The sequence below is a fragment of the Scatophagus argus genome, chromosome 2, assembly GCF_020382885.2.
Source record: "Scatophagus argus isolate fScaArg1 chromosome 2, fScaArg1.pri, whole genome shotgun sequence".
Taxonomy (NCBI): domain Eukaryota; kingdom Metazoa; phylum Chordata; class Actinopteri; family Scatophagidae; genus Scatophagus; species Scatophagus argus.
Genome location: NC_058494.1, coordinates 24,582,412 through 24,637,202, shown reverse-complemented (window position 1 = coordinate 24,637,202; position 54,791 = coordinate 24,582,412). Strand labels below are relative to the sequence as shown.

Here is a 54,791-nt window from a genome sequence, read left to right as displayed (position 1 = left end):
AGACAAGGTCCTGGTGAGTGTGTGTCTGTGTGTCTGTGTGCGTGTGTGTGTGTGTGGTGTAGTAATTCTTTATTCCAGCAGGTCATTCGAGGGAAAAAAAAAAAAAGCTCTGAAATGCGGCTGGTATGTCCGGATTGTTCCATATTTGATAAATAATTTCAGAAGGTCTGGAGACTATCAGCAGCACAGGCAGAACCCCTGACCCCGGGGCTTCGCCAGCACAATGCGTGTGTGTGTGTGAGCTGTGCGTGAACGTGTGGGTTCGCGCGTGTCTATTTACGCCCATTGAACCCATTGTCTCCGAGCCTGTTATCATTATGCAGCAGTTTCCTCTGGCTGGGGTGAGGGAGAAGGGAGAGACAGAGAAATAGGAATACGATCAATCATCAGATGCTCAACAATGAAGAGTCTACAAAGTTGACGTGCTCATCACTCCTGAGGCCGCTGGTTTTCGACAGAACATTTTCATGCACCCTTTCAAGTCTGGCATTTCCCTCCTCTCCTCACTTCACTTCAACACACACACGCACACACACACACACACACACACAGATTCCAAACCTCCTTATCTACCAAGCTGGTGCCCCAGACACAACGGCAGTGTGCAAACAAACAGCTGACGTCATGGGCACACATGCATACACACACACACACTCACACAAGCTTCCCCATTTCAGGCCTGAAGTCACAGGGTTGGAATGTGATCAAAAATAGAGTGAGAGTGAAATGTGTGTGTGTCGGGGGTGTTTGTTTTTGACAGTGTGACAGAGGGGAGGGAGGGTAAAAGGAACACCAGGGAGGGGGAGGAGGGAAGATGGGGGGCACACGGTGGGAGAGATGAGGAGGAGGGTAAGAGAGAGTGAAATCTTTAAACAGACACGGGGGCACACCTTTAGACGATGACACACACACACACACACAGTGCCCACACTCACAGACGTAAACACACACACACACACTGTCTGAGTCATTGCCAGCGATCTCTTGTCGAGGCCTAATAGGGAGCACATAGTAAACCCAGCAGTCAGACACAAGGCACACACTGTGCTGCAGGTGTGTCCACTGTGTAAGTTTAACATTATGCAACGCTGATTATTTACACAGGATGATTTTTATTTATATATGACTGATCTGATGAGACCTGGATTTGTTTATTTTGTTCCTGGCTGAGGCTCCAAGAAGGTTCATTCGTGCAAGCTCGCATGGAACACTTTGTTTTCTGTTTAATACTGAATATATTAAAGCTCACTTCTCGTAAACACTGATTCAACTCTGCAGACACTCGGGGGAACTGAAGGGACTTTAAGAGCTGAAAAAGTACATTCTCACCCCGTCACACAATGTCACGTTGTAAAGTACACACTATATTCATTTTAGCCACAGTAGCAGCTTGGCTCACGGACAGCAATGTAGTTGTCATGTAATTATTTATGCCTCTTAATAGATAAATAGCTAATAACTGGCTGAGATAGTAGAAGCTGGGGTTAGCTTACAGGTTAGGGTTAGGTTAGGTTACTGCACAGAATTAGCACATACTGTGGAAGTGGGACGCAGCTTTCATCCACAGGTGGACCGAGCCTGTCCTGTGAGTGGACTGTCTGCCCAGTCTGGCCTGCAGGCTTTGCTTCATTTATTCTAGGTCACAGTCACTAAATATTTTATGGTGTAAGTCTGGTGAGGAGCTTAAATATAGATGGTTAAATCTGGGATGGAGTCCAAGCATTTATGGTTACCACCTGACCAGTGCAGACAATCGTGAGCTCTGCTGCTCTTGAGCGAAAAGCCGCATCTCTCCCTGCAGGATTAACACACCCGGATAAGAGAATAGCAGCTGACAAATATCTTAGTGTGAGGTTTTAATTATCAAAGGAAGGCAACAGGCCGAACACGTGTCAGTCCTTACCATGAGTGCAAATCTAGGAAAACAATAAGAAACATGTATGATGTTAAACTGGCATGATAGCAGTACTTTCTCTGTCCAATCAACCATCTCATGACAGGTTGTGACCCTTCCTCAGCACAGCGATGACCACAGAACGTCATTGGGCTTTCCCTGGTAGAGTAATAGGGAAACTTCCACCAAACTGTTGATGAAGTTACTATGTTAACAGCTGCTTTCCTTTTTTGTTTCGTTTTTGTTCCCGTGAAACGCCCAGATGTACACTCTTTCATGAGAAACCTGAGTGGCATTTCCAGCCCCCAATCTGTTTTCCTGTGAGGAAAAAGACACAGAATGACTTTGTAATTTTTGGAACGCACATAAACAGGATGGATTTTCTTTCCATGGCAGCCAACAAGGAACTTCTACAGCACTTGCACCTGAACTGTGGAAGTTTTTCACTTACCTCTAGTGACCGTTTAATTTGCTGACTCACTGTTTTCACTGGAGCCACATTCTACTGAAGAAATAGTCCCTATTGAAAGCGATGACAACGTGTTGTGACACGACCCAAAGGTAGGAAGCAATTTTTTCTTTTCAGTATCATTTTCAAGTACTGTGTGCACCAGTAACAAACTTCCATTCATCTCTGTTGTATCCATGTCAAACGGATACCTCAAAATCTGGACTAATGAAGCATACTGTGTTTTTTTTTTTACATAAAAGGTGAAATGATCCTTTAGTATCATATTTTCACATCATGACAGTAGAAGAAGGACCACAGCGTCTGCGCTGAATGCAATATGGGTCACGCACGGGGCTCAACATGACATCAGCAGCAGCATGACACACATTTTAATCTTCTGAGCCGCACACACACACACACACACACAGTGGCCGAGTGTGGTCAAGCTTAAGCTGCCCAGAGACCAGTGCGACAGCAGCATACTGCGGGTTTAATCCGCTCCCAGGCCAACAGGACTGTGACCTCACCGCCATGATGTCATCAAGGTGAGTCAGAGACGTCTGTGTGAAAGTGAGGGCGGGGAGGACGAGTGTCATGGCTACAGACATGCACCTGTGGCATGTCGCAATGCCACAGAGGCCTAGTCTAGGCTGGCATTATCATCTCGCGGAGACCTTTGCTGTATTTCATACTAACAATGGGGGTTCCGGCAGATGCTAGCAGCTCTGATAAACTCTAGGTATGCTGCCTATCCAACAACACTAGCGTCTAGCTGCTGAACACAGTGAAGCATCTGGCAGCATGAGAGGCAGATTTTTCTCTTGGTAGCTGTCAAAAAATCAGAGAACACACACACAAGAAAAGTGAATGCTGAATTTAAATTCTGCTGGTGGCTGGAAACAAGTTATATGCTGTGTTTGTTGGGTGTTCACACATTCAGCTGTCGAGTAAAATGTTCACTATAACAACTTTCTGATGTGGTAATTTGTTAATGCTGTGTTTACAGCTCGTTTGCGCTGGCACCCAGTGGATTTATGGGTATGCAATGAAAAATACTGTGTCTGTGGTGTGTGTGTGTGTGTGTCCATGTATACAATAAGCAAGAGAACAAACACAGAGCCATAAAAGATCAGACATTACACACTGTTTAGTGATTTTATGTCTCCGCCTGTGAGACAGACTGAAGAGAAAGACAGAAGTGAGACAGTGTCTCTGTGTGTGGTACGGGGCCCAGTGAGGCCTTGTCACATACTGTCACTTATTAACTAAAGCCTCCCAGCAGTCTCGCCAGCGGGGAATTCTTTATCAGTGACATCACAGGTAGTGGACGGACAGACAGGGAGAGAGGAAGAGGAGGAGGACAGGCACAGGGGGTTTCAGGCAGCCAGAGGAAAAGACTCCTTAAAAGGACATTTTTGTTGTTTTGCGTTCCGGTCGACAACATCGTGTGCACTTCCTCAGATTGTCCTGAGGATGAGTAGACCAGTAGGTGAGAGTCGTCACCTCGATGTTATTCCAAATCCACTGACTGTGAGAAGAATTTTAGACCCAAAGTACTTCAGTATTTTGTCTTTGTTGGGTGTCAAGTTTGACTGACCTCACTGGTGATGAATATGATGATGAGTAATAAAATGATTTAACTCCAGTTTAGTCTGATTTGAACTGTTGTGGTCCTTGTTTTTGTTTCTTTAAACTGAGATGTTTTTGTTCCCCAGTTAGCAATAAGTGGGCTCTTGGGAGGCTAATCTAGTTTTTTGGAAGTTTTTATTATTATTGGAAGCAGTGATGTAATGATGAAGTCATAATGGGAAGTTGTAGAACTACGGGTGTTAGGTGGGGGTGTTGGAGGTTTGGGAGGAGGAACCCAGAGGGAACTCAGATATGCAAGTTCCAGTTCTTGGTTAAATGCTGAAAGGTGACTGGGTGCAAGACTCCATGAGTTTCCATTTTTAACCTTTAACCGAAAACCTCAATCATCTTTTAATTTTAACCAAATTGCTGTTGTTGCCTAAACCTCCCCACAAGCAGGCCTCAGGCCAGAACTTCCCCAGGCCTAACTAGACTGACGCACTATCGGTCTTCTCAGAGGATTTACTGATAGTAAGATAAATCTTTCCAGCCCACTTATTCACTCAAGGTGAGTGTTGCTAAGACCAAAAAGGACAAAATGTGGACTATTGATTTGGTTGCTGGATAATAAGATTTAATTCAAATACAGACAGTATATTAAATTTGCATTATCAAGATGGGCAGATAACAGTGTGAGAAAGATTTGAAAACGTTCTCCTTCTTCTTTCAGTTATTACTCTCATCTTATCATTTATGTTGTAACTCTTATCAGTCTCCGCAGGTAAAGACATGCTGTGAGCAAAGCATCATAATAAGATCATCTTAGTCCATACATAGTATGGAGGCTGTACAGTGTGTAACGATGGATACAGCCACATCAACAGACGTACACACAGACAGTGATTTAGACATATCGAGACAGAAGAAGGAGAACAGAAGGCTGTGAAAATGAGTTTAGACAACACGAAGGGAAAATGTGACACGATATGTCTGCTGTTTGCACGTGTGAGTGTGTGCGTTTTGATTGAGCCAGGGAAGCTGACAAAGAGAAGGTTGTTTTTGTTTTACAGTAATGACCCGAGGGAACGGATAAATTACATTCTGCCTGGTAAAACCACAGTCTTCTGCTGTCGGCCGCTGGGCGGCTGCAGGATTCGGTGCCTTGCATCTTTGTTTGGGGCTTTTGAGCGTTGGTTTACTCGTCTTTCAAGTCTCTGTTCCACTTGTTTAAGCTTTCCGGGTATTTGCAGCCTTCCGTCGACATGTCTGAATCTCAGACTGACATACTGTTCCTCTGTGTGTGCGAGTTATTCGTGTGCTCATTAAGCATTTTTAAGGATGAATGCATGAGTGCAAGTGTGTGCATGCATAACTGTGGGAGGGAGTGAGCATTAGTGTGCAGGTATGATGCTATACACATTTCCAAAACCGTGCATCCCCACCTGGGCACTGCAGACACCGCAATCTTCATCCCCTCACCCTTCTCACACTCCTCGCCACACCAAAGGGAGTCTCCCTCTGAGCTCATGTCTGGAGCTCAGCCCACCTCCTGTCTGAAACAGGATAATACAACAGCATTGTTTTCATATCTATGTATTCAGCATCTCCAGAACAAACTGTCAATAATAGATTCATTAACTAAGAGAGTGGACTTGACCATCCTTAGTATAAATTATTGCTTACTGTCCCCACTCAGATCGGGCAGTTTGGTCCTTTCAGCTGTTCCCAGTGCAGTTTAGTGTGACTGTGCTGTTGCTATACCAGAACCAGCCCTCCTTACAGCAATTGATATTATTATTTTTACAGCAAGTGTGATTATGACAATCATTTATACTGCTATATTGTTATTATTAGTAGAAATATAATTTCTTTAAACCAAACTTTGCTATGATTTTAATGTGAATTATCTATAGTGTCACTGAAAAATCTAAACTCTACCTGCTCAGTGCTATCCGTGACCGATTAAAATGCAGTATGACTGTAAATATGAGAGTGGGTGGCTGAAGGATTTCCCAAAGTGACCTAACCATACAGAACTAAACATAAAGGTGGCATAATTACTACCACTATTGGTAACTGCACAACATCTGTAGAATTAGCAATTAAATTAACATGAATGCCTAAATCTGCATATATGGAGGAAGCAGTTTTCATTAGTTTATCAAGACTGATTTATTAACCTTTTGTATCCATGAATGCAGAAGTGTGTGTGTGTGTGTGCGTGTGCATGTGTGTGAGTGTGTAAGCTAAGGGTCAGGATGTCTAACGGAGGACTAAACCCCAAAAGCAGGATCCACCCAGAGACTCACGCAAGTCTATCAATGGAGCCATTGATAGATGAAAGGACGGATGGAGTGAGTGTGTGAGAGAGCGCATGAGCCTGAGTGTGTGTGAGAGTGAGTGTGTGCCCGAGTGTGTGAGGGGGAAGAGATTTACGAGAACAAATCCACCAGATGTAGATTGTGAAGCGAGTTTCAGACACTCATGTTTGCCTGTGTCACGACCTCAGCGAGAGTTTGACTTTTCCGTGCCCCGCAGACGTTAGGTGCACGTTTTCCTGCAGCCAAAAACATCTCTCTTCTCCTTGACCTCTCTTTTACATGCATTTCATCCTCACAAAGATGGGAGCCGGGAAGGTGCTTACTGCTGCTGCTTTACGTTCACTGCCACGATCAGTGAAAAAGCATCGGGTTTACAGTAGCTGTTGACTCTGCTATGCTGCCCCGTCTGTCACCTCTTCGTATCAGCCTCATCTCTGTTCCCTTTCAGTTTGCATTTGTCTGCGCTAAATCTTGCACAGTAAATTCTCTACTCTGTGTGTGGGACCAGCTGTCCATGTTTTGATTTTCACTTGTTGCGCTTCAGCTTTCAGCACTAACTGAACTGTGGCTGACACTCCATTTTCATCCGGTACACACCTCAGCGTACACACACACACACACACACACACACACACACAGAGATGTCAAGGTGAAAATGCCGCCAGCGATCATAAACATCACTGACAGGCCACATAAAAGACAATATGATAAACGCCAGCCCAAACTTCTCTTTATAGGTCTGAGCGTGTTTTATCATCTCCAAATCTAAAAATACAGTTAATGGCAAGATAATTAAAATAATCTATCTGTGTATTGTGTGTGTTCGTAGAGAGGGCTCTCGTCGGTGGCTGTCAGTCTGTTTCCACAAATTAACTTGTCCATGTTCTTCTGGATGTTGTAAACTGTGAAGTAAATTTCAGATGAACAACACTGGTAGTTTCTTCAAACAGCCTGTGCCCACATCGCCCTGACTAGGACCTGCTGTAGCTGTGGTTTAATTGCTGTCCACTCATTGTGGTGAGGGTAAGCAAGTAGGTAAGTAGACATCCTTGCTAAACAAATTTATGATTATGCAGCCCAAAGTTAACCACAGACCTGAGTGTGGACTTGGGCCCAGGTTTCTGATGTCAAAGTCCTGCACTTTGTGTGCCCACCATCCACTCCTTTCACCTCCTTGCAAGCCCAGTGTGGCACACAAATGTAGTGTTTTGCTCAGTCAGATGTTATCTCTGAGCATAATCCAGGCAGCGATTACATTTCCTTTATAAACATGCACTATATGGTCAAAAGTAAATTTCTTATTTATATTATTGAATTCACGCGTGGTATGGGGCTGTTCTTCAGAGTTTGGGCTCAGCCCCTGACTTCCACTGAAGGGAAATCTTAATGCTTCAGCATACCAAGACATTTTGGACAATGCTATGCTTCCAACTTTGTGGCAACAGTTTGTTGAAGGCCCTTTTCTATTCCAGCATGACTGTGCCCCAGTGCACAAAGCAAAGCTCCATAAAGACATGGTTGGATGAGTTTGGTGTGGAAGAACTTGACTGGCCCACACAGAGTCCTGACCTCAACCCCATCCAACACCTTTGGGATGAACTGGAACGGAGATTGTGAGCCAGGCCTTTTGGTCCAACATCAGTGTGTGACCTCACAAATGCTCTACCGCATTGCCAGAGGAGTGGAAACTGTTACAGGGACCAACTCTACTCCCAATACTTTTGTCTGTATAGTGTATTTGCAAATGAGTATAATAGCATATTGGATTGGATTTATTAAAGTAAAAAGGTCTCACCATCAATCCAGTTTGGCTCATTGTGCCCAGGGGTCTGTAACTTGATGATTCAGGCCTGCTGCTCACTTTTCTGTTGATGGAGACAGTAAGAGACAGATAGAAGAGGAATTCACTGGTTGTGTGTGTGTGTGTAAATATAACTTTTTTGTCCATATCTATTGTGGAGGAATGATAATAAGAGTCTTGCCAACAACACACAGCAGGAACTTTGGCCATCACAGCAAACTACATAAACTTAAGCCTTTATTCACAACATCAGAGGTTTAGAGGTAAGATGAAACTTTAATGATCCCCATAAAGGCATTCAGGCTGTCGCAACAGCAAACAGAAACTGGCTGCATCAAAGTACTTTAGAATATCATACTGTATACTACAGGACCACAATAAGAGAGGGTAATTTCAGCATTTACCAGTTTCAACATTACAACAGATTAAGCAACAATCTTTCTTTCTTGTTTGTCATCGAGCACACATTTCAGTTCAATGGTCATCATTATTCCTGTGCTACAAATACAAATTACACTATGATAAACTGTGACCATAGTTGCTGTCTATACCTAACATATTTGAGAGAAGAGAAGGCTTTTCATTTCTCATAAAGCAATAAATAAATGTTTTCTAAAGATGGAAAGAATGTGGCTCTTATTGTGCCATTTGATGTCATTTTACAAGCATCCACTGATTTCTAGACACCCACTACATAATATTCAAGTGTGAACAGGTTTTAAAACATTACAAATGACTGTAAAGTAATTTGGATTCAAAACAAACAGCCCCCTGATGGCAGGATAAATGGGAATTTTCCAAGAAGTGTGGGATTACTTAGTCTGTGCTGGATGACCTTGGGAATAGAGTGAGTAATGGATGGATGGATGGATGGATGGATGGATGTCAGAAGGGGTCAAGGCTTAGGTAAGCAGAGTGAAGGATTTCCAGACGACAGAGTAATCTAGACGTGTCGATATTCATCCTCTAGGGGGAAAAAAATAGGAGATTATCCTGATAGCGATTGCATAATCTCGGTGTGTGTGCGTGTTTGTCATGATGAACAGACGGCGCAATTAGTCACTCAATCGTGCCCTCAGGCTGCGACCAGACACACGCACATCACGTCAGGCATGCAGCCACAGAGCCGCTTGCATACTTGTACACACCAGACCATGAAAGAGCTGCGGCGTTACTTTCTCAACTTTCTCAACTTGGTTTAGTGAGGAACTTGGATTTCCCCCTTTTCTCCTCTTTCCTTGCCTCCTTTTGTTTCCTCCTTCCCTTCTTTGTGCCCTCTTACATGTCTCTTCTTCTTTTCTTTCCCTGGTTGATGCTTCTCTTCTCATTTATTTCCTTCTTTTTCCCAGTTCCTTTTCGCTTCACTTCTCCTCCGTCTCCAGTACCTTCTCAACCCTGCTTGAATCCATCGCTCAATCATTTCCTCCTCAGTTTTTCCTTTTCCGGCCCTCACCCTCCTCATTGTCCATTTTTCTTCTTGCTTCTCTATCTTCTCTCTCTTTTCTTGCCTTCCTTCCTCTTCCCTCCTTTTCTTCCCTTGACCTACCTTCTCCCGGCTCCTTTTCCCGTCTTACTTTCTTCTCTCATTCCTTTCCACCCACCTTCTCTCTCCTCAGTTCTTCCTCATCCTGTAATTTCAAAACCAGTCAAGTTTCTTAACCTCAACCTCTGAAATCCAATTAGAGGAATTATCAAATTATCTTGTGATGTCAGTCTTTTTTTAAAACCATCTTTCCCATTATTCCTGTCATCCTCCTCCTCCTTCTCTCAGTCTTTCACATGTTCATACACCTCTCTGGGGTTTAGTTAGTGATGTCAATCCTTCCTTTTCTTCCATTGTCTCAGTGCTGTAAATTCCCCCCATCTGTTATGTTGGAACAGTCTTTTCCATAAGCTACAATGGGCCATTAAACACCACTGGGTGTGTGTGTGTGTGTGTGTGTGAGTATGTATGTGAGAGGACTCTTTGGGCAAAAGGACTACTCTGCTAAAGAAAATACTATTTTAAGATGTATGCGTGTTTGTCAGTTAGTAATGAGGACTAGCAGGGAAAAATGTCTTTGTAGCTTTGTCAAATGACACTGAAAGATTTGGGGAAAAACTCCTCTAACAATTCTGAATACCTGCTCATGACTAATAACTGTATATTTTTATATTAACATAAAGCCCTGCTGTGTTGGTGTGAGGTGAAGCACATCACATTTGCTATGGAAAGACATGGATGCAATAGCAAAATCATTTTTTTTATATCATGTATTAATTGGTAGTTAAAGTTGAAACCATTTTAGGAAAAAATTATTTGAAGTGTACTTTCACTTTTTAGTTTGACCATTTTCCCATTTGCTAACATGGAGGGGGAGGGGTTTATGACCTGTACTGCAGCCATCCACCAGGGGGGAATTGAGATGTATTTTTTTCACTCTGAAGTCGTCCACCTTTACATACAGTTTGAGTTTGTTTGAGGCACAAAATACTCACATTACACTAAGCTCACTATAAATGATCCAAACTCTTGTTCCAGTAATGATCCAGGTGAGCTTTTGAGTTGCCAACAATGACGTCAAGTGGTTTCATACAACCTGGTCAAAACTCCACAGGCTACTGACTTAAATTGCTGACATCTGGGAATGTGGTAACATTGATAATTAGAAGCCCAGCTGGGGAAAGATAACACATAAACACACAGTTTAGCCAAACCTATTTGGAATACAAATGGTAAAATTGCCCAAAATGTCTGTTAGACATTCATCACAGGGACATTTTATCCTGAGGAGATTCAGAGGATGACCAAGTCTGTAGTATTCATCCTCTGGGGACCATGAATGTCCGTGCAGAACTGAAAGCAAATCCATCCAATAATGGTCAAGATATTTCAGTCTGGACAAAAATGGTTGACAAACTGACCAACTGAGTGTCTGAAAGAACAATAATCCCAACTTTGAAGCAAAAAAAAAAAAAAACTTGGTAGAATAGAAGGTGGATTGAAGGTTGAGGGAAAGGTTGAGGGAAAAGGACCTTCTCAAAACTGCTCTCAAGAGTGAGATGTGACAGGAATCTTAAAGGTAAAGACTTTGATAAATTGTCTGTCCAGATTTTACGACCACATTGAAATTACAGAAAGCAAGTTACTTTACGTTAGAGACAAAGAGCTCTTACTGTACTAACAGGTACAAATACAGTATGCATCACATTATTTGTGTGCACTATATACTCATGTGTACCTATTGCTTAATCCTTACAGTCGAATGACAGCTGCTCCATTGATCTCAACAGGATTGTATGAAGATCAGGATCGCCATTATTATTGGATTAAGAAGATTAGCACACACCTGCATGGCAGGACATTAGAGAGCTCCTAGCATGGTGTTTCATTTTGTGTGTGTGTGTGTGTAGGTGTGTGTGTGTGTTTATGTGTATCACACAATAAATGATCTTGAAAGGGGGAGATGAAAGAAACTTTGGCCATTTGAGCTGCCTCAACTTTCAGCTTCCTGCCATTACTCTCCGCCATTGATCAGGTCCTTCAGAGGGACAAAAGAGCAGAAGAGCGGGCAGAGTTACTTTATTCATCTGCCTGTGGTGTTGTTTATAGACTTATCTGGAGCAAGAGAAGACAAGTCTGTGGCTGTTTGGTTTGTTCAGAGGAAGTCGTCTCATGTAAACAGGAAACAGCGAGGACAGTGGATGTGACAGCACCGGGGAAGTGGAAGTCAATCCAGCGTCCAACATCAAACTCACACTCATCGAAATAGAAAAGCCAACATTAAAGTTGAAGTGGAATTTGAATTCTCTACACTCTTACAGGAATACTGGAGCTGTTGTAGGTTACTTAATTTGTTATTTTTCAAAAGAGGATAAAACCATCAACATCCATCCATCCATTTTCTATACCGCTTATCCGTCAGGGTCGCGGGGGAGCTGGAGCCTATCCCAGCTGACTACGGGCGAGAGGCGGGGTTCACCCTGGACTGGTCGCCAGTCAATCGCAGGGCCAACACACAAAGACAGACAACCACACACTCTCACACTCACACCTAGGGGCAATTTAGAGTAGCCAATTAACCTAATGTGCATGTTTTTGGTATTGTGGGAGGAAGCCGGAGAACCCGGAGAAAACCCACACAGGCACAGGGAAGGACCCAGACCGGGATTCGAACCTGGAACCCTCTTGCTATGAGGCGACAGTGCTAACCACTGCTCCACTGTGCCGCCCACCAGCAACATGTACAACTCATATGTCGTATAGCCTACAAACGCTGCTGACAAACATTTTCTTCTGCTTTTTCAACAAGCCTAAAGAGCGTTTGTCATGTAGTATTAGTGATTTGAGGCATCTATCCCTTTAAAACATTCAACGTTTGGGAGCACATCACACTGTATGTTTGTAATTCACTTGGAAAGCTGAAAGCCACAACATGTTACTTCAACACCTGCTGAGTCACTGGCAGCTCTCACAAACTTAGTGTCATGTTTTGAGGGGGTCTAGACAGGATTTTGCCGTCCCTCTGGCTCCAGTTGAGGTGTTGTCAAACAAGCAGATTGTGAAAAATAGCAACAGCTAGTCCTGCAAGCTCAGCACTCCTGTCATGATTCAGAGCAGCCCAGCTTTGACTCTTTTCCAATGAAAGAAAGTCCCACTAGCTCCAAATGACCTCATACACTTATTTGCATGTTAAAGATGTCATTGTGCATTGATTTAGAGTCGGTGTGTCAGTAGCAAAATGACGGAGAGATCACCCTAAGACATATAAAAGGCACCCAAGGAAATCTTAAGTTAAAAAAAATCACAAAATACTCACTTCAGGAACATTGTAACCTAAATCTGAAGTAAAAAAAGTTTTAAAAAATCTTCATTCTAAACACACAGACAGCTTTGCAGCTATAACAGCTTCCACTCTTCAGGGAAGTCTTTATACAAGCGTTTCTGTGGGAATATTGTGCCCATTCATGCAGTAGAGCATTTGTGAGATCAGACACTGATGTTGTACCAAAAGGCCTGGCTCACGAGAGCCCAAACCTGACCACAGAAACCTCACTTGAACTGCACTCCAAATCCTGCAGCGAGTAGCCACACTCTCTGACTGCGTTAGGTGCTGTTGGCAGAAGAGCAGAGTGCATAGGACTGACTTACAATATAAACATTTTAACATATCTCTCATCTTTTCCCTGATGGAATGAGTAAGTGATTAAATTTGTCACAAAGAGGATGACACTCACTCCTGTATGTGGAACATCAAAAATACTGCATGGCGTCCACCAGTAGTTATAACATTACTGCATTACTGTGAAAAGGCAAATAAATTGTACAAGTAAAAAAAATGAAAGAAATGCACAAATGAAACAGAGACACACCCTGTTGGTGGTTTGACACTTGTAAGTTGTATTTGGTTTCTGGCACGAGTACACACACAAAACAGCTCACACTATGAAGTATTAATATCAAAGAAGCAGTAGGGTGGGGGTGGGGTGGGGACGGGGGGCTGCGGGGTCCAGGAAGTTCCCTTAATCAGATAGTGTTTGTGGAGAAAGAGTGGAAACCCAATGCCCCCGTTACCTTATCACACACTGTAGAAACAGGCTAGGTTGTCACAGTGTGTGTGTGTCTGTGTGTGTGTTGCCTGGTTAGACTTTAAGTGAAGGTACATTCCAGCAATAGTTTTACCTCACAGTCATTTTCTCCTTCAGTCTCTCTTTCTCTCGTTCCTTCTTCCATCCCTCCGTCTCTCCTCTTACATTTTTTAGCAGTCGCTCTCTCTGGCCGTCCAGTTTTGACCCTCTTTTTTTATTTTCTCCTTCCTTTTCTTTCCAGGAATTACATTTTTTTTCTGCCACCACAGTTGATTAAACCATGTCAAAGCTAATCTCAAAAATGCATCGTGAAGTTTTTGTTTAAAAGTACTGGTGCAAAATTTGACCTGCTGGTGATGCTGCAGTAAAATGAAGGTTATTAGTCATCCTCTGAGGACCATAAATGTCATTTATCCAATAGCTGTTGGGTTACTGTCTGAACCAAGGACCAATTGAGCCCCACATACCCTGACTGCACCACAGGTACGATGTTAACATGGCTAAAAACTTAAACAATCTTTTTTTTTGTTAATTTTCTAGCTTGCTCTGGGTTAAGCTCAAGTCATCTCTTAAGTCATCTGGTCCAAGTGCAGGTCCAAGTGCAAGTCCAAGTTCTTTAGGTCTTTAAGTCCAAGTCAGGCCACAGGTGCTCATGTGCAAAGACAAAAAGCAGATCTTTTTCGTGTCTGAAATGATATTTGAACAATCCTCTTTCAAAGCTACAATAAGAGCACTTTTAAATAGCTTAGACTGCTTCTATTCAATGTGAAGATCTAATAATTAAAAGTTTCAAAGTCATCAGAGTCAAGTTGTGTGTTGAGTGATGTCTCACTCAGTTCACCATTCAGATTTTCTGGTATAAAGAGAGGTGCGTGACTGGAAGACAATTAAGCAGCTTTTCGGTCTTCACATATGCTCCCTGTCTGCACCACATTCAAAATGGCAAGACGATGACCCTGACCATGCGGGGTCACGCACACCCTTACACACAGATGTAATATACTGATGTCTGTGTGTGAATGGATGAGTTTGTCCTGAGAGGTTAGTATTCCTCCTCTGCTGACGCATTTCCTCAGCTCCACGTCCTTACAGACTTTTCTTAGCAGCTCTGTAAGAACCACAACTGTGCAAATTTGCACTGAAAAGCCACCAAAACTTCCCCAGATGGCAAGTTTAGGGAAGTGGCTTTCCTTCGAGGATGTGTGATATGTGTATTTGCGTCTGTCATACGTGCTTTGTGAGTGTGTGTGTTCATCACTCACTCCAGCACTTGTGCCTTTTCTGTGACTCTTCTGACGCTTGGTCCCAAAATTAAGAACTTGAGTCCAAGTTCGTTTTCGTCTGTTTGCCCTCACGTCGGGAAAATAACCCCCGGCTGGAAAGAGCTGTGGTCGTGCCTCACTGAAAGTCGTTCATCTCGAAAGGTTAACTGCTGGAGCTGTAGAGGTGGGAAACACAGGTGCAGGAAAGCTTTGAGTTATTTCAGATCTCTGAGCCTGCAGTGTTTTTCTACAGTGACTTCTTCAGGACGGTTCAGCTCCACTTGGCTGCTGCAGAGATTGCATCAATAGCACTTCAGTTACAAAACAGACTCTCTAAACCACAACCCTGTCACCTCAACTTAACCCTGATTCTTGCTACGCAAATGTTTGTTATGATGTTCTTCACAATCTCAGTTTAATCCACACATGAGGCTCAGCTTCCTTTATGTCTTTGCATAACATTTAACACTAGTTTAACATGACTTTAAAGTAAAACTGTGCTTTTGAAACCTGGATTCTAGTTGTACATTTCTTATATTTAATTGAAAAAAAATGAAAAAGGGGAAGCAGGAGCAGTTGTGTGAGTGTGAAACTTAATTATTTATCAAAATCGGATTTTGCTGTTGCCTTGTGCATCCTCCATATCACATTTTGGTGAGTGCAAACCAGAGCAGAAAATTAAGACTTTTGCCCCCTGAGGGGAGCAGAGAGGTGAGAAGCCCGAGCGAAGGAGGTGTTGCTGCGTTTCAAGGCCATCATTTGTTTTTACAACGGAAAATCTTGTCAAGGCTGCAATGCACTAATTTGCAGGCAAAGTATAGGCCAACGCTGTTCCACACGAAGTATCAGCCAATACGTCTTTATGTTTTTCCTTTGTACCCTTCATATACACCATTTGCAACACAGAGGAGAGAGACAGGGAGCCTCATTCACACTTGGCAACACTTCTTCTCCCTATAACACGTTCTCTGAGTGCATGAAGGGGCTGTTTGATGTGTGACACCAAGACCTCATAGGAGTCCAGTGGAAAACGCTTGGTGGCCTGGTTGTGAAAGGATCACAGCACGTCGAACAACGGGAGGATTCAGTCTGGCTGGAAGAGGAGGAGAAGGAGGAAGAGAAGGATGAGAGGAAGAAAAAAGCGGGTGAGGAAGAGGAGGAGGAGGATGACTTCCAACCCCAAAGGGCAACCATTGGCAAGCTTCAAAAGACTTAGAAGAAGGAAGAAGAAATAGAGGATTTTTTTTCCTTTTTGGAAGGTATAGGAAGGGGACCCTACAGCAGCAATTCAAGGGGGAAATTCCCACAAATTTGAACAAGCCACCCATCAGATCAAAGCGTATGTGTGCATGTGTGTGCACATGTGTGTGTGTTACACCTGTGAGCACCACCACCTGCACTTTTAAGAGGCGAGAAGAAGAGTAGCTCAAAGGTGGGGAGGAATGCGGGCATTAAAAACTGCTTGGAAATACGACACTGTCATGTTGCGGCTTAACTGAGCAGAGTCAAACACTGTTTGTTTTCATGGTAATGACACACATGCTTACATGTTGTGTACACGTGTTACAGCAGGCTGTAATCACAAGCACGTCTGAGTCGCTGCAGTTACAGTCATTTGTACAGTTTTCTTACTGCAGTTTAAATGGGGCTGTCACTCTTCCATCATATGTAAACATTTTGCATTGTACTGCAATAAACTGCATTATCATATAGTACAGTATTACAGGATCACACGGACTGCACTGCACCAATCTGTTGTATTACATTATATTGTGTGTTTGTATTGTACAGTTAGATCTCGGCTATGAGAAATGATCCTCCATCTTAGCACCGACAAAACAGATAAGATGATCAAAGGGCCTGAAATACAGGAAGCAATAGCATTGAATAAAATGAAGAATTTAACCACCCAACAGCTGCTAGCATAGACAATGAGGTCAGCAATGCCTGTAATTCATTATTCATGTCAAATTAAGCACTGGTAGTCGGTGCTGATGTCTTTGTTTCTTCCTGAAAAGGGTCACATCACAGGAGGCGTGAAGAATCAGGGAAGGACAAGTCATCACTGAACAAATTAGGAATTGAATGTGGGTACTGAGTCAATATTTTCCAAAAGTGTCCTTTCATCTGGGCATCACCTCTGGCTCTTCTCTTACTGTAACCCCCACCCCCGAAAACATCACATCAGCAACTTCGCTAAAAGAAGCTTTCCGCCATCACACTGACTGCACGCCTCAACTTCTAAACTTCTCACACAGTCACAGGCAGAAATTCTCATTCATGTGCTGGAACGAGATCCAACATGCAGCTGCAGGAAATGCTGTTAAAACCCCAAACGTAAACACGTAACACAGATTCTGTTTTTGTTTTTATGGCCACCTTTATAATCCAGGTTAGATTACAAAGTTAAATTACAAAGTGTGACACCTATCGACTGTGCGCAGGTGAAAGTATTCTTACCATGCAAAACAGGTACTCAGCTGAGCTTTTTCTATATATATTTTTCACTGTCTAGTTTATTAAATTCCTGAAATTATCCCAAAATGTCCTGAGACGTTGCATGATTTCACACACAAAATAAACTTACTAAACTTACTCGCTGTGTTGTATCACAGTGTATTGTGTGTCATATTGTATTTCATTAACCAACCTCTCGTTGTGGTGCTTCGTTTCTACCATACCATACAATTTCATAATGTGTTTTAACATGTTTTCAGACATCTCATCAGACGTCTCATCCATCCGCATTGTATCAAACCTGCCAAAATTCCAGCTCTTATTTTATCCTGTTTTCAAAAGAGTTTAAAACTCAGGAGAAATGCCTGTGCAGCTTTTATTTTCCCTCTGTGTCTCTAACCGTTTAGATGAACAGCGAACATCCACCTTCACCTCATTAAGCAGAGTCAGGAGTATGAACACCAGACTGTCACTCCCACACTGACCCATAACACAGAGCAGTTTGTCAGAGTTTTCTGCAGTTATTCATACATTATGCTCTGTGGTCATTCCTCCTTAATTCCTGGTTTATTCAGATATCAGATTCCACTGACGCTGCATCGTTAGACGATCAATCATATTGTCGTTTTATGTGTATTTTTAATTGTGCTTGTGTTTGCATGTGCGTATGGCTGTGGGAGTTGCTGCGTTCCTAATGTGTGTCAGGTCCTTTTCCTCCTTGATGTCAAATGCTATGAGACCTTAAAGGAGGTCAAAAGATCAGGTCAAAGCATCTCTCTTGCTGTCAGTCATGAGACACTGATATGAGAGTCCTGACCTCTTCCTGTGACAACACTACTGACCCATTGGAAAGTCTTCTTTATGCTTTCAGAAATGCCTGCAGTATCTGCTGGATTTGCTGCCTATCAGTGTGGGGGTATAGCTCAGTGGTAGAGCATTTGACTGCAGATCAAATGGTCCCCAGTTCAAATCTGAGTGCCCCCTACATGGAGCATTGGACTTTGCATTTTCAACCATGGGTCCTCTATTGTTCTCACGAAGAGCAAAGACTCATATTAGTTCCATTGCAGCACAGATTCCAATGGGCAAATTGCTGGTGCTTTCTGTAAAGAGTGAAAGTACATCAGAGCAACGATGTAAGACGTGATCATATTAAAGGTGAAGCCACATTCTCCACGTAGGGGGCGCTCAGATTTGAACTGGAAACTCCTTACCTGCAGTCAATTGCTCTACCGCTGAACTATATCCCCACGCCAGTTAGACCTGACTGTCCATCGGCAAAGCATTGACTGGGCAGCCACCACGTGATTGAAATCTGCATCTGTGCCCACATGTGATTCAAAGACTTCTTTTTCACTATCAAAAACTTTCTTCCTGTAGACTTAAAAGGTAAAAATGGTATATTACTTACCTGTGGAGCACACCTGCTGTGGGCAGTCACATTTTAACAACAACTGGTTCTTCTCACCTACACTAACAGTGGACAGCTTGGTAAAAGACCTATGTGAGGATTTATTTGCTGAACTGCAGTCCGATGCTCTAAAACCGAGCCAGACGCCCCCATCAGCAGTTATTTTACAGCAAACCAAAACTCAGACATTGCACTCTGATACAAGCACATTCGTCATACTGACCAGCAAGCGCGGTGACAAACTGACAAACTGATTCTCATTAAAAAGGTAACGATCATCACAGCATCATCACAGCTGGTTTCTGGTGAAACTAACTTTGTCCTGTTCTCCCTCCTACAAACAGGATCCACCACAAGATTATGGTCTGTTATCCTAACAGTTTTACAGCAAAAGTCACATCTCTGCATGTTAAGCATGTTCATCTCACCATGTATACACAATACAGTCACTCATATGGAAGATCACTCCACTTAATACGGAACCAGACAAACAGTTTTACTTAAAATGAGATACTGTAGAGCTTTGTAATATGCCTAGAAAGCTCAGGTGTACAGGACAGTTCACCGGCTCATGGGGAGTGGATGTTTGTCTTTTATCTGGAGCCCGTGAGATCCAGAGGGCTGGAGATCCAGAGGGCTGGAGGCCCATGGGGCCCAGCTGGCCTAGTCAGCACGATTTAGATGTCCTGCTTGAATGCTGGTATCAAAGCTGTCACTTCTTGACTAACGACAACAAAAACTACAGGGGGCACCCAGATTTGAACTGGGGACCTCTTGATCTGCAGTCAAATGCTCTACCACTGAGCTATACCCCCTGCACAAGTGCCCAAAGACTGGAAGCCACTGATCGCTGTGCTGAGAGCTGTTTGGTCAGCAGCCAGGCAGCGTGAGCGATTTGGTGGTCATAAGGAACAGGGAGAAACAGAAAAGGCCAGCACATCTTATGAATAACCAAGATCGAGCTGATTTCATCTGAATTCATCATGAAATACGTTAGGCCAAACTGGTGGCAACAGTAACGAGAATCTAGAAAGAAAACCCGTTTAAATGTTTTAACAAGCTGCTGCAAGTGACACAAGTGAGGAAGAGGAGGGTGAGAGAGATCATGATAGAGAAGGAGGAAGAGCAGAGGAAGATGTGGATGAAACGAAGATGACGAGAACGATGATAGCAGCGATGATGACAAAGATTGTGATGTCTGGGTATTCATGCTGCATTCAGGCGCTGTGGATAAAAGTGTCCTTCTTGTATGTCAGTGCAGATGCGGATGATGTTGTCCAGTCATGCTGTCATGTGTTTATCACTAATCCAGTCATGCTGCTGTACAGGTCCATATAAAGTCATAACAAGTGCATCCGCTGCTGCCGCGGTAATGAGGAAAAAACGTCTGCTGCATTTCTTCCTGTTTTTTCCCCTGACCAAGAGAGCCACGTCCCACGTGACCTGGACAGGAGGAAACCGGACACACACACACACACACACACACACACACACACACAGAGTCAAAGTGCCACATAATGTCATATTAGTATCATACATCAAGAGACCTTTGCTGCTGTTCCAGGGTGCAGAGCATCTTTTCATCAGGACTTTTTGCTGAGTCTAAGTTATTTACATCCAGTGAGTGGAATTTCAGAACTGGCGATCTATTTAAAAAATAAAAGCATATTTGCAATTGGAAATTTGAAAAATATAGGAAAGCAAATAACCGTCATGAAAGTCGTTATAAAGCTTAGTAAAAGTCTGCTCAGGAAGATTAACTCTGTGAGCAAAAGCACATTAAGCTTCGCATGCTTCACATTATGTTTCACGTTACGTTCACCTGTCGCTGGGAGAGAGTCGGAGTGTGGAAGGAAGTCCACAAACGCGACTACACATCACTGGAACTTCAAAATCGTGTCCATGAACATTTTTGCCTGAGTCATGTCAGACAGCTTCTCATCATCAATGGTGGCTGCTTAACTACGAAGACAAGAACTTTAAGGGTCCCACTCTACATCTTTTGATTTGTTCTTATCCAGCGACCCAAAGCAACAGAAACTACATAGCGTGTACATACGAACATTACCTGCAGTAACATGCAGTCACAATGTAGTTTTTTTCCAGTATTCAAACAACAAATAAAACAGTGAATGAAACTAAATCAATGCGGATGAAAGATCTTTGTATGTACGTATGATTTGGATGATAGTGATAGTGTGACTTTCACAATGCAGATTTCTAATGTCTAAAATAAACTTGAAACCAAAAGTTTTAGATTCACTTTGTGAAAAAGAAGTTTAAGTTTTGAATCTGATTTTATTAATGCATTTAAATCATTGAAAACCAAGGGGCTGCTTGAAAGAAATCCAATCAGTCATCATGGGGGGCATCAGGGGCCCATGTTTGGATAAAAAACGCAGGTCCACCACTAAATCCGCAATGCGCCCATCGTGACCCTGACAGACGGCGGTTGTGCGGTGAAGCTCTGAGGCGTATGTGTTGGCTGTCTGGATGTGTGGGTGTAACTGAGGAGCGGCGTGTGCTCTCAGTCGGCTCTTCCTGTACAAATAAAGTGCTTCACACTCCTGAACCTGGTGACAGCCATGTTCCACAGCTGCTCTACGCTCGCTGCCTCATTGTGCTGTTTGTATATTTAGCTGCTCCGTTCCACTTCCTCCGCTGTTGACGGTGGGAAAACACACAACAATACAGCCGTGATTCCGCCCTCCCCCCTCGGCGTCCCCTCCTCCCCTTTTCCTCCCTCACGCCTTCCCTTGACTCAGTGCTCAGTCCTCATTTGCTTTCCATCTCATCAAAGCGCTCTTTGAGAAAGAAACTGTGAAGTGATTCACGGAGCCACAACAATGCCAATGGGCAGCCATGTTTTTCCAGATTACACACAGTGTTTGATTAAGACTATAGTTCAAATACAATATGAGGGCCAAAAATGGAGCCAGTAAAATCTAAGTCAAGGCCAGGGAGGGAAACACCACCAGATATTGTTCATACTCACTCAATCTGGCAACGTCACACACTTGTACTTAACTGTTCTTGGCTCCATTGTAACTATTCCATTGTTTACGTCAACTCATTTTTTCATGGCCGGTGGATTCCAAAGTTCACTGTTCACTTGGTTTTTAAAAGGGTTCATTTACTTGGTGAGACACCTGCTCAAATCACTGCTCGATGTTGGATCAGGTAATTCCTGGGGTCTCGAGGGGACTGCGAGGGATGAAGTGGAAGTAAAACGTATGTGATCCAAGTTTAGCCAGCTTATGTTTCCATAGGCTGGTGACATTAATTACATTATTTATAGGTGGATATGTGACCACTTCAGATAAACAGTGTCATGTTTTGCTGATATGACAATGATAATTAAGTTTCCTCTTGAATGCAGAATGAAATTTTCCTCGTCCATTTATTTCATGACACACTTACGTTTTGTTCATGAATTTGTTGCCCTTTAACTGTAAAGGCCAGCTGTATCACAGAATCGGTGGGGGGCGTCTACTCTTTGCAGCTCTTGACTGTCGAAGGATTTCATGAGTCTGATGTTCACTGAGAAATGTGGAGTCAAGGATGCCCAAAGTGAGGCCCGTGGCCCAAAGCTGGCCTGCCGAAATTGATTTGAAAATTTAAAATATCAATTGCTTTGCATGCTGTTTTTTCATTCTTTGTTGTTTTTGATCCTGAAATATTTAGGATTTATAATTTTTTTTTTTTGAATGTCAGTGCAGTCTAAATGGGTCCACATCAGCAGCCTTCAAAACCTTCATTTGGACAATCTACTGCTAATAAACTATTACTATCACATGACAAATGTGTCAGTGAAATGTCCTGGGTTTAGGTGACAGTAGTGTTAAAGGTAATCTGTACTTATTCACAGCTTGCCTACACTGGAATGGAAAGCTGCACGATTCTTCCAACAATTTCTACACCAAAATAGAAAACTCATCCATTACACTATAAGAATTTTAACTAAAACGTTTTTTTTTATTTTTTTTATTTTATTTTTTATGTTTCTTAAAGTAATCTTATGACTTAGATAACAACATCTGCAAACAACTGATCTTTGGTGGACACTTTCTGTCCACCAAGAGTCAATAAAAGTCATTAATGTGTCAGAATCTTGCAATACATTTGATTTGTTAGAATTTAAATACAGTATCATTGATATTTGCAAATTAGTGGTTGTTTGTGGCCGAGTCACTTGTTGCAGGTCAACAAGTTTGCCCGTGTTTTTGTTTACCGCCAGCCTACATGTGTAAACAACATGGAATTCTCTTAAATGATAAGAGTTTCCCTGCAGCGGCTGGCAGACTGTAAATAAAGCTTGCAGCTAAAAACAACAAAAAACCTGTGGGATTTATAAGGGATAATGTTTGCTAGAAGATCCACTACGGATCTAACGTGTCCTGATTCAGGCAGGCCGGCCGGTCAGACAGCAGCAGAACGGGTTTCAGAGGTCGTGCGTTGAGCTCGTGACCTGAGTTTGAACTCTGGCTGGGAGCACAGCAGCTGTTTGACTCATCCTGCAACTGGCTGCGGTGACGGAGGAAGTTGGCAAGAGGAGAGGAGGAAAGACATTCGCTCTATTAATTAGATCAGGATATTGGACAGGAAGTTAATTAACACTCTCACACACACATGCCCAGTGAGGTTTCAAAAGGGGAAATAGCGAAGCGAGAGGAGAGTGAAAAGACGGGAGACGAAACCAGCTAAGAGGAATGAAGATGACTCCGGTGACGCAGCCTTCAAAGGAACCAAAACAGACAGACGGTCTGACTTGAGCTAACTCAATATTAGCCAATCCTACTTCTTTTAACTGGACGTGAAGCCTCTTTTAATTCCGTCTGTATTGGATGTCTGGTCAGGGGGAAAAAAATGTGTCTTTGTTGCACGAAATTCAATATAGTCTCATTTTAATGTGCTCAGAGTATATTCACATTAGGGTTTCATTTGTACAGGCAGCTTTCTCTCAACGCTTCTGCCCTCCGTCCAGACTAAAACACAAAAAAGTGAGATTTTCCAAATGCCCTCCTGAGTGTGTAAACCTTAAAACGGCGGATTGGCGTTTCAGTGTGTTCTGGGTAAACAGAACGTTCCCAAAACAATGACGTAAGCCAGTTCAGTGAGGGTCGGTGCGCCGTGCCAGCAAAGTAAGACAACCTTTAGCTGCCTCTGACTTTCCCTGTGATGCCAGCTGAAAATACACGCTGCAGCTGTGGACCTGCACTCACGTTGATTTAGTCAGGCAATCGCAAAGTAATAATTTGGTATCAGCTGAAACGAGGTTGAAGGGCAGGAGAGAGTTTGCTGTTTTTATGATGATCACTGGACACATGACTTTTTTTATCACGAAAATGGCTAACATTTTGACTCAAGTCAGTGAGTGGGTGTGGACAAACACGCCTGCGCTAGATGATCACCCAAACACGCAGAGAGAGAGAAGCTAAAACGCGCTCGGTATTTGCTCACTTTACGAAAGAGAAAGTCCACCCAGGACTCCAAAGCAGACATTATTCTGCTGGTTTCGTGTCAACTCCCCTAAGAGAGGAGAACTCATGTGCCTGAAATGTGATCCTTGTCTATTTGAATTATTTCTAACACCAAAACCTTATTATGTGTGTACATGCATCGTCTGTGTGTACTTCTGTTTGCAGCCTCGCTTCTTTTGGCCCCCTTGAGGGGGGGCTGAAGTATTTTGAAGTGAATCAAATGAAATTGAATGAAAATGAGGCCCAGAGGCACAGACTGCCTGCAGGTCCCCCTTCCTAAAGTGCCCTCTGATATCACACACCAGTTTTGTCCAGTGTCACACAGCTGTGCAAGTTGTGGATTTGTCCTATTTCACGCACACACACACACACACACACAGAGGAACAGTGCATCTTCTTCCTCTCAGACATTCTGGGAATTCTGGGAATTCTATGTTGCACATCGAGGGCTGACAGCAAGCAATACTGTAAACCTGATACCCTCCTTTCAAGTCGTGACACATACACACACACACACACACGGGCCCATACACTGACACACACATACTGTACATGCACACTGTGATCAATGCTGATATGCGGTGACAGAAATGTGTCCCGTCGGTCTGTCAATCACTCCTAACACTGCACATGAAGGCAAAAGGTCAGCATTTACATTGCTGGTATATGACTCTGTGTGTGTGTGTGTGTGTGTGTGTGTGTGTGTGTAGTCCAGGAATAGCAGCACAGGGATGCTTACTTCCACTGTCTTCCCTCTGCAGGGAGGAAGAATCTGGCGTGACCCCCAGCTTCCACGCTGACCCGTCCAGCCGTGACCCCGACATGACAGATTGGACTTTCTGAAAAGAGCTGCGGTCTGCTTTGGAAATGTAAACAGATTTCAAGAGAAAACACATTTAGACACTTGTACCTGAGAGGTCAGACCCCCCTGCCCAGTTTGACTTCCAGTATACACACTCAAACTAGGTGGACTATTTTCACATTCCTTCACTCATTTTAATAGAAATGTTTTCTTCTTATCGTTCGCCTTTGAGATTTCATGAATGAAATTTTGCATTAAAGAAGTCGAGGATTCAACGCTGCGATTTGGCAGATTGTTGCATTTAGTCAAAACAAACAAAAACAATCTTTATGGTGTCACTTGCTCTTGTATAGTGGAACCTTTGCTCTCAGGCTGCACTGCACTGACTTTCACATCGGCTGGAGCCTCGAACCCCACAAGAACTTCTTGAATGTCTAATGATGTCATCAATGCTTTTAGACGTTCAAAGTATTGCCGTGTTATCCTGTCATATCAGTGACCGTGACGCCTGAGATCTGATTTTGAGCTGCGCTGTTTGTTGGTATTGTATGGTGATATTATTCAGTGCAGAGCATCGTCACATGTGTGAAGTGTGTATGTGGGGTTTCTGCAGTGTTTCAAAAGATATTCTTCATATCCAACTATTCTGAACTCTTTTGATATCGTTTCTCTATGGAGCCTAAATGTGCAAAAATGCACATTGAAAATAACAGAAATAAATAAATATATTTATTTTTTCATATTATTTTGGTGAATGTAATGACATGATACTTTAAGTGTTAATGTGTGTATTTATTTATGTCGTTATTTATTTTCGATTTTGTCAGTTTCAGTCCTCCATAGCCATCTTCACAGTAAAGTGATTCTGGGTTTGTCCAAACTTACTGGTCCTCTTTGTTTACTCTGTTTACCAAATCCTTCATTCCAAAAAATAATCCAAGCAGATTACAAAAAACGCTGTTGTTTTTATGAAAACCATTTGCGCCAGGTCTGATTTATAACTTATTTGGAATTACTGATGACGTAATGCGCCTTCTGTATTTTACATTAGTGACAGAGAAGGAGAGAGAGAAAAAAACAAAACATTTTCCCCTAATAATCAATGTGCCTTGGACTTTCTTAAGATTTATTTTAATATCAGAATCTAAAGACTAAAGAAAAAATAAGATTTAACCCTCAAAGAGGAAATGTGGGTGTTACAGCAGCACAAGGACAGAAATACACTACATAGACAAAAGATTCAGACAGGGGCTGTTTTTCAGGGTTTGGACTCGGCCCCTGACTTCCAGTGAAGGGAAATCTTAATGCTTCAGCACACCAAGACATTTTGGACAATGCTATGCTTCCAACTTTGTGACAACAGTTTGTTGAAGGCCCTTTTCTATTCCAGCATGACTGTGCCCCAGTGCACAAAGCAAAGCTCCATAAAGACATGGTTGGATGAGTTTGGTGTGGAAGAACTTGACTGACCCACACAGAGTCCTGACCTCAACCCCAACTACTAAAACTAAAAAACAAAAACTCATCTAAACTTTTTCAGTAATTTGAGTGTTTTCTGCTCATGTAAGCGTTTTGTGCACTTCATCAGTGTGAGTTTTTTGGTGAAATAGGCTTTGGTTTCACATTATGATCACTTGAGGAAACAAACCTATGAAAAATGAAATAAACAAATGTCATTAAGTTCATTATGTGACATTTTCCTTACTGTAATATACACAGGCATTAATAATCAGTGTCACGGCTCCAAACTTTCCCTTTAAGAGCGCTCATAGGCGCTCAGGTCTCCTTGTTCCTATTAAGGAGGTGGTAAACTCTGCCTTCAAGAGGAGAGGAACGGGGGCCCTGGCACAGATTTGAGGACCAGAGTCAAGTCAGCTATATGAGAATTTAGACTTCCAGTGAGGTTCTTTCAAAGTAAGACTTTTAACTGCTTAAATGTAACGTTGCCAATGTCATTACGTACATATAAAGTGACGATAATCTACTTCTTAAACTTTCTTTCTGGTTTAGTGTTCATCCATAATGTTTCCAAAGAAACATTTTAGACAGCGTTATACCATGGTTAGAGTTATATCTTGTCATGGTTTTGGCATGGCTTTCAACAAGCCTCCTAAAATTTTATCAGTCTGGTGTAACTGTAATCATTCCCGATACTCATTTGCTACTTTCATCGCAGAGATCGAGTTGCTCCCTTCCAAATGCCATTTTTATCGTCTTATTTTGAAAGCAAAGTCACCCAGTTTCCGGTCTGATCTGTCTCTTCTCTGTCTGACTCGACACTTTAAGAGGGGAGGCCCTGTTTGAACGTGGAAAAGCTGCTCACCGCTCAAGCAGCAGCCAGAGAGGAGAAGTGCGAGCGGCGAGAACAGCCTGACCGAGCGGAGCGGGCCAAGGCAGGAGCTCCGGGACAGGAACCGGGACACGGAGACACAGAGTGAGATGAACACAGCGGGGAGAGGCGCTTAGATAAAACAGACAGGCTCTGTGCAGTGAAGCGAATCTGCCGCGGAACGTCCAGAGAATTACGCACGAACGCGCCAGTTCAAGGTGTACCAACTTTTACGCACGGACCTTTTTGGAGATGCGGGGTTTCACTTATGAGAAGAATGCTGCATTATTGTTACATATCATTGAGGTTTCGGAACGAGTGCTTGTAAACTGATCATTTCTGATTGGAGTTTTGACTGGAGAGCAGACGCATCGAGCACTTTGGCACTTTGCATATTCTTGTTTGTTTTTTGTTGGGTTTTTTTGTTTGTTTGTTTTTTCACACACACACACACCTTAGAAGACGTCGTCGGGATCTCAGCGCGGGCTTATTGGGAGTCTCTCTCATACTGTAGACTGACATCATAAGAATTGTGCGGTTGTAGCCTTCGTGTACCACAACACTCTCCGTTACGCACCTGTACCACAGCACCCTTGATGTCTCCCCGTGAGAGTTTTCACAACAGAGATATGGACACAGTCAGACGTCTAGCCTGCGCGTGAGTCACCGTGAGCAAACACTCGGACGAGCGGCGCTTATAAACGGTGATACATTTGAGGATATTTAATCAGTGCGTGCCTTGCACAAGCGGCCAGCACACGAAGCTGGGACGTGGCTCGGTGCAGCCGGGGGATTGGACGCCGAGGTGCTAAATGTCCAGCCGGTCGCTTGCGGCTCCTCAGGCTGGGCGGCAACATGAGGTCCTGGGTCCTGCTGCTGCTACTGGCTGCGCTCTCAGCGGCCCGTCTGCGGCTCGGAAGCGCTGAGGTAAGACCGAAGGATGTGCCGGTGAACATTATGACCTCTAGCCGGTGAGGGGAAACGAGACGTGGATTAAAAATGCATAGCCGGGCCAAATGACAGTCGATACTCTTGATGTTAGGATGAAAGCATGAATGATGTGGTGGCTGATCAAAATGTGCTGATCATCATAACACAGCCAACTACTAAAATTATTTGTTCAATTCAATATTTGTGTTGTCATTTTCGACTCTGTGTGATGGTTAATTGAATTGATTCGCTGCCTCGAGTTTTTCTCTGTCAACTCTACGATGAGGTGGGTTGAGCCTCCGTTACATCAAAGGCTAAGTTGGAAGGAAGATTTCAGTGTTCGAAATAGTATTACTTTGGGACATTAAGTCACTACCCAAATACCACTGATGAGATGTTGTTCACCTCTCCCTGTCTCACATTCTCTGCCCTCACTGATCTCCCACTGAAGTAGCACTCATGAGTAGCTCACAGAAAACTGTAGAGTGTGTGTGTATGTGTGTGTGAGAGATAGGCTGTACATCAGTGCATTTAGCTGCCCCTGTGTGACTCTGCAGCTTCTGTCATAAGAGGAATCTGTTTTCTCTCTGTGGTTCCTTTTTCGTGTTTCATGACACTTACCGAAGTGTTGCTTGGAAGAGTTTGACCGTCAGAGGGTGAGGCAGGGGCTTGGCCGAGGGCCCAGCAGCAGGAGTGAAACCACAGTACAAAGCTGTAGCCAGAATCCATCCATGAGCCCAGCTGCTGCATTCACTGTCACTGTCACTCCACCGCTGAAGTCTATGACGTGTCATTTCTTTGTGTTGTCAGAATTTTCAGCCCAGTTTTTCCAGAGACCTGTTTCTTAAGCTGGCAGCCTGCAAACAATAAAGGATAGAAATGAAAAAAGTGAGCATCTTGGTTAAAATTGGTGAGAATGTCCAGTAGCGTTCTCATGTGCACGGCTGGATGTGCAGTTTTCTGGGTCTTGCTGGGTACTTGAGCATCTCCTTTGGCATGCAGAGCATAAGGGGTAAAAGTTCTGACATGGTAAAGTCCTGTTGTTCGTGCCCTCATTTGGTCACGTCCCATCTTCAACATCATGTGGATGTCCTGCCGGAAGACTTCTGCCCAGGATGTCTTCACACCTGTCTCCCAAAACTACCCATATGACTGTTTTCTGTTGTGCCACCTCATTGGTTTGGTGAGGACTGGTTGGAGATTCGTAGGACAGTGTAGACTGTGGGTAAGAAATGGGTTATGATCCATGGTTTGGGATGTCTCACACATACATCCAACCATCCATTCCAACCTCTTTCCAACCAAGACTTGACAACCAAGATGGTAGTTCGACATCACGCTGCTTCAGCTCCTTTGAACATCTGACTGTTCGACCACACGGCTGATGCTGTTGTGTCTGTAATGAGGACAGCAGCATCCTACCTGGCCTACCTGCTCAGTCCTGTCCTACAACTCTCTGTCCGATCTCAGCTCTTCTGCCCTTTGAGGTGACACCAATGTGGACTGGCAGAATCTTTGTTTTGGTCTTTCTAGCATTGTCCTACTTGGTCTTCCTCAAAGGCATCATATCCTGCAACTGTTGGAGCCACAGATTGGAGAAATATCTTGACATTCTTCACTCAGTGTGAATATGATGCAACAAACACTCTGGAGCACCCATTGATCTGCAGCAGGTCGAAGCTGAGTGCTTTGCACAAAGGCGCTCGTTGGGTGGAAACTGGCTGTTGATGGAGTTAAATCTGTGATCCGGTAGTCTGCGGTGTAACCACAGAAACTATTAACATGCTTGACTTAACATGCACAATGTGTTAAACTGCAGCTTATAGCAGAGCTGGCATCTTTTGGATGTTTGACATATTTTTTTATATTTAAACAAACACCATGTGACCTGAACGTGGGGCACATCAGGTCCAGCTCTGATCCTCCTCTGGTCACACTGCAGTCCAGTGATGGAAAAAACTGAGACATCTTTGACGTCTTAGCTCTGCCACATCTGTCTGTGGAAAAGACGTCTTGAGTTTGCACAGTCATACACACACACACACGCACACACACTGTCACGCAAAGATTATTCAGCAAAGTCACTGCAGGTTCACTAAGGTCGATGGAATAAGCACATCCAGAAAATATGATAATTTACGAGGAAAGGATCATTTTCTATTTACTGTGCAGCTGTTGTGTCTATGAGCAATTAAATCAAACCACAGCTTATCTAATATGTTTACACACACACACACGAACACAAGCATGAAAACAGGTGCACACTGAGAGCTACGGCTCAATTTTAAATCCTTTTAAACAGAACTGGAGATACAAACACGCAGAATCACTCACACTGCAGGTCAGACCTCGGTTCTTTCATCATCTGCTTTTCAAATGACAACTGTTACATCAACACACACTCACCATCACACACACACACGCAGATTGGTGGCTTTTGAACAGGTTGCTGTCTGACTATTGTCTCTGCGGGCGAGCTCGGATGATTTGCTGCTGCCCAGCTTGATCCATTTTACATAAGAACAACAAATAATCTGCAAGGGATTTCAGTGTCGTGCGGTGGTGTGTGTATTTTGTGTGTATGTGTGCGCTCACATCTGCAGCTGCATGTGTGGTAGTGGACATATGTGCTTGTGCTTGTGTGTGTGTGTGTGCGTGGTGGGCGGGGGTTGTGCCTCTGTGCGTGCGTGTGTGTCAGACAGAAAAGCGCAGTTGCACATTAGAGTATTTGTTTGTAAGCCGCGTGTGGTGCAGCATTAGGGGAAAATTCTCCCCAGAGACTCCAGTGGACAGAGCGAAATGCAAAGTGACATGGATTTGTGGATCATAGCTGTACATTCTTCAAAAAGAAATAGAAAATAAACATAAAATCACAGGGTAAAATAGTTACATATGTTGTGCAGGAAAAATTGCAAACATACCATAAATTCAGACCGACTGCTTTAATGAAGCAGTGAGGCGACACTCCAGGCGAAGCCAAACACTGAGGGTGGATGTGCCTGTGGCTGCTTCACAGCGGAGGCCCTTCAGCGATGCCTCCTTGCTTTCAGTCACAATCCCAGCAGCTTTTGAAGCAGCTGCAGGCACACAGCGAACAGCATCAGCTAGTCTGGAATGCTAACTACGAAAATATCTGGTTTTACTTTAGCTTTTTGAAACTTGAATTTGATCAGGTGACGATGAAGCCTGAGCTAAAAAGTCACTCACTGTTCTTGTAGGGCTACACCTAATGATCGTCTTTCATTACCAGTTTTCTTGATTAATCAATTAATTGTTTTGTTTTATAAAATGCCAGAAAATAGATGAAAGACGTCTGTAATGATCGCATGAAGTAAGGTAATGTTTGATCAGCTGTACGTTTAACTACGCTCAGAAAAGCAGCAAATCATCACAACTCACGAAGGAATTTTAGCATGAAAACAGGACTTAATAAATATTCTGCTATTAAAGTAATGCTAGCTGAGCAGCTGCTTCAGCTCTTGAGTTGTGAACTCTGTGCTTATTGTGGAAAGTCATATTGCTGTTATAAACCTGCAGAGGAAGTTGTCAGACCCTTTTAGCCTTTGGTGGTCATGTGACGCACCGTGCAGATGCAGAACTGGGTGGGCAGACATATTTAATACCCTGCATGAAAACCCGAAAAATCCTCTTCTTCCTCCGCTCGCTGTGATTCTTCCTCGTCTCTCTGTGATTATCTTCACCACGTCTCCTTTTTTCTTTCCTCCTCTACCCTCCCTTCTGCTCCTCTCCTCTCGTCTGTCGCCTTTCCATCCATCATCTGTACCCTCATCACTGCAGCTGGGTGAGAATCTGTGTGTGTGTGAGTGAAGCGCACACCGAGCTCTGGGATTCTGTCAAGTTTAAGCGACACCATGTTGGCCATCTGCCATATCTCTGATAAAAGAAGGCGTGTGTTGTGACAACGCAGTGTGATTGTGAGTCACTCGTCACACACTTGGATTCAGTGTGTTTATGTGTGTTTACTTTTTGGAGTCCGCGTCTCTTTTTGATAGCATGTTTGTATATGTGTGACTGTGTATGACTGTGTGTGTGTGTGTGTGTGTGTGTGCGTGCAGTCAGCTGGCCCCATAATTACATTCCATTACACTTCACCTTTCTCCTCAAACATTCCATACAATCTCTTTGCCTTCTAGGCTTCCAAGGCCCCATGCAGCGTGTGTTTTTATGTGTGTGTGTGTGTGACCTGCTTGTATATCACGACATGCTACCAGACAGTCCTCTTGGAGCTTAGCAACATACACTCACGCAGCGTAACATATGAAACATCCCTCACTTTCCACACCAGTGCTGAGCAGCAGAGACTAAAAACAACAACTAGAGGCCTATTTATGTGTGTGTGCGTGTGTGTGTGTTAGAGAGCAAATAAGGAAGCTGGTGTCAGATCCATTCTGGGTAATTTAGCTCTCAGCTCTCTTAGCTCAAACCCCTATGATTAGCTCGTTGTCCAATTCTTGGCCTTATTTTAACCAGCGGTTTGTTGTTTGCCTGTGTGACAAACTATTTCCTGTCTGCATGTTCCACTCTCTAATTTCTATGTGTGTGTTTGTGCAAATGTGTGTTAGAGATTAACACTGTCACTGTAATGATAGTTTGGTCCAGAGTGAAACCTCTGTGTGTGTGTGTGTGTGTGTGTGTGTGTGTGTGTGCGTGTGTGTGTGTGCACGCGTGTGTTTGTGTGCATGTGTGCATGAGGCTCTGAGGACAAATTGGGCGGACAGTTAAGTGGTTAAGCATCTGTATGTGAACTGGAAAAGAGGGGGGGAGTGTGTGTGTGTGTGTGTGTGTGTGTGTGTGTGTGCACGTGTTTACTTAACTAGGTCAGCCAATGGCTCATGAAAGTCATCCAGGTGTCCTGAGCCACCACCGCCCACAAAGCAGACAGACAGAAAGAGAGAACAAGAGGGAAAAGGAGAGAGCTGGATGAAAAATGAACTGACAGGAACATAAAATGATAATCAAAGACAAACCCTGAAATCAGGTTAGATGTGAAAGGGCCTCGGGGTGGTGAAAAACATTCAAAATAACAACAAAAATGAAAGGATGTCTTCAGAAATATCAGGATATTCCCATTTTACTTGTTTTAAGACTGCATGTCCCATCTGTTTGAGAGAATACTGCCAGGGTTTAGCTTGAAAAGATGCATGAACACTCCTAAAATACAGTTTTTTTTATTTCAATATCCTTTGAAACAGAGGGGTAAATCTATTTGTTTTTATGCACAGCTTCAGTTTACACGTGAAAGAAACTGAGAAATCCCTGAAAACCCCACTGAAAACTCCCAGAAATAAAGAAAATCCAAAATGTCCCAAAAAATTCCCTCTTTATGCTTACCTGAGATGTTGGTTTATAGATTAAAACAAAATGTCACCAAGTGCAACGGAGGCGGACGTATATGAACCAATCTGAACATTCAAGCTTCTGCTCCACTGAAGAGACAAAAAGTCATGTTAGATCTTTAGTCCTCAAACCTTAAACAAACATAAACAACTGTGTTTGCATCACATGTTGCAACATCGTCGCCTTGTTGCATCCTCTTCTTCCTCAGTGCTTTTATGGCACATGACTGCAGAAATAGCGCCACCAACTGTCCATTTCAATTCAACTGCCAATATTTGCATAAAGGCGGTGGATGGACATGCACAATAATTTTCTTTTGCAGATTTTAGGGTCATTCAGCCAAAACCTGCTCTAAACTGGGATGGCAACTTGACTAATAACATCATGTAACATTAACCTGTCATCCTGTAAATATTGAACTAAGATCTTCTGTTTGTCACGAGGAGCTCTTGAAGGATTAAATGCAGGCGAAGCATCTGTCTAATCCAGCATAGTCCAGTTTAGTCCAGTATGATCACTCTAGTTTAAATCTTTATTGTATTTTGCATATAATAGTGTTTTAACAGGTGGCTGCATGAGTTCAGGTGAGGCTAACCTGCAGTACAACCCAGTCTGGGTAAATAGTAACTGCAGTTTGTCGTAGCAGAGCAGGGCTGAGCGTCTGCAGGAGAAACCTGGTTTGAAAGAAAGCAGTTGATACGGTTGTTGTGGTTAACATAAAGAAATTTTGTTGAATCAGGCTGATCCAAAGAGAGAGAGCCAGATGTTTTATAAGACACTGTAAACTTGTTATAACCATAACTCATAAATAAAGTCATGAATTCTGAAGCATGATTGCAGCGAGAAAAAAATAAATTCACCTTTCTCTGCGGGCATCTCAGAGAACATATTCAAAATATTTTCCTCTCACATTCTTTACACTCCTTAATTTGTTTTGGCGTCTTTCTGGCATGTGACTGTATCAAATGAGCTTCCAACTGCTGTGAGATAGTATCGACTTACAGCCAACCAAAGCAAAATGTGACACAGAACACTGAGTAATCTGCCTTTGATCTCCACAAAGAAACCACACGAGCCTTTTCTCAAAAGCAGCCGCCCTGAATCCATAATGAGAGACAGTCATTAAGAGTTCATTAAACACCACATTCCTCCTCATTTATTGGGCCGTAATTAAATTACTTACATAACTTTGGCGAGCAAAACATTACAGCTAAGTTTTGTGCTATGTGAACATATAAATGCACATATAAATCACCTGCTGTGGTGAAACAGTTCTGAAAGAAGCCTGGCATTTGTCACTTGAAATGTCGATCTTTTCTTGATGTCTGGTGCTGAACAAGTCACACTGACAGAGAGACAGAGAGGCTAATTTCCTGCGCTACAGCGGGAGCAACGGCGGCGTTTGCGGGTAAACAGACAGGGAGAGAGTGACAACAGCAGCAACAAACACCAATCACAACCAGCATTTCCTCTGCAGGAGGAAGTGAAACTGGAGCAAGTGTTGACTGGAGATGCAGGAATGAGATATTATACATCAGCCCTCTTTCTCTGCACGTCTCACGCTTTCTCTTTTGATTTTCCAGAAAGGTAAAGAAGTAGATGAACTTAAAGGGAGAAAGAGTCTTACAAAGATTTGTAAAAATATATGTTTTGATTATACAACTGTTTAGAGGTATTTGCATTTTTCTTCTGTTGTTGTACCATTTCTGTTTAATTGTCCTCACATTGTGGCATCATATTATCAATAATTAACAAGATTAGTTGACTCAAAGAGACCACACTGATTATCAATGGCCCCCCATAAACTCCTACAAATATTTCCCAGTTTATCAGTAGAAAATTACCCTCAAATTTGCCCAAGAGTTTAAATTTCAAGTTTGATTTTACAGTATTTATACAAGGTTTTTGTTTTTATTTATTTATATGTTTAATTCAATTTATATGTAACTTCATTCTTTTCTGTGAAATACAAAAATAAACCCTTTCTTTAATGCAAATGGGCTCTCGGCTCAGTGACTACCTTAGCATATCCAGTATATTAGTGGTGGTCAAAATAATGTTAAAAGTAATGTAAAAATTTTTACTTTATGAATTGGGTATTGAGAACACCTGAATACACCATTAAACAATCAATTCTGCATATTGTTTTTCGTTTTCTTTTTCTAGATTTTCTCTGCCTGTGTCTGTCTGATCTGCCATGATGTTTTTGGGACACAGCTACTGATTATACTCAATCTAATAGCACCTTAAATTTTATTGGCATACCTTACAATAACAGCTGTTTCCAAAGCAAAGGTAAGAATGCATGACGACTGTTTGTCCGTCTCCACAGAGTGAGCCGCTCCCTCCGTCGCTGGTCGACCTGGTGAGGAACTCCCCCATCTCCTCTGTGGACGACCTGAAGCTGCTGCTGCAGCAGGAAACCAATGCCATAGGTACTAATGACCACACACACACACACACACACACACACACATGCACACTAATAACACAGACATGGAGGAGGTAAGTGTGTGGGTGTGTCTCGAGAGGCCTGAAGAGATAGGAATGCAGCAAGAGAGAGTATCAGCATGCCAAGCACCGTGTTAAGGCAATATTTACCCGAGACAGCAGAAGGAACGACAGAGCAGCTTGATGTGTGTGTGTGTGTGTGTGTGTGTGAGAGAGAGAGAGAGAGAGAGAGAGAGAGCTATAACCTTGGTGTGTGGTGAACAAACTGAGACAGAGAAAAAAACTTCCAGCACAAGGTCACTGCATTGTTCTCCTGCTCTGAATTCCTCTCCAGATTTTGAAATATGGATGCTTGTCTGTGTGACAGCAAGAGACCACCACCCCCTCCGCCCCCTCCGCCCATAAACAGCGTCCAAACAAACACACTCATCCATATATTAATAGATGAGCCTTTGATCATTTCAGAAATGCATAAATAACATAGTGACATAACAGCGACCACAGAGAGGAACCAGCAGAGGGAAGGATGCTCAGAAACAGGGCACGAGGAAGTGACTCAGGGTGTGTGTTTTATCACAGAGTTTATAGTTGGAAATGTTGGCTGGTTGACTCCCCACTCTGGTTCAGATATCCACATCCACACGGTCCCCAGAGGAGGAATCCTAACGGGTTCTGCTGTACCCACGCGGTTGGAGGATCGTCATGACATTTTGCTGTTGTTATTTAAACTGTTATTTCTTTTTTCACTTATTAGTTACTCCTAATATTTGCTGTTTTCATTTGCACCGTTTAGAACTTTATTTCAGAACTTTATTTCATCACTACGCATAGAAGAACAAAACCATAATAAACTTGGCGCACAACTTTGTAAAAGACAATTTGCACTGCGAGTTGCAGTTGCATCAAAATCTGCAGAACCAGCAGGCTGATTCTTACTGGCTGGCTGGCTTGAACAGAATGAAATGGGTCACATGTTAATACATAAAAGAGAAAGAAAGGAATCAGTCTTTCAAAACATTTAGGCGCAGATAAACGCACAGATAAAATTAGAAAGTAGCCTCTGAGAACAATATCAAACTGTTCTCTTTCTGCAGCAGGCAGTTAATTAGGGCTAACACGCAACCAAATAACACCTTGTGCATCTGTGTTTTGCACACAAACACACACACACACACACACACACACACACACACACCATGACCAAAAGCAATCTACACCAGGGATATAATTAGGACTAAGGGCTACAGTATGAAATGACGACATATGCGAGAGTGCAAAGACACACACACACAGATCCACACATGAGCTATATTTAACAACTCATATCTGTCCTCAACAGTATTCTTGACAGTGCGAGGACAAATTGCGGCAGAAAATAGCCTAATTGTTTTAGCGGGAGGAGAAAAAATGGCTTCCTGTGTGCAGTGAACAATGAGCTTTGCTAAAAACTGCCCTCGCAGCCTCATGCGCTCTGCACATTTCTTTCATCGCTTGTAAAAGTGCTGGCTCAATGTTGCCCAGCTTTCAGATAAAAGTTGGAAAATATGAAATTGAGTTCATTAACTCTCTGTTTGTGCATTTCATTCTCTCCCCTTATCTTCCAACCTCCCCTCCTCCCTCCTCTTTTTCTGCAGAAGAAGAAGAAGATGAAGAAGTAGTAGAACACGAGCGTGATATCCTCACAAACCACACCCATGGCCGATACACCAGAAGTCTTGGTAGGTTTCCACGTCTATTTCTGTCTCTTTCTGTCTGCCTTTTTGTGTCGTTTTCTATTTGTGTGTCTCTGCCATCTGTCTCTCAACGCTCCTTATGCCATTCCTGCCCAAAAATCCCTTGTGTTACTCTTTTCTTTCTCACTGTCCTCCCCCTACCAGTAGAGGCACAGCCGGCCCAGCAGGCGGCATGTAAAGTTCGGACAGAGGTGATGGAGGTGACGAGGTCTATGCTGGACCGCCGCAACGCCAACTTCATGTTATGGCCGCCCTGCGTGGAGGTGCAGCGATGTTCGGGCTGCTGCAACACCAGGCTGCTGCAGTGCGTCCCCACCGTCACCTCCAGCAGATACCTGCAGGTACACAGAGCATACAGCTGCCACAAAAACACAAGTTCATTGTGTAAAACAGGTTTAGTGTGAAAATTTCTCAACAGGATAAAAAGAGGCTGGAAGAGCTTTCCTCTAGACTTGTACTTGTGTGCTTCACTTTTGTGGGCAACAGTATATGATATAATCATCAAAGTTCTGCGGTCCAAATGACTTGTGTGCTGTGATTTTGTTGCTATAGGGTCATTTGAGGTCCTCTCAAAGCAAACCAAAGTCTGAGAAGCCTCAAAAAGCTCTGCTTGCCATTTTCGTTCTGTTGCCTTAAGAGATGATTTACACTCTTACATTCTAAGTTGATGTAACTTTGAGAACAAGTAATTCATCATTTCTTTCTTCAGAAACTGAGGCAGTAAAAGTCTTGGCATGAAGCCGTCAAATTTTAAGGCAAAGTCTTCAGCCAATCAGACTGATTTGCTACTTGTTGCAACAGGCCTCACTGCATGTACAGCAACAGTATGTTCACTTGAAATGAAACAACCAGACTGATTTGCTGGAGATCCGTTTGCATAGCTCCTGTTGGATTTTCCATCATGTCTGAACTCAAATTCCATTAATGGTTTACAGATTTTGTGCACTAATACTTTCCTCTTTTCCAGGTGATAAAGATCCAGTACATAAACAGAAAACCGCAATATGACAAAGCTATCATCTCAGTGGAAGACCATGTCAGCTGCAGATGCCAACCAGCCTCATCTTCCTCCTCGTCTGTTCCCATCACTCGTTCCTCAGTTCAGAGCAACCCCAACCCAGTTTCACCTCAGCAGCCTCCCCAATCCTCCCACCTTCCCCTGGCTGTCCCCCGGCCTGTCCACCCTGCTCCACCCAAGATTCACGCTTCGAAGGCTGACCTGCATCGCCATGACGACCTGAAACACAACCAGCAGCACTACCACCCAGAGGAGCGTGAGCCAGCGGCAAGGCAGTGGCAGCAGGGCAGTTATACACAGCTGGTGCACTGGACGCAGCCCAGGCTGCACCAGGCACCCACACTTGTTCAGCCAGGGGTGCACCAGCCAATTGTTGGGGTGTTTGGGCTGGCCAGCAGCTCGCCGTCTGAAGCCAGGGCGGAGCATAGTGTCATGGGAAGTACACAGCAGGTCGGGCATGGCAGCGGGTATGACGGGAGCAGGGAGGAAAGTGGCGTGCAGGTGGCAAACGGAGGTGGAGAGGTGCACCATCCAGATCACATGCAAAGGCAGCAACAGTTGTTGCAGCATCAGCAAGGACAACAGCTTCAGCAGCAGCAGCAGTATCAGTATCACCACCAGCCCCATCATCCACAGCAGCACAACCACGGAGCAGTGGAGGACCAAGAGCTGAGGACACAGTATCGACTCAACGCTCCCCAGTCAGACAGCGCCTCTCCGTCTGGCAGTCCAACCCAACCTCCCAAATTAGAACAAAATCCCACCCCTCCCATGACTACCTTTCAGAAAGAGTCTGTGACCAGCCAAAAACATACAGAGGTCACAATTCACAGACAGACTGAGACTCAAACAGCCGGTCAAAAAGAAAGGAATGAGAGGGAGGAAAGTGGGTCGGCCAATAGTGGGGACACGGCTGGGGCAGAGCTGGCCAGTCAGGGGAAGGATAAAGACTCAAAACTGACCAGTGGGGACGGTCATTTAACAGAGGGGGAGAGGAGACAGAAAATTCTGGAGACGGTACAGAAGGAACTGGATCGAGAGACTCATCTTCATCCGCATCATCCTCAGCAAAGACCAAAGCCGACCACATTTAAAACAGGTACTGCTCAGCTGTGTGAGCATGTGTGTTAGTCTTGGACAAAAGCTGGTTTTAAAGGTCATAGGCTGCGTTTTCCCAAATGTGTTTTATATCAGCTCTTTGCTTCAAATGGGAGCATTTTGTCTGTATATTGTGAGAGGGGCTGCTCTGTGATTTAGCTTTTGCATGTCCTTTGCGGCTTTGCTTTAGTCTCAAATTGAACCCTACATTTCCCGTCAAGCAACTTTCATGAGACCCTCCCTGATTTGTAAAGCCTAAATTTGTAGAGCCTGATCGACATGTTCAAAATGTGGAGTGGCCTTTTTAACAGTGCTAGAAAGAAGACGTTTACTTTGGCAGAGCACTACTGTTGCTCCAGGCTGTTGTGCAACACATAAGACAGGAAACTTTGATCCAGAGGAAAGGACATGTATTACAATTGCTGTCTTTGTCAAATTGGAAGCAAGACACAGAGAAAGGTAATCACTAATGACTAACATTTGTCTCTGCGGTGGAGCTTGTCTTGTTTTAATGTGTGAGACAATCAGTGCGGAGTTTCTCAGGCAGGAAGCAGCCCACTGAACACGTATGACTGAACAACGCTGCCACATGTGTCCTACTATTCTTCCCCATGAGCTCAGCAGTCAGAGAGCTGAACTTCCCCCTGCTTTATGTTTGACTTCAACCTGCAGGCAGTCACAGGCTTTGTTGTTACGCAGACTTCAAGGTTACGAGCTGCCCTTCAGAGTGCAGTCAGAGCCAGCACAGGAGCTACACACCCTGTGTTTATTCTCCACTGGTGCTGCGTACTGTGACTGAAACCAGGATGAAACTGCTGTTCATGTGATCCATTTGTTAGATGGTTCCTTTTTCCGTTAGTTCATATGTGTTTTTCCCCCGTTTGTGTTTACTTTGTGTATCCACACATTACAAAATAACCAAAAAGAATTTTGCTGATTTGGTAGCCAAGTTCGTTAGCATTACTTGTTTTCCCAAGTTTAGCCGACTAAAATGACTTTAGGTTTAGGAAAAAACACTTTCATGACAAAAGATTCATGATGGAATAATAGCATTGTTCTTCCTTCTTTGTCATTGTTTTTCAGAATAAATCAGCAGTGCTGTGATTTTTTGGGAGAGGAGAATCTTGTTGCTTCTTTGCTAATCTGTCATACTCAACATTTATTAGATTTCAATGCACATTGAGGGAAAATGGGAACTATGTGTTAAACACAGCTCAAAACTACTTGTTTGGTGTTAACATTTTATATTCGCTGTGTCTATTTTTGTCAGCCCTCTCCACTGCGGCCCCCATCGTGCCCTCAGCCCGCCGGGCTCCCTTCCGACCAGCGTCGCATCGCCGCAGGAGGAAACACCGGAAACGCATCAGCAAAGCGGCCATCAGAGCCATGATCATGTAGAGCTGCAGGTGAGAGAATAAGCCTTGGGATGGAGGGAGGGAGGGATGATAATGGCAGCATGGGATGGGGGGTATGATAAAGGGGAAGAACATCCTTTAATATGATATGAAAGTTAGTAAGTGTCTGCAGCAAAGATTGATAGATGAATTTATTGATCTTTGTAGGCAAAAAATGAAAAAAAGACCATTTTCATGTTATGATTTTCTCCCTTTTTGACAGGAATGGTAAAGCTAACTAAAAGCTTTTGGCCAGACACATTGCACCAAAGGAATATGGGATTGTTCACTGTGGGATGACTGACTCTGTGGACAGATGCTGAGGACTCAGCAGAGGTGATGGACACTCCTGCCGTTTCCAATGACCAGCTTTAGATCAAGTCACCATTCCTGCTGCAGAGCATCCAGCTTCATGGATATAACAGAAGTGCAATCTTATGAATTCCCTGGAAGAGAGGATACTTGTCACACTAAACACTGGATTTCATTTGTATAAACCACAAATCCCATTAACTTGGATCGATGGAAGCCTATCAGATGCCCAAAGCTAGACTGATGGCCTTGCAGTTGGTAGCCATTGATTGGCTGCGTCAATACTTTGGACTTCTAGCTCAACTACTAATTGGTCCACAGATGGAGAACTCGGACTTTGACTTGGACTAACAAGTCGTTATTGGGGGCTAAATGTGGAGCTCAAGATGAAACCAGAGAGTTGTGGAGAACTAGATTTCTATACTGGGACGATAACTGGAAACTGGAGAGTGCAGCTCAGGCCTCAATGCCAAACATTACTGTTATCCTACAATGTCTGAATCTAACTTTATCTAACACTGGAGTAGCCACACACTGATCATACTACATTGACTAGAGAAGTGCTCTACCGTGTACTGTAGCTTGATGTACTGGAAAATATCGATAACCTGCTCATTTTGTACTACTGCCAGATCAAAATGGAATAACAACCAAATGCCTGCCTAGATAACATGCTATGAATATCCACATTAAAGCACGTCTTAAAGACCTGGCTTTTAGAGATCGCTGTGAGCCAGTTATAGCCAACACTGTATGTATAAATGCTTTTAGAAAATGATTTCTGGGAGGGGAGGGGAGAAAAAGTTTATTTCTTAACTTATTTAAAAAAAGGAGGATATGAAGTCCTCCAGTTCTCAAGTGTAATTATTGTTGCAAATATGTTTCAGATTATAATTATTGGTTGTACAACTGTTACTGTTATGAATGTTATTTTTAATAAAAAAGTTTAAAAAAATCAACAAATATACAGCTTGTTTATAGTTGTGTACTTTCAGATTCTGTGTGCGTATTTGCATGTACACAATATAGACAAAAGTATCCAGACACACCTCTTTATGGGGCTGTATTTCAGGCCCCTGACTCTGACCTGTCCTGACCTCAACCCCATCCAACACCTTTGGGATGAAGATTGTGAGCCAGGCCTTCTGGTTCAACATCAGTGTCTGACCTCACAAATGCTCCCCTGCATGAATGGGCACAAATTCCCACAGAAACACTTGAAAATCTTGTGGAAAGTCTTCCCAGAAGAGTGGAAGCTGTTAGAGCTGCAAAGATGTCTGCCTATTTAAAATGAGGTGTCATTAAAGTCCCTGTTAAGTCCCCTGTAAAGGCCAGGTGTCCCAATACTTTTGTCTATATAATGTATATGTAATTTCATACTAAATCTACACGTGAATGCATGCATATGAGTGCATGTGCATAGAAAAGCGTGTGTGCACATGTGTGCAGGTATGCCAAGCTGTGCACTCATACAGTAGGCTAATCTTTGCCCTTTGACTGAACGTCCTGCAGCTCTGTCACGCAAAGCAAGGCAGGGGTCAGCAGAAATGTCTGGTTGCTATAGGGACTCGCCGACGGACACGTCAACAGAGAAGTATCGTATGGTGAAAGAGAGACGAGGGAGGGTGGCGGTGGTGGGGTGTCAGTCCAGGAATGGACAGAAGATGAATGACAGGGAGGGAAGGGGGGGATGAAGGGGCAAAGGCCCAGTTAGAGGAGGACTGAGCTGAAACATCCCAGCTAAGTGAGAAGGAAAGAAAGAGAGGAGGGACAGGAAAAAATAAATGGAAATAAGGATAATAAAAGAGTCAGGCAATGAAAATACTCAAGTGAGTAGAGCTCGAGACAGAAAGATCATTTAAGATAGAGAGGCAGCTTAAATGTCATTCTGTTGTGTAATGGGGCTTCCCCTGCACGGCTAATTCGATCAGCAAAATCTCTTCTTTAAGTGTGATGACTCAGCGTGTACTTAACCAGGGCTCGAGACTCCACACACACACACACACACACACAGTTGTCACCTGAAAAACTCAAACTTGCAATTTTGGTGAGATTCATGTTTTTCAGTTTGAATAAAGATAGTTTAAAGGAACATTAAAAATGTCACTGTTTTCAATACTGGACTTGTACTTGTACTATTTTTACAGCATCACAAGTCATGCCAGAGGGTGTAGTTATGAGTCACAGTGAAATAGACGGAACCACTAAACATCTTAATGAAATCTAACTCAAAGACAACACAAGCTCTGCTAGCCATACTGCTAATAATAAGGAGGAGGAAGAAATAACAGGAAGACCGCAATGAGTTATAAAGATGCAGAGGAGGCATTGTGTGTGTTTGTTCCTCAAATAGACAAGCAAACTGAATGAAGAGAGATTAGTGCTGTTGAGCAACAGATGACGACTTTGGATGAAGAACTGATTATCCAAACAATCTTCCAAAATGAGTGACTACTGTCATTAAGTGCTCTTCCACACATCCACAACGTTCAAACAGGCAACCCATCACAGTAGACCAATAAACAGTTCACTCATGATTTGGTATTAGATAATGGAATAGACGAGAACTTAACTTTGAATGGTACATTTTAGCTTATTTACTCAGTGCAGTGCTTCTCCACTACTTACGTATTTCTTCAGTGTGGTGTTCATACTTGGACGTGAGTAATTCAACAAGGACAACAAGCGTGATCGATGTCCTCCACTCTGCACTGATGTGTCCTGCCTTCAGTTGCTCCCCAACATCTTAGAGCAAAAGTTTTGGTCCAAATCACCACTGACAGCACAAAAATATATTCGCTGTTATGTTAAAACCTGGGATCTAATTTTGCAGCTATGGCCATCATTTCTATTTATGATGACACCAGACAATAATTGTAGGCTGTTAAGAAGCCAACGCTGTTGCCTTATTCTCAGTTTGTCAGGTTATTTGGTGAGTGTAAGAGCATTATCAGTGGCAGGAATTAAAATAAGATCCATGTCACAACAAACAGGGATTTATCTTTTAACTTCTCTGATTCGGCTGCTTTTTCCCTCTCCTGTCCCGAGATGCTCTTTTGTGACTTGTCAAGATTTTCTGTCCAGTTATGCTGACAGAATATTTCAACCCCCTGCTGGACTGTGAGAAAAATTCTTTTTCATCGAGATAAAATCAAGTCAGTTTCTGTTAGTTCCTCTAAAGTCGATATTCTTTTTTTGTCTCCTCCTTTCCTCTCACATATGTTCCTCGTTGTGATTGTTTTGCCTGTCCTCCCCTCCTCTTTCCTCCTTTTATTGTCTCCATTCTTCTTTCCTCAAAAACTCTCCATCTTCCTCTGAATTCTTCTCCTCTCCTCCTGTAAGTCATGACCCTGTGGTTTGGTCCACCAGCCAATAGGCATGTAGGTGTGAGGCCGTGTGGTGTAATGAACCAATGAGGGTGAGCCAAAGTTCAGCCAGGTCGCCGAGGCCGGACACACTCTGTGCGACTGATGAACTGTGATTTGTGTGTGTGTGTTCATGCAGGAGTGGGCATGTACATGTGGCCGCCTGCCATGGCCACGGTGCCCCTCTGACGAGTGTGTGTGACTGTGTCCGTGAGTTGTGAAACAAATGGAGAGTGTGTCTTCTGGCACCGTGTCCCTATGCGAGCGGCTTAATGAGCTGGGGAGCTGGCAGCCAATCACGGTCACCGGCAACCTCCGAGGTCGCACCATGGCGTCGTGTGTAAACGCTGCGGTCGGCCCGCCTACATTTGACGCACACCTGACAAGATGCGCGCACACACTTAGTGGAGAGGTCACAGTGGTTAGCACACAGTTTTAGCAGATAAACACACACACAGAGATGCTTACATGCACAGATGCAGGCTGGATACGTTCACACACATGCAGACACACCTTCCTGACTCACCATTGTGTGTTTATGTTTGTGCGTGTGTGTGAGATGTCTTCCCTTTCACCTGAAGGGAGAGTGACTCAAGCTGACTCCGGCTGAATGTGCACACCTTGTCCTGTCTCGTCCGTCTTGTATTTTTTTCTTGATACAGCTCACATATTCCTGTGAAATCAGCATAATGATCTGAAGTCTCGACAGCAGCTTGAACAGAAGGGTGAAAGAAAAGACTAAAGAAGAAAAGGAGATAAAATAACGAGTTTCAAACAAGACACAAAAAAATTACAAAATCTGGCTGCACTTTTCATTAAAATTCACATTTGCTTAATCACATTTTCAGACCAGAAATGACAAAATCATGGGCTAACAGTTTAGATTAATACTGATAATTATAATAAATAACTACTAATACTGATGATCCAACGTAGCCTATAAGGACAGCATTGTGCACTTTTGAGGTAGTCACTCTGTATCCCTTTTGGAGTATATCAACATCATGTCCTACATGACATGACTCGTAAAGGTCATCATGTTGAAGGGTCACCACAAGGTGAGTCTGCTGTTTTCCCTTGTTAATTTGCTCACACTTTAACTTAATAGTTTTAATTACATTTAAATTTCCATGTATTTTTTAATGCATAAGGTCAGTGTAAAAGGTTTTTTTTAAGCATGTTGTCAGTGTAAATATATTAATTCTGATTAAGTTAAATTCTTGCACTTCATGTTGTTTATTAAATTATCACTCATAAAATTAAGGGGAACTTCTACATACTGTAATCTGTTTAAAGTCTTTATTCTTCAAGCGTTTTACATAAAAGTTATGCATTTCAAATAATTTTTTTCTCCTGTAATAGATCAGACTCGCACACCAAGTCAAGATTACTGAAAGACATACAACAAAGGTGACACTTTACATTAATTTTAAGCGACAACAATGGCCTTTTTTCTGTGCAGTGTTGTGTTTGCATCTTCGGTGTAAAAGTCCAGTGACTCAAATGATCACATGCATCACATACAATGTTTGTTTCAGAGCATGAGCACCTCTATACCACAGGGCTGGGTTGGCCCTGGGTTTCGGTGCTATGTGCAATGTAATGTCATCAAATGTTAATGTCAAGTTAAATGGAGATACAAACCAGAGTCGCATTTTTTTGGGGGGGGGATACATGGGTGTCGTCAGCATATAGTTATAAAAACTTTCATTTGACAAAAAAAAAGTGTTAGAACAAGTTAGAACAAACCTTCAGCTGATTTCTTTGGTCTGACTCTGAACAACACTGGAAAAAAAAAAGAGAAAACACGTCTCGTGATTAAAAAGTCACATGGACTCAGATTTAGTTTATTTGTTGAATAGACTTTCAGAAAACCTCCCATTCTGGCGGGTTTGAAATTTTTGGCTCAGTCTGCTTCTTATTGTGACAGACTGTGTCAATATTATCTGTCTGCCCCAATGGGGAAGTGAATCTCCCTCAGTGCGTTTGTTTCACTCTCTGGAGGAAACCCATATGACCACTCCACCCCATCCCATCCCACCGACAACACACAGACACAGACTCCCTCTGCCACAATAGTGTTGTCATGTGGTCAGAGTGTGTTTGTATGGGCAGGGCCAGTAGTTTGGCCTCCCTGTTATTTGCTGTGGGGGTGTTGTGGCTCCATGCGCGCCCTTGTCTAACCCCTTACGCTTTGTCCTCAGTCCACCCTCTGTCACAGAGCAGACTCATGCACATTCATGTGCACATTATATCTGAACTATGTGTTCGATGTTTACAGGTTTCACTCACAAACACATAGAGACACCAAGACAAAAAGACATTATGACCTTCCTGGATGCAGGCTGTGAAACTGGATTTGACTGAGTCGTTGTGTTTTTCACTGCAAATCTGCATATTTGTATTTTCATGTTTGGCACAGTACAACTGAGAGTACAGCTTCTGGGACAAGTGCCAGTCAAGTTTTTTATGAAGCCCTGTGAAACTTTGATGGGTTCATGAGCTCATGGGAGCCGCATGGACACTACAACAAAGATGTGCTGTGTTTTATTGCTAACAGCATTCAAACATGTCGATGATAACCGTTTGAAATCTGAAGAATGTACTTTACAAAGTGATTTTGTCGCAGGCTCATTACTTGGATCTCCCCCCTAAACACACACACACACACACACACACACACACCAAATATCAGGTCCACCCAAAGACTCTACAAATATGCACATACAAAGTACTTCCACTCCTCCTTTGCTCCAAATTTGTCATCATTCTAGCTCCACACACAATAGCCTGGTACTCTGTCTTCCCGCACATCATCCTGCACAATTTCCTGTTATTATCTTACAGGGAGCTGAAGTCATAATTACTGTACTGCGTGTGTATGAGAGAGAAAATCAAGAGACAAAGATATTTCTTATAACATTTCTGCCCATGCTTGGATACCATCGTACAAGAACACTCTTTTAAGCTGTCCATATGATGGCCACGCTTTTATAATGTGGCATAATGAACACATTTCTTTGTCCACAGGGAAATTAATGTTCCTCCACTGGTAGCTTAGTTCACAGGGGCTGAGCGCAATTTTGACCACGTCCTGATGCTTGGTCTGAAAATACCTGAAGAGAGTTTATTTGCTGTGGGAGCTTAAGTCAGTTGTTCATTAACCCTGATTTCAGGCCTTGGAAAAAAAGTGGCACCAGAGCCAGCAAATCCCCAGGACAGTCAGAAGTATTTTAAGTTTATTTGTCCCAGGGCTCTTGGTTACGGTAACTAGTGATTAGCTCATTTCCAAATATTCAGTTCAGTTTTACAGAAGTGAAACGAGAAGTGCACGCTTGTCCATTTCTTCTCTCCGTCCTTTTGTTCACAGAGAAGTGCAAAGATCCATCATTCCCTGCTGTATTCCCTCTTTTTTTCAACATTTTCTTCCCATCATGCTGCTCTGCACTTGTTGTTCACATGAAAATGGGAGGGAAGCAGCACTGAAAGAGGAACTGTTCTTTCTGTCTAACCAGAACTATATTTGTCTCTGGTTTCTTGGGGGATGTGGTGTAATGTGGCACCTGTGTTGCAACATTTTGCTTGTACTCACATCCTCAAAACACACACACACACACACACACACACACACACACACACACACACTTTTCCTGATTGTTTGTTCTGCAGAAGTCTCACCATTGAAAATCTTTTATGACCAAATAACCGAAAATAACCTCAATTCATAAGTAATGTGGTTCTTTCGAAACTGAGCATCCATTTCTGTGTATCTGCAGACTATAATTTAAAGGTTACTATGAACTAACTATTTTTACTACTGAATAAGGACATAAACATAACCATATGAGCTGTGAAGAGTGTTCATGTCATCTCCACGTACTTCTTCTACATCTTGATGCTTCAGCATACCAAGACATTTTGGACAACGCTATGCTTCCAACTTTGTGGCAACAGTTTGCAGAATGTCATTAAAGTCCCTGTCGGTGGAATGATCAGTTGTCCCAATACTTTTGACCATATAGTGTATCTTCATTGATTCTCATGTTCCAAATAGATTAGGCCAATACAGAAATGATTGCAAAACTTTAAAAAAAAAAAAAAATCTTTTGTTTATGTCTGAATCTTTTTGGCCTGAGTTCCTCACCTTCATCTGTCTTTTTCACCTCTTTTTTTTTTACCTCCATCACCCCATCATCAGTCTTTTGTTTTGATTTTGTTATCAGTCCTGTCTAACACTCAGCACACTCACTCTGTAATGACCCTGATCTCCCTCTCTCACACTCTGTCACTCTCTAATCCGCTGTTGTCCTCACTGGCCTACTGGTTATTACACTGTAGCTCAGCTGCCCTGTCATACTCTTTCCTTATAGAACGTGTGTGTGCATGTGGTGTCCCATTTTCTCTGTGTGTGTGTTCTCTCTTTAATTAGAGCTCAGTGCTCATTCAGCATGTCTACTTAGTTAAACCATCAACGATCAATTCACACACTATTAGACATGTGAATGTACACCAAGATCCAAGAAAACAAGACACTGCAGCTCCGCACGAGCGTTCCTGAGTGTGTATACACAGTGTGTGTATGATGACAAAACATCGAACTGCACTTAATGCGTGAATGTGGTCGGCTGTTTGTGTGAGTGTGTTTAGTATTTGTGTGTGTATCTGCCTTTGTTTGTATGAATGTTGGTGCACTGTTTACCGCATTTGCATGAGTATGTGCGTGCGTGTTTGTGTGTCTATGTGTGTACATGCGCCTGCATATCATCAGTGTGAGGTCAGAGCAGTGGAAACTCTGACAGCGGAGGTGTGCCACAGCCTTGGAGGCTTTTGCTTATGTAAGGAGCCAGGTGTATCTGTTTATGACACATTCACAAACACACACACACACACACACACATTAACATTGATGGGATTAACACACGCTGGGTGATGCAAGACAAAGACTGACAAACATCTTGTCACGTTTGGTGATTAAGATTAAGATTAAGAATCAGCTTTATTGGCTGCATATATTTTTACATACACACACTGAATTTATCCTCTGCATTTAATCCATCCTTCCCTCGGGATCAATAAAGTATCTATCCATCCATCCATCCATCCATCCATCCATGCAACACTTGGCAAATTACATGCAGTGAAACACACAGGAGCAGCAGGCAGCATCAAGCGCCCGGGGAGCAAACTGGGGGTTAAGTGCCTTGCTAAAGGGCACATCAGCCGGCTAATAGGGGGAGGAGCATTTTTTGCATTAATCACTCCACCACACCCAAATTTTTCCTGCCCGTCTGGTGGGGGAATCAAACCAGCGACCTTCCGATCACAAGCCGCTTCTCCAACCTCTAGGCCACGGATGCCCCCCCCACGACTGCCCCCCCACGACTGCCCCCCCACGACTTGCCCTGCAAACAGATTTCTTGACTTGCTCATGAATTGGTGGCTTGGCAGCAGAAAAGCTTCACACTGAGATCGCACAACACTGCTGCATCGCCCTCATTTCGCTGCCTTTGTTTATTTTACACTGAACCAAACAGCTACGACATAATGCCATCCCAGTGTGTGATTTTGAACAAAATACTGGTGTTCAAGAGGCAAAACAGGTGGGACGTGTGTCCTAAAAGTGCCAGCGCCTTGTGCAGCAACCGTCGACTGGCGACCAGCCAAAGCTTCATGTCTGCCTCGCACAGAATTAATGAATTCAGAAAATGTGCACATGTAACTTTTCTTTTGCATGGAAGAGACCCCGTTCGTCCTCAGAATAATCATCGGATAGCATGCCGACATCTGACAAGCCAGAAAGTTCATGATTCAGAATTCACCTGTTCCAAAGAATCTGATAATTAACTCTTTAGGCGCCGGGTTTTTTTTTTTTTTTAATATTCGGTTTTTGACACCCAGATTTTAAAGGGCTGTAGCTTCAAAGTGGTAAGAGATAAAGGCATGCTGTAAAGGAGGAAAATGCTGGACATTGGTTTTAGTCGTTGCGTTTTTAAGAACTGATGAGGAAATCTCATAGATATTTCTAGCCTGATCTTGACCACCACTGCTGCCTCCACCACCAGCTCTCCTAGGATCCCTACGATCTCGCAGATCCTTGGCACCCGAACATTTGGGAGGGTAATGATGTTCAAGTACACCTTCGCCATGCGGGGCTGCATGGCTACGATGCACGGACACATCGTCACATTCTATGTGGCTAGACGCCTGATCATCATCATCTAAAGGCAGATTTTCTCCTTTCGAGTCAGAATCAGCGAATAACCGACATAAAACATCAGCATTTCAGAACTTTGGACAGGAAAGTTTCTGCATGTATTTCAGTTAGCACAGCAAGTGAGCACGTTTCAACTTCAGTTTCCTGATACATTGAATGGGAACATGCCATAATTTTGTGTTAGTATTAAAGGATTGCATGTTGACTTTAAGTGACAGGGAGGACAAACAACACTTGACGCTATAATTAGTACAATGGTCTGCTTAATGCCGTTATGAAACTTGTCTAAATTCTGCGACTTCAGCACTTAGAGGGTTAACTCCATCTTCTCTACTTCATGGACCCACCATCAGACCAACCGTGTCCCAGGCTGGCCAGGACCTGGAGCTGGAGCCCCCACACTGTCTCCATGGAGAAATTCTGGCCTTTTGTCAAATGTAGTTGATGACGCCTGGTATACTGAGTAGCATAACATACAGATCGGACTGCGTTTTAGAAAATCACACTTCTGTCCTGTCCTGGTTGCTCATATGCAACATTCCCACCTCAAACTGGCTGTGTGAAAGGGGCTCCAGAACCCAAATTACATGCTAATATATCATTCAGACAATGCACAAGTTACCGTGTATTTGAATATGTTATTAAAGAGGGAATGCGACTAAAACACTGCCTGAATTCACCCCATTTTTCTCACGGTTGCAGTCAGCCTCTTGTTTTTACCTGCAATGTGTAATCCTCACCACGTGAGGTACAACATGTGGGATTCATTTTTCTGCACAGATAATGAAGCATCTTGCCATATCTCATCCCAAACACGAGAAAATTTCTATAAAAACGCTTCAAACGGATCAGTCGTCCAGCTTATCCTCGTCTCCACTCCTTTGCTGGCAGCTGAGAAACACTCGGACAGCCTTTTCAAAAAGTCACAAGCCAACACTCAACATCCTCTCTTTCTTTTACCCCCTGCTGCAGAAGTACCACCGCTCCCCCTCCTCCTCCTCTGTCTGTTTCTCTGGACGTTGACAATGGCATTTTCTGTGAGCAAGTGACTAAGACAGAAAGAATGTGAGTCTGTGTGCGACTTCGTGTGTGTCCCCCTCCGTACTGTCACAGGCTGTCAGGGCCAGAGAGAGAGCGCGAGATGAGTCTGACAAAGTGACAGCAGGACTGTATTTCAGCCTCCCATTGTGGGCTCACAAACCGGGTGTGACTGTCGAGCAGGAGAGAGAGAGAGCGAACACAAAGCAAGGCTACTATGAATGTTTAAGCAAGTGAGAGACAGCAGCTCATAAAGTTATGATTAAATTTAGTCACTCTTATGGAGATGAATAATATCACCAAACATTGTTAGATTATGAAATTCTTTCAAGGTAAATGGTACAATCTTTTTCTGTTTCTGCTTTTCGTCGTCCATGCATTTGTCACAATAAAGCATAATTTTTTCATTAGCATGTGGGCATTTTTCAGCCACAGCATGACCTATCAACACCTTCTGAAGTCATCATGATGAAGAGTGCTTTTTTCTTACACGTCCTGCAGACCAGCAGCTTGATTTGTGAGGCGGTGTCAAGAAATGAAGACTTTTTTGCTCACCGCATTAACACCAGTTTCTCTTTAGGTTACATAACATCTTTATGGCTTGTAGAAGGGAATGAGTTTCTAAGAGGCGGCAAGACCGAAAAGGTTGAGCGCCCATCAGAAAATCAACGAATGAATAAATGATGTGCGTGTAAACATTTCATGATGACTACCAAGCTTGTATTGCTGTTGCCGGGTTGCATATATGCAAATCACGCAGCGTTACAATGTGGTCGCTGTAACCTGTTACCATTCGGATCAGTGGAACAAGGAAAAGGAAAAACATCTGTGGACAAAAGTCATCTTTCAGCAAGTGCATGTTAGTTTAATTTACTGTCAATTACTGTAATACCTGCACAGCAGCACAGTATGTTTTTGTCTGTGTGTTCATGTGCAAATCTTTCATACCACTGGACCCATCAGTCGAAGATTTGCGTGCACATGTATGACTGCATGCTCAGGACACACGTGTGTGTTTTGCATCAGAGCAGTGTTTTCCAGCTCCTGAGACAGGAAGCGCTACCTTAGCAACATGAGGAAAACACAGGAAGTACAAACTGCGCGCCTCGAATTCCAGCGTTTTCTAACAGCAGTGATGGAGCGAGAGTCAGAACCAGAGAGAGGCTGGAGAGAGAGAGAGAGAACAATGAGCTGCACACAGTTTGACCAAAAAGACACAAATGCTCAAACTGGAGGGCTGGAGTCACACAGATGGCTAGACACACACAAAAGGTCAATTATGAAGCCGTGGAAAGAAAAGACAATTATGGAGAGTACGGGCCAATACGCACATATCTCTCAGTAGGAATGTCATTCCTGTCTCATAGCGATAATAAACCCATTACACAAATCCTTGCACGCGTACCTGAACTTCAGACTGAAGTTTTCAAGGCTTCAGATTTAGGAAAACTTTAGGTAAAGCCTTTTGAAAAACATATTTTATTGACTGCTCTATGCCACAGTGAACCATGACTCCTTTTTCATCTGAACCGGCTGGTTGGGGCAACAAGGATTCAGAGAGCTGAGCGGCTGTGGCTCAGGAGGGACAGCAGGGCTTGTCCACAGACTGGACGGTCGGTGACTCGACCTTCAGCTTCAGCTGCATGTCAGAGTTACCTTAGATAATATGCTGAACTTGCAACATGAAACCACAGAAATAATGTGAAGCACTTTGGATTTGGAAGTGCTGCATTACTTCTGATTTGATGAGCAGATGCATGATATTGTGAACGAATGGGTGAATGAATGGGTGAATGTGTCGCGTCCTGTAAAACATAAGCAGTCAGTAGATTAGAAAACCACTATGTAAATGCATGCTATGTATGAAAGTCAGTTTGCCACACCTTTACTGAGTGCAATCTTCTTCTAACTTCTAACTCAAGGTGTTAGATTATAATCCAGTTACAAACTAACCAAAGTAAACTTTCCTCAGTGTTTTTTCCTGTCATATTTTGCTGCTTGAACACATGATGAATATGGTCCAGCAGCTCAGCGAACTCGTTACACTCCATATCATGTGTTTGCGTGGCGCTCAGACCCTCAGTACGTCTTTGTTACGTTTACACTTGTATTTTTAGCCTTAAGGCTGCGAGCAGATCATCCACGGCGGATTTCAATGTCACGTCTGTGAGGTGACCAGTGAGCTGACTGGCGTGCTGATCTTCCGAAAAGCTTCTCTTTTCCTTGTTCTCCCTCTTTTTCTATCAGCGCTGTGTTTCTGCTTCCTCCTCCTCCTCCTCCTCCTCCTCTGTGTGGCCTCATGTCACATCTCTCACTCCAGCCCTGTTTCTCTCCTCCTCTCTCTGCTCTCTCAGTCTTGCTCTTTGTCAGCTTGTTGGGCCAAACACTGGCTGGATTTACTCCTCTTCTGCTGCCCCCTCCCTCCCTTCCTCCCTCCCTCCACTTTTATCCTCCCCCTCTCCTCTCAGAGCTGTCTCCCTTCCTTCCTCCACATCCCTCTTTCCCTTTCTCCCCTGGTTTTAGTACTTCTGTGTA

At 43.3% G+C, this 54,791-nt stretch overlaps 1 protein-coding gene, 1 long non-coding RNA gene and 2 other non-coding genes across 8 annotated transcripts; 2 read left to right on the top strand and 2 right to left on the bottom strand.

Annotated features, from left to right (window-relative positions):
- The first annotated feature begins 18,235 nt into the window (after positions 1–18,235).
- Positions 18,236–18,307, top strand: trnac-gca. The gene has a single exon. It is a non-coding gene; the product is annotated as a tRNA-Cys (tRNA).
- A 1,061-nt stretch (positions 18,308–19,368) lies between these two features.
- LOC124050488 lies at positions 19,369–31,355 on the bottom strand. 3 transcript variants are annotated; one of them, XR_006841637.1, is made up of 5 exons: positions 31,197–31,355; positions 30,164–30,272; positions 28,897–29,132; positions 24,954–25,073; positions 19,369–20,177 (listed from the first exon to the last, which is right to left on the bottom strand). It is a non-coding gene; the product is annotated as an uncharacterized LOC124050488 (long non-coding RNA). The 3 variants fall into 3 exon arrangements; XR_006841644.1 differs by lacking the exon at positions 30,164–30,272; XR_006841633.1 differs by lacking the exon at positions 31,197–31,355 and having other exon boundaries at positions 30,164–30,491.
- Positions 19,478–19,549, bottom strand: trnac-gca. Its single transcript has one exon. It is a non-coding gene; the product is annotated as a tRNA-Cys (tRNA).
- On the top strand, positions 27,318–42,583 carry si:ch211-79m20.1 (basic-leucine zipper transcription factor A). Of its 3 annotated transcripts, none has more exons than XM_046373067.1 (7): positions 27,318–28,272; positions 35,966–36,068; positions 37,722–37,802; positions 37,962–38,158; positions 38,785–39,934; positions 41,204–41,339; positions 41,551–42,583. In XM_046373067.1, the coding sequence occupies exons 1-6, from the start codon at positions 28,201–28,203 to the stop codon at positions 41,329–41,331; spliced, it is 1,731 nt and encodes a 576-aa protein (XP_046229023.1). In that variant the 5' UTR covers positions 27,318–28,200; the 3' UTR covers positions 41,332–41,339; positions 41,551–42,583. The 3 variants fall into 3 exon arrangements, with proteins under 3 accessions (XP_046229023.1, XP_046229015.1, XP_046229005.1); XM_046373059.1 differs by having other exon boundaries at positions 37,719–37,802; positions 37,965–38,158; XM_046373049.1 differs by having other exon boundaries at positions 27,319–28,272; positions 37,719–37,802.
- The last annotated feature ends 12,208 nt before the right edge of the window (positions 42,584–54,791 follow it).

Coding starts and splice junctions, on each gene's coding strand:
- si:ch211-79m20.1 (XM_046373049.1), top strand. CDS start 28,201: ATGAGGTCCTGGGTCCTGCTGCTGCTACTGGCTGCGCTCTCAGCGGCC. Junction 28,273..35,965: donor TGCGGCTCGGAAGCGCTGAG/GTAAGACCGAAG, acceptor CCGTCTCCACAG/AGTGAGCCGCTCCCTCCGTC. Junction 38,159..38,784: donor CCTCCAGCAGATACCTGCAG/GTACACAGAGCA, acceptor CCTCTTTTCCAG/GTGATAAAGATCCAGTACAT.